We start from the raw sequence: 72089 nt of genomic DNA, 5'->3' as shown, positions 1-72089 counted from the left end.
ATTCCAAGAGCCTGCCCTTCTCTAGGCCTGTTTCCCCATCTGTCAAAGCAGGTTTCTGAGCCCCCTCCCAGGTCTTTATGAGCCAACAATACCAACAGCTGGCATTGCATAACACTTCCCAGTTTTCAAATTTCTTTATACATCTTTTCTGAGCCTTACAACCCTTCCAAGTAGATGCTACTATGCCCTCTCATACACAGGAGAAAACTGAGGCAGATGCAGCAATTGCTTGCCGAAATCCATCACTCAACCTGTTTTTCTGTAAAATGTGTATTAGGATTAGATAATCTCTAAATATCTCATTATAGGAAGCCAGGGGAGTATTCTATCTCCTGTTAGGAAACTTGAGTTGTAACACATGCTACTTATGTGTCCCTAACTAAATGTAAACTCAGTTTCCCTCTCTATAAAAGGAGAGCTGCACTCAATTGTCCTTTCCAGTTGTAAATCTTTGACTTGTGAGCTCTTCTCTGTGATGATTTCCTTCTTTGTAAAACAGGAGGCCTGGGCTCGATGATGACCTCATTGGTGTTCTCCCAGCTCTTTAGCTATGGTACAATGTGCCTCTACCCTCCCAACATCCCCTGTGAAAAATCCCAACTCTAACTGGTCCACTGGTAATATAGTATCCTTTCCATGCCTTCCTCAGGCCCAATCCCTCCACCCTCCTCCTGTCAACCTTCCCCCACCCCCCATACCTCATGACCCACCAAACATATGGGTTCAATATGTTTTTCCCCCTCCAGCTCCAGTGGTCCAAACTGTAGCAGCATGTGGGGAAACAAATATCCCATACGCTAAGGCACACTCCTTCCTCATCTCCAACACACAGATTCCTTCTTCAAACAGCTGGTAAACAGTTCAGGATTTCATTACAAATTACAGGCAGCATTCACAACATTTTAATTATTTTTAATACTTTTGTTGTTTTTTTAAAAAAAATACATTTTGTTCTTGCAAATATGAAGCAGCACATACATTTGGATTCCACTGGCCAAACACAAGACACACTCCTCGCTCCCCCAGTCAAACACCCTGGCCCCAGGAAGGAGCCTCCAACAGGGAAAATCTGAATTCATGTAGAAGTTTCCAGCATCTTTCATAAAAAGTGCAGCAAACCAGACTCATTTGCTCAGCAATGGATATAAGAGTTTGTGCAGCTTAGAAGCTTCAGATTCTGAAAGTTTATCCTCTCCTTTACAATTGATTTGAGGGGGGCAGCTAGGTGGCATAGTGGATAAAGCACTGACCCTCGAGTCAGGAGTACCTGGATTCAAATCTGGTCTTAGACACTTAATAATTACCTAGCTGTGTGGCCTTGGGCAAGCCACTTAACTCCGTTTGCCTAGCAAAAACCTAAAAACAAACAAACAACCCCCCCCCCCCAGAAAAAAACCCCAATTGATTTGAGGAAGGTAAAACCTTGGCCTTACAGTGCCTGCCTACCAGTCACAAGTCATTCATCCAGATATCATTTTTCCAAGGATACATCTGGGACCCAATTCCCTCTTCAAGGCTAATTGATGTAGAGCCCCAAGGTGGGAGGCATATGATTTCATTTTTTGCCTCAAAACAAAACATAGTAAGCACTTCATTGGCTTATTGAATCAAGCAGAAATAGGACACACCCAGACTTGGAAAGTCTTATAAAAAGATCAGCAGGTTCTTTCTCCTAAATAAAACTTCGCCTAATAAGTGGGCATTTCAGTTTCCAGATAACACCTGAAGCAACAAGGTTAAGGTGGATTAGGAAATGGTTAGGGAGTTAGAGAAGATAAATCACTTTTTAGAAAATAAATTGATCCTGGTTCTAGATTCAGCAGACTCGAACCTTTCCATTGCCCACTTCCCCCTGGACCTCCAGCCTCCAACATAGGCAAAATGTGCCTAAGCTGAAGCAGGCTATCTGGTCCTGACCACTTTATTGGGAGATAAACTTGTCCATCATGAGTGAATTCAAGACAGATCTGTTAGAATTCAAAGGACAATCCCAAGGATAACTAAGTAAAGATTTCTACCCCCAGCCTAGGATTCACCTACACTTCTCTGTGTTCTCAAGTCTATCAAAGGGATGAAGTCAACTCCTCCCTAGAAACCATCACCCCTAAAGGGTCAACTCACAGGTCAGAACACTGGTACAGGGCAAATGGCTTTTGTTAGCTTTCTCTGGGGCCCTCTCAGAGTCTTCCAGAAGAAATGTCCCCTGAGACAGGCAATGAAAAGAATGAAGTTAATTAGTCTTTCTTCTGACCTTGGGTCTGGTAAGCTAACAATGGGTTAGGAAAAGCAGTTTTTTTTTTTAATGGAGATTGTCACTTAGGATACTACAAAACTTGGAAGGGCCTCTTAAGTCATTCATAATCTCTGAGTGCTAAAACAAACAGAAAAACACCAAAGGAAGATAATTCCCCAGTCTTGTTCCCCTCTACAACTCACTCTTCTCCCACCACTGATGAAGCCAACCCACACAGCACCTCCCACAAACACAAGCTCAAACCCGACACAGCAGCATAAATCTTTCATCTCAAGATGTTGGCAGTATCTGACCTGGTATGTCCTTCCTTACAGGAAGGGCCTCAAAGGACATTAACCTCTTAGCCCCCATCAATCCAGGAGAAGGGGAGCACTTGCTCTCCAGGGATTTGGAAAATATTCATCCAAGTCTAAAAGCAGTCAATCTATTGAGAATAACTTTGCCAAGCCTCGGTTATCTGGAGAAGTAGGGAGGCTGCTCAAATGTCCTTTTAATATCCCTTCCAGATTTAATATCCCATGTGTGTAAAGAGAAGAAATGACAAAAGTTACCATTTAAAAAAAATATAAACTCAATGCTTATTACATACATTCAAGTGAAACTTCCATGGGGGCAGGGAGAATAACTAATCTCTAGGCTTTCAGGCCATCCCTGGGGTTGGGTAAAGACACTTCAGTGTTTAATTATTGACCCCTTTGTTTAATTAAGGAGGCCACCAGAGTTGAGACCTCCCCACCATCCTGCCCCTTTAGCTTTTATGAGTCATAGCTTTCTGGTAGTCTGAGGGACAGGCTGTTTAGAGAGCATATTCTCCTAGTTTGCATTCAGATGTTTCATTTCTATTTAAAGTCTGATCAATAAAAATCTACAACAAAAATCTGAATGGGAAAGCAAAGACCCCCACAAATACCCCCTCCACCCTCCAAAAAAACTGAGCACAACTGTCCTCTTCTCAAGTTCCCCAAAATTCAGAAAAACGGACTATTTTTATATCTGTCTATAGATTGACAGTACACCTGTAGGCACATAGATAGATATGGACGATATGGAGTTCATTATTCACAATTGAAGATTGGCTGTGCTAGCTCACTGGGTCACCCAAGGAAGAAAGCCCCAAGGAAGCAGAGAGGGGAGAGTCTGTTGCAGAACAGAAGGAAGCCCAACAAAGGCTTTCAAAATACTCTTTGCACTCCAAATTCTCATTTAAGGTCTTTTTTCATATTTTCATAGAAGGAAAATACATGGTATGGACTGGTTCTGCTCCCATCACTATCATGTTGATCCCCTGATGGGCCTCCAAAAGCCTTCAGTTTGGGAGATAGCTGAGCACCCCAAACATGTTTGGGTAATGAACTTTGGGATCTGGATGGTTGTAGACTGCATTCTGGTCTGTGTGGAGAGGGAAAGAAAACAAAATGTGGGTAGAGTGACCCTGAAGAGCTACCCTTAGGAGCCTCATCTAGTCAAATCCCCACTCCTTGACACACACCTTGTTTGAAAATTGAGAAGTCTATGGCTTGAGGCCCCTTCTGGCTCTCACCTCTCCTTTCTTCTCTATCCCTCTCTTCTGGGAAACCCTATCCTTTCTAACTTGTACCTCTTGGGTGAACCCAGACCTGCTCTTGTTCAATCTCTTCCCCCAGTCCAATAACATTTTGTTGCAACCCCTAATCTTGAAGCTGTCTCAAGGCCACTCAACACAGATTAAAGAGATTAAACAAAGGGACTGGTGAGAAATTACTCAATTCCAACATCAGAATTCAATTTTGATGATGATTCAGTGATGATGATGATGACAATGATAAAGTTGGCTCTCATTTATATAACTTCTACTCTTTTGGGCACTATACTAATAAGGGCAGAATTAGACACTGTCCTGAAAGTTGACCGGGAAAACCAGTTTTTTACATTCAGTGTCACAGACTAGAACATTCTCTGAGCACTATGCTGGTTCAGGAGGCCCCACCCACCATCACCTGGCCAGTTGAAGCCCAAGTAAAAGGAAGTTCCTCAGATTGGAGCAAATCAGGAGTTTGATTTTAAGAATGACTTCCAATATTTGCACAATATTAAATGGTTTATGTAATGCTAAATGATTTGCATATTGGGAAGATGAGGAAATCACAGTTTCAGAGCATTTCCCACCCTTTCCTCTCCCAGACATTAAGAATATCAAAGGGAATGGAGGAAAGCACTGATAAAGTTCCTACTATGGGCCAGGATTGAGGAAACAAAGGCAGAACAATTTGCCTACCCTCTCTAGGTTTCATAGTCAAATTGAAATATACCACACATACAGAACCATGAAAAGACAAGATGCCTAAAGGATAACCTGGGGAGAATCTCAGTGAAAAGGGGCATTAATGCTTAATTGTCCATCAAAAGTCTTTACCCTGAAACCTTGATTTGATGGAACTCTGGGCAAAAGCCTTGTGCCTCAGTTTCCTGCCTCATCTACTCACTGGTTTCTCTACTTATGAAATGGATCTTGTTCACTTCTACAAGGTACTCAAGTCAGAGAGAAAGGTCCTGCAAAATGAGATTTATCTGGAGAAATCCTTGGCCTCACATTCAGCAGCTGGCAAACATACTTCTTGGCTATGAACCAATAGCCCTTCAGATCGTGTAGTAAAAGGTCTGAGTTAATCATAACAAAGCCCCACAGCCTCCAGAGAGTCAAATTGATTCTCTCCCATTGAATCCTCTGGCCAGAAGTCAGACTATCAGAAACTTGCCTTTTCCCATCTCCAGACCTTTCCTCAAATGGTTCTCTTCCAAACCTTGAAAACCATTCAGATCCTGGGTCAAGTCACAATTCTGATATGTTGATGCCTCCTCCATGATGGGCTGCCTTCCCTGACTTCAGCTAATGAAAGGGATACCCTCCTTCCTATTGTTTTTTTCATAAGACTTTGCTTGGACCACATCTTGCACTTGCTACCTATCTATGTATCACACACTCAATTGCTTCTGTATAAGTTTTCCTATATTTGATCATAAGCTCACTGAGAACAATGTTGGTGTGGCATATATCTTTGTATCCATAACAGCCAGTAGCAGCCTATTTTACTTTTGTTCAACAAAGCTAAAGGGCAACATGGTCATTCACACATATGCTACAAAGACTTTCCAGTTCTATGCTCATTCACAAGTCAGTATAAGGACTATGTTGACTTGTAGATTGAGGAGATACCAGGACTAGCCATCAGGAACCAACAAGAAATGATCTTTGAAATCCAGTCTTCCTCCTCCTAGGCTCAGGAGGGTTGGTCACTGACTTTCTGCATTGGGGTCTCAGGTTCTGGCAACTCACTCCCTATGCTAGGGTAGCCCTACTCAGTCCTGCCTGTTGTGCCATTGTTCCAGGGCTCATAATGTACCTTTTGTGCTGGGACTGGAGCTTTTACTGTTGGCCTGAAGTGTTGCTGATCTGTTAAGTAAAATTGGGATCTAAGCACCTCAGTTCCTGATTTTTACTGTAGCTGAGAGCCTCCCATTGACTTTTTTGCTCCCACCTATAAAGGACTGAGATCCCCGTTACTGCAAGTGAGACATACTTTTTCTGAAATTCCTCCAAGATATTATGAAGTGAGAAATTGTTTCACTCTTCATTTTTGTGAGTTTAGTCACTCCAAAATCTGTTTAAAGGTTTCATTTAAAGTTATTTCAGAGGGAAATTGGAAAAGCTCAGTTTCCCAACTGCTCCCTATCAACTTTGTTCCATTGGCAATTGTCTTTAATAATTTCTTGGACTATGATATCCATTTTCTTGGGGGGGGGGGAGGGTTAGTCATGGCTTTCAGATAATATTATGATTCTCAAGTTTACTCTCCTTTGATGATTGTGCAAGGCTTTTGTTTTTGATATTTCACATCTTATACTTAACTTGACTTTTTCACTTCTTTGATTTTGTATTAAGAACTCTTATTGTCTCATGCCATCCATAATTTCCATTTGTTATATTCTGATTTTGGGGGGAGTTTGTTACTAGATTAAGTCGTTTGGGGCAGTTAGGTTGCATAGTGGATAGAGCACTGGCCCTGAAGTCAGGAGGAACTGAGTTCAAATGTGAACTCAGACACTTAATAATTGCCTAACTGTAAGTCCCGTAAATCTCTTAATCCCATTGCCTCACATAAATTAAAAAAAAAATAGAGTAAGTCTTTGTATCTCTTTTGTTAACTATTGATTCTTTTCCCCATTTTCCTTTGTAACTAATAATTAAATATTCTAATTAAATAATTGAAAATTCTATTATTAATCATAATCATTTAAAAAACAAATTATAAAACAAAAAACAAATTGCATCATTTCTTTGAAGAATTCTAACTTTTCTTGTGAGCAAAGTTTTTTTGGTATTTCATTAACTTTCATATTTTATTCCTAGAACCATACAAATTAAAAAAAAAGTATTTTTGCTTACTCATTTTGTTTGTGAGAACTCAGGACTGAATTCTGGTGTTCCCTACTCTGAGGATCAATTAATCTGATTTGATTTCCTTTATTTCATTAGTCTTTCTTTTGGTCTTTTCTGTTACTAAATACCAAAGTTCTCTTCTCCTGTCATCAACTTAAGTTGAGACCTTTTCTTTTGATGGGAAGAAATAAGGAGAAGGCTTTTCTTTAGAACTCCATTAATTTTAAGACTGCCCTCTACTGATATGAGAGGCCTAGGTGAGAGCTTTTTCTTGGCAAACAAGTCTACCAGTTTCACTTTTATCCCTCAGGGAATTTCTTTTGGCTCAGGCAGTTGAGTAATTTTATTTTTAAATCAACTATCCACCTGAGCTAAGGCTTTGTTTTCCTCACATTAAAATGTTGCCTTTTCTCTAGTGTGCAGGTTTTTTTTTTTAAATAACCTTAACTCCAAATTTCATCTGTTTCACCTCAATCCCTCCTGTGAATTCAACTGTTAGTTGAAACATGCAGTATTTAAATTTTGCTTTTTCATTTTTCATGCATGAGATTTCTAACTTCAGAAACTTGAAAATTTCATTTTCATCCTTAAGGTGAACTAGATTATATTTTTCTGCTTATCCAAGGGATGAATTATTTAGAAATTGGGTTGATTAATGGTGGCTTGCAGCAGAACAATACTGTTTCTTTCTATTCTACCCTCCTGGCTGGAATTTCATTGATATATTGTATGCTATAATAGGGGAATTGCCTTCATGGTCATTTTTTTGTAAGCCACAAGGATATGTGTCTTATTATATTGTAGTCACCTTGTTTGTAACAACAAATGTTCACTCCTGTTAATCATTCATCTTAATCACCACACTTAACTCTAGATTTTTATTATTTCCCCCCAAACCCTCAAATTCACAATTTTTTTGCATAATTAGAAAATGTGTACAGATTCTGGAGTAAATGCCAAGTCTCCCTCAAGTTTTTTGGACAATGGTTATATTTTAGCATAAATGTGTACCCTCCAAAGGTAATAATGGTGAAGGGAATACATGTAGATATAAAAGAGTAGGATTTTATTCAGTTCTTTTTTAATTAGTGACTATATACATACATACATACATACATACATACATGTTTCTCATACATGAAATCAAGCCAGTTTAGCTGGAATGTAGTATATATAGGCTAACACAACATTTGATCACTCTCCAAAAACAATCACATTTTATCCTAGAAGCAATAAGAAACTGTTAAAACTTCTTGAATAGCAAGGCGAGGTACTTGCAGCTATCGCTTAAGAATGTCATTTTAGTAGCTTTATGGAAAATGGATGAGGGAGACTAATTAAATAATTATTTAAAGATTCTTCACAAGAAGTTATATAGGTCTGAATTCAGTTGTTGGTTATAAGAATAATGAGAAGTGAATAACAGAAAACATTACATGCAGGATAATTAACAAGATGTATTAAGTAATTGGATATGAAGAAAGGGTGAGGGAAGGATTGAAGCTTAATTAACCAATAAGTATTTATTGTGCATCTTCCAGCAATAGATTGATATACAATAAAAATAAAAGGAGATGCAAATATTTTTAAAAATGAGAAACTCCTTGCTCTCAAAGTGAAAGAGGGTCTGTGTTTGACCTGAATAAAGATTTTAGTATTAGAAGCATTAATAGTCTTTTTCAGATATGACACAAGTGTTGGTGAAACCCTATGCCATTATTTTTCCATTGGGAATGTTCCCAATGTTTCCTGTGTTAGCTTTATGTCCATATCTGAATACTACATATATCCTTGTGACTACAATCTTGTGATCAGAAACTTCATTGAACCTCTAGAAGGTTATAATACCTTTATCTTTTAAAATTAGTTTTCTGGGAATTAACTGTGAGGTAAAACTGACACCCCTTATCAATGTATAAATATGATTATTTATACAATAGGTATAAGGATATTAGGTTGGCTAACACACTTTGCCATTTACATCCAAGGGAATGTAAAAAAGACTCTTAGTGTTTAAGAAAATAAGGAAATGTTTCATAAGGACTGGTAGGCATATAACTTTTAATTTTTAACTCAGTATATATATAAGAAAACCCATCAAAATGGTTTCTATATATTATGAACATGTCAATAATGATTCAAAACATAGTAGATGGAAATCATTTTTATGATTCAGGGAGTTAGATAAAGAGCTTCCCTGGGTTCATCTGGGCCTACCTTTAACATAAAGTAATGCTTATCACCCAGTTGAGGACAAAAGAGTGAGATAGAGATATATAAAGAGATTACATTTGAGACTTTCTTTGCCAACTTCCTTTTTAGTAGGAAATGGAAGACTAAAGCCACTCCTTGGTGATCTGCCTATAAGCCAAAAGGGTAAATAAGAAGAAACTCAGAAAACTATGTAGCACTTCCAATTTCCAATAGTGATAGCTTTAGTATTTTCTTCTTGCTACTCTTTTTAGACTTAGATTTGATTTAGTCAAAGAAATTCTTCTGTTTTCATCAATATGAGTGGGGATTTTTTCTCATCCCCTTCTGAGGATGGGAGACTATATATTACATATTTTGCATTATAAACTTAATGACAGATATGAAGCCATTGCAGGAATTGCTATTTTTCAAAGCATATAAGTTATTTTAATCAAAATTGAATTTTAATCAATCCAAAACAATGGAATGTTACCTGCTGAATAGAATTACATGACTTACTGTTATTTTCATGGTCTTACAAGAGCAAGAAATCTAATGAGAAGGAAAAATAGGATTCATCTGAAAAGACCAATATCAGTGCATAAAAGATTCACATAATGTCACATACATGGATATGAAAGAATGCCTTTGTATTTCTCCTAGTATTTGTGCTTCTTTAGGTTATACATATATGCATACATTCATCAGAGAGAATATAGTTATACATATTCATCACACTTCAACTATGACTTTTGATAAATTTAACCAACTAAAGCAAAACAGAGATTTGCAATGAATGAATGATTGAAAAATATTCTCTCTAATTTTTTTTACCAATTTACATATGTTTGAATAATCATAAACTTTTCATATGTATCTACTTCCCTTTAGCCAAAAGCCTTGACATTTGGGAATGTACAGTATCACAGCCTGAGTTTTTCAACAAAAGTAGCCCAGTCTAGAGTTTATGTACCTAGATGACTTCTCTGCCTAGCGTTCAGAGAAATAATCATGGCAAAGTCATGGAGTTTTACTTAGTGGTTAAGTTCTCATCATTTTTTAATGGAGAGTTAACCAACTACCCAACCCCTGGGGCAAGTTAGAAAGTTAATATGCTCATGGAGGGAAAACATTTTAAGAATTCAAAACACTTGAAAATAAGCATCCTCTACACTTAGTGAATTGCTTTAACACTGACTTTTAAGAAAAACTATAGAGCAAACCCAGTAGAACAGCTTCTCTCTATAAGCACCCTACTTAATAGAGTATTTCAATAAACCATTAAAAGAAATCTGAGATCTTGGAAATAATTAGGAACATCATTTAACATATTTTGAGCATATTACCACTAGATAATGGGTATAAAAATAAACATCTATCTCCCTTTAAAAGCATAAGCTCCAAGCAGCAGGATACAAATTCAGTTTTCAATACAATTTTGAGGTTGTTTTTTTTTTTTGGTTTGGATTTTTCCTTTTCTGTTGTGAATTTAATAGAGATAGATGTACATAAATATATTCATTAGTAGGAGAGTTTGTGGTCTTTTCCCTTTACTGAAGTAATATATACATAGTGGCAAACTGCATGAACCCTAATTAAAACTTTAAATTTGACTTTAGCTACTAGTGGTCAGACTTCAAATCCATAAGCACATGAAGACTTCCCCTTGTGGAACAGGAGAATAAGAAAAATTTCTTCAACAGCTGGGAAGGCATCAAAGTCGGTATTGTGGAGTGCTTAGAGCTTGGTCAGACAAAAAAGACTCTGAGGTTGTCCATAGTCATAACCAATAGTCTGGACTTTTACCTTGCTACTGGGATTCAGAGATTGTGGAAGAGAGAGTGAGGTTGAGGTCTTTGTGCAACCACTTGACTTAAAATTCAAATCATCACCCTGTGAGAGAGTCCTTTCTGAAAATAAAGGATGAACAATAACAAAAAATTACCAGTATCAGAACTAACATTGAGACTGAGAATTACATAATATATTTCAAGAAAAAATGCGATACTTCTGGGCTAAGGAATGGTTCAAATCTCAGAAAAGTATTTCATGTTTAAAACTCACCAATTAGTTATGATATTTACAGATACAATTTCTCCAAAACCCTAGAAGGCTGAATAGCATTCCATTTCCTAACACATTAATTTAACTAGCACATTCAGATTTTCACCAAACACCAACTTTTCCATATACCAACTAATAGCTACAGGAAGAGCTGATATAATCCATAAAAGCTGTGGGCTTTTTTCAGTGTTATTTGATATAATGTTTGAACCGCATTCTACAGAAAATAACATCAATATGGGAATAAATGGGCTCCTGAAAGTAAGTATATATATATATATATATATATATATATATATATATATTTTATAGACACACACACACACACACACACACACACACACACACACACACACACACACAACTTTGCAAACTACTTCCATTTTACCAGGACAGAAAGAGTCTTATTTATTTATTTGATGAAGCTGCAGTTTCTATACAGCATTGATTTCACTAAATCCACTAACAAATATGCATCTCTATTATATGGCTCCTCATCTCAGCCACTACTGGAATGAATCTCAGCTCATTCTCAGGGCCTCCCTGCATGACTGACTATTGAAAGATGCTGCTCAGAGCCTTATTTTTAGACTGATAAGCCACAAAACCCATTGTGCAATCTTGGACTTTTAGTATCACAATATTCTGATCTTTTAAAAACTCACAAGGTGGTGACTATCTCCAATCTCCTTAACCCAAAACAGAAAAAAAGAATTACAACATCAAAGAGTCAAAAATAAGAGGTTCTTATTCAAACAACAGAGGTCATCCTCCATTAGGGAACTGCCAAGGCCTCTCTCAGTCCAGAATTTGAATAGTTCTCTCCCTTCATTTACCACTATAGTGGAAAAAATCTGTTAATGGTTCATTATGTAGGAGTTCTCTAGGGAAACATTTCAAGCCTCTGTGCTTAATATTTTTATCAATGATTTGGATAAAGGCATAGATGCAGTAATTCATCCTAGAATAACTCATCAAATTTACAGATTGCACAAAGAGAGACTTATAATTTAGTGACTGAAAGAGTCAGATTCCTAAAAGAATTGAGACTATAGTATCTGTTTGAATCTGGCAAAATGAAATCCAATAGGAATAAATTATCTTCTCAAGTATAAAATAAAAGGGGATGTATGAATGGAAAACAGCCATTATGAAGAAAACTATATGGTCATCTTGTAAGCTTGGTTATGAGCTACCAATATGTTGTGGCATACCCCCAGAAAGAGCTGCATTGAATTTATGGGCTTAAGATTCAGAAATGGGGATACCACTGTAATTTGCTTTTGACTCTACTCATATAAAGTAATAAACTCAGTTTTGTGAAGATAGCTTAAGATGGACATAGTGAAGACAAAAAAATTCCAAGGAGTGCAACTAGGATATAGAGGAACCTTTAGTTCATATTGAATAATAATTGATTAAAATAACTGAGCATGTTCTCATGTGCAAGAAGAAGTAGACTTATTTCATTTGGCTCTAGAGAGAACTAGGAACAATGGACAACTAGCAGCTTGAGGAAAAGCAAAAATTCCTAACAAAGATGTCTCAAAGTAGAATGGACTGACTAGAAATGTAGCAAATTCTTCTTCCTTAGAGTTCTTCATTTGTTGGGTATGTTTTATATAAATACATACATATATGAATATTTATACATGCATTGATTACTCAAGAGATATATATATATAATTCACATGTGCTATGTGTTTTTATGTATGTTTGTTATACATATGCATTATATATATATAGGTTGTTTATAACTATAACTATATATTTAAATATATAGTTATAACTATAGTAGGATTGTCTTTAGTGTACTGGTTAGACTACAGGTCCATTGAGGTCCTTTTTACCTATCAGAGTTTTGATTTTGTGATTTTTGTGTCCTCATAAATCCTCCACAGAGGAACCAGCCAGTGTTTTTGGGTAAGTCTTCTTCTAAATTTCTTAATATTGTATGGGTACAAATGAATTTGGAATAATAGATTTGATAATGTTTCATGACTAGTTCACTTTCTATACTTGGCATACATTCTCCCAAAAAACTCAATTACTCTATTTATCTTGTATAGTTCTTCCCTGGTATTTTTGTGCACCCCACTTCCATTTGCTGTTAATCTGTCTGCTCTCCTTCTGGGTAACTCCAACTTTAATATTTTGGTGGCTAAGATAATTTATACCTCACAGGCATATGACATTACTGGCAAAATATTAGCATTAAAAATGTTTGTTTCAGAGGGAGATGGGTCACTAAAATCACTACACAATTTTTGAAATAAAGCCAGCACACTTTCCTTTCCTGTTCATTTTTGGATGGAAATTTTTATTAAACTGAATTATCAGTCCAATATTATGTGCCTATATAATGACAATCAAGGTTGCTATGTGGTTTAGTATATAGAGCACTGCATGTGGAGTCAGTCAGATTTGAATTCAAATTTCTCTTCAGATACTAACTCTGAGACCCTTAGGAAAGCCTTCTTGTTTTGGTTTTACTTCATCTTTAAAATGGGGCTAATAATAGCCCTACCTTTCAAGTTTATTATGAACATAGCTATATTTATATACTACTTACTGTGATTAAGCACTTTACAAATATTATCTCATTTGATGCTGTATGATTATATTTGTAAAGTACATATAATGCTTAGTGCACAGTAGATACCATATAAATACTGACAATGATGTTTCTCCTTCATTCTCAAAGACAACCATGGAGGTAATGCCATGAATTGGATTAAGTGAGGGGGTTCTGTGCTGTCACCAGCCTCATTTTCTCCTTCAGAGGGTCTAGTGACCAGATATGAATCATGGTGACAGAAGACAGCCCTGGATGCAAGGCAATCTGGGTTAAGTGACTTGCCCAAGCTAACACAAATTTTAATTGTCAAGTTCTTGAAGAGGTATTCAAATTCCTGTCCTTCTGACTCCAATGTCAGTACTCTATCCACTGTACCACTAGGTAGATATTAGTAGCAGCAACAGCAAAAGTAGCAACTACTTCCTAGAGCTAGTAGTAACAACCTTGGTAAAAGCAGTAGTGTCAACAGTAGCAGAATCAATAGCAGCCCCAGCAGTTGTAATAGTAGCAGACAACATATACCTAATAATGTTTGTCCTTCATTTTTGAAGAAGACCACAACATAAGGGAAGTGATGCCATGACAAGCACATGAATTGGATTTGAGTGAGAAGGTGCTATATTATGTCAGCAAACTCACTTTTTCCTCCAGTCATGTGAGTCCAGTGCTCAGCTATGAGTCAGGACAACTGAAGATGGCCCTGGATATGGGGCAATCAGGGCTAAGTGACTTGCCCAAGGTCACTTAACTAATAAGTGTCAAGGGCTGGATTCGAACTCCTGTCCTCCTGATTCCAAGGTCAGTGCTCTGTCCACTGCGGCACCCAGCTAGACACACACACACACACACACACACACACACACACCACACATACATGGATAAACAAATAAAATATTTCATTGGGCTTTGCACCATTCCACCTATTGTACTCTAGACAATTTGCAATTTTTATCACTTGAGTTTTCCTAAATGTATAGTTATGTGATTATGGATATCATTTAGGAGACTCTTCAGTATTCTGAAGCTTGATGCTATCAACACAATATCACCAATAAACAGAAGCATGGAAAGGACCCCATAAAGAAAAGAATTCCTTTTTCACTTAGAATCTGCATTGGTCATAAACTGTGACATTAGCAAACACGTTTGTATGTTTCATGTCTAGTTCAATATTAATAATTTTACAATATTTGAAAGTTGTCATGTTATTTTTTATTTTTTAGTTTTAGTTTTTAGTTTTTTTGCAAGGCAATATGGTTAAGTGGCTTGCCCAAGGTCACACAGCTAGTTAATTATTAAGTATCTGAGACTGGATTTGGACTCAGGTACTCCAGACTTCAGGGCTGGTGCTCTATCCACTGCGTCACCTAGCTGCCCCTTGTCTTGTTACTTTTTAAAGGAATTTTGTATGCTTTTAGCATAAACATCTTATCTGCAGAGGCTTTCAATTGATGTTTGATATATACTGAATCAAATGTTTTTCTCCTCTAAGAGTCTAACACAAATACAGTAAGATGATTATATTCTTTGCATATTTCAAACAACTATGTGAGATTGCAAAGCTGTAATCATTTCCAGTATATGTGCTATATATGTGTGTGTGTGTGTGTGTGTGTGTGTGTGTGTGTGTGTGTGTGTATTTCCTTCTTTTATGTTCATCAAGGTTGATGGCAATGAAGATATACATTACTTTCTTTTTTTAAGAAAGATTTTATTTGAGTTTTACAATTATTCCCCCATTCTTGCTTCCTTCCCCCATCCCCCCCAGAAGGCATTCTGTTAGTGTTTACATTGGTTCCATTTTATACATTGATCTCATTTGAATGTGATAACAGAGAAATTATATCCTTAAGGAAGAAAAATAAAGTATGAGATAGTAAAATTACATAATAATATAATGTTTTCGCCCCCTCTGGATACAGATGGTATTCTCCATTGCAGATGGCCCAAAATTGTCCCTGGTTGTTGCACTGAAAGGATGGGCAACTCCATCAGGGTTACCATCACCCTCATGTTGCTGTTATAGTATACAGTGTTTTTTTTTTTCTGGTTCTGCTCATCTCACTCAGCATCAGTTCATTCAAATCCCTCCAGGCTTCCCTGAATTCCCATCCCTCCTGGTTTTTAATAAAACAATAGTTTTTCCATGACATACATATACCACAGTTTGCTAAGCCCTTTGCCAAATGAAGAACATTTACTAGATTTCCAATTCTTTGCCACCACAAACAGGGCTGCTATAAATATTTTTGTATAAGTGATGTTTTTACCCCTTTTATCATCTCTTCATGATATAGACCCAGTAGTGATATTGCTGGGTCAAAGGGTATGCACTTTTTTGTTGCCCTTTGGGAATAATCCCAAATTCCTTTCCAGAAAGGTTGCATGAATTCACAGCTCCACCAAAAATAGATATACATTACTTTCAACAAGTTTTCATAGAGATGAGAAAGTAGATATGGATATTTAAGACTAGTTAAGCAAGGTGTTTTAAGGCTAGTTTTTCAGTTGTCTTTAAAAAATTTAGCATATATCTGTATGTGGGATAATCATACCTTAACAGTCTGGTGAGTCATCATTGTTTCCTTAAATCTTTTGCTTTAGCCTAAAACTGCATTAATAAAGGAATTTATGTTATTTTATTCTTTTATACTCCCATAAACCCACCAATCACTCTTTAGACACGGGAATGGACTTATATGTTTCCTTTGAACTTCTAGTTGCTCATCTTAATGTTTACATCTTTATTTTCCATAGCTTTAAATTCAAAATGAATCTTCCAGTAAAATAAATTAAACCTGATGATGGGAAAATCATATGATAAATAATATTTGGTTGATGAAAGTTTAAAAATTGGATGGGAAGGGGCGGCTAGGTGGCGTAGTGGATAACGCACTGGCCTTGGAGTCAGGAGTACCTGGGTTCAAATCCAGTCTCAGACACTTAATAATTACCTAGCTGTGTGGCCTTGGGCAAGTCACTTAACCCCATTTGCCTTGAAAAACCTTAAAAAAATTGGATGGGAAAACTGTTAAATGTGATTTGGTCATATGATTCACATAAGCAATGTATCTACTTAGAAATCTTAGCACATTGGACCTCTTTTTGACTTTCCCTAAGGCCCACATTATGCATTTTCATATTCTGTAATTCACAGATTAATTATGGGCCATTCAAATCACCAACGTTTCTTTTCTTCTGTAATATTACTGGGGCATCATCAGGATTTGCTAATTAATGCCAGATCAACTGGGTATGTTAGCTCTAAGAAGATAAGCAGACTTTTGTGAAATTACTATAATAAATTTCAATTAATGTGAAATATTCCTTGATTTCCTAAGTATAATTGAATTCTTACTATTAACCTTGTCTATTGACAATATATTTTGGAATCTGAAGTGGGGGACATAACATTTACATATCTAATCCACTAGAGGTCAGTCTCTCCAAAGTCATAAAATTGAATTCCTGACGATTTCATCTATCTTGCGATTTATCTTTCATTTTTACATGAATCATTTCTCAAGTCAATAGAATACCTTGACAAAAGAGGTTGCCTCATTCCTAAAGGCAAAGTTATTTTGAGAGTATGGAGATAGTCTTACATTTATACTTACAAGTCATTCTGTAACTGCTTCAACATACTTGTGCTTTGGGTAAAAACAGAATTAAAAGTCAATCAAAAAGCCTTTATTAAACCTGAACATTTTATAGGTACTGTATCAGGTACTCGAGGAGAAAAATGGAAGAAATTAAGGCAGAGAGAAATTAAGAAAAGAAGGAAGGAGGGAGGGAGGGAGGGAGGGAGGGAGTATGGATGGAAGGAAGGAAGGAAGGAAGGGAGGGAGGGAGGGAGGAAGAAAGGAAGAAAATTTCTTTTTCAGGCAGCTACTTCATATATCTTTCATAATCACAAACTCAAACTCATCTAATGTTATACTTCATCTGGGCAGTTATCTCTGAAAAGAGATAACACTCATATTCACTTTCTTTTCTTTTGTTCCTTTGCAGCATTGTATCAGATCATTTGACAAAAGAAGAATTTAAGATTGAAGAAAATTGGTCTTTTTTGCTCCAAGAAGATAAACATTTATGTTTTCATTATATATATATATATATATATATATATATATATATATATATATGTAAACAACTCCTAGTTTTTCAAGTTGAAAAAAATTGTAATAGTGCCATTGAGATTTATGTGTATAAAATTTAGAGCTGGAAGGAACTATAAAAGTCATCTTGTCCTAGGATTATTGACCTTTGTTGTATCATGGACTACATGGACTACTCTGGCAGATTTCTTGTAGGACCTAATAGATATCTTCTTACACTAAAGTTTCTATTCATGAAATTAAATATAGGAAAGTAAAGTAATTATATTGAAATTTTTTTAACATTTACATTGCTAAGTTCCATGATATCTACCCCTGATATAGCCTAACCCTGTTATTTTAAAGATGTGATAAGCTGTGACTTTAATATAAATACGAGCTAACAGCTGGAATTCAAATTTAGGAAATTTGTTATACAATTTATAGTTGAGAGGAATGTTAGAAATAGTCTATTCTCATTTACAAATAAAAAATAGGTCCATTGATGCAACACCCATAGATAAGGAACAGAGCAGACTCTTCATCTCTCTCTTTAATTATTTACAGTGAAGAACTCATTTTTGTCATACTGAATAATAGATCTAATTGGGGAATTCAGTAAGATTTATCCTGCTCAAAAAGTAAGTCAATGATACTAATAAAAAAAGAGTTGCATAATCACTAATCATTGTATTCTCCTCTAAGATTTACTAGTCTGCTCTTTTTCTCAAATATAAAAAGCATCTGAGAAACTACTTTGCTACCAGAAGAGAGGAAAGTGTCTCCAGGTAATAAGTACTGAATTTCTCCATGTATAAGGTGCACCTTTTTTAAAAAAAAAATGAGGTCTAAAAATGGGAGTTTCTTTTACAGTGGTTGTATTTTTTTACTTGCATTTCTCACTTTTCACACTTAGAATCTTTGTCCTTATTGTTTCACATTTGTTACCAGTATATTATGTTTTGTCATGTTCTGCCCAGAAATGGCTTGGAAGAAATTTTTGTATTGTGCTGAATTCAAGTTCAAATTAATCCAGTTTGCAAAAGTAAATGGAAATCATGATGCTGAGCATAAGTTTTGCCCTCCTCCAACTGAGAAAACAATTTGAGACTGGCTATGGGAAGAAGAAATCCTACTGAAAACAACCCGGCAGAAGGCCATGAGAGACAAGTCAGCCAAATGGCCTGATTTGAGGGGGAAATGAAGATATGGATTGAAGAGCAAAGGGCAATTGGAATTCCTGTGTCCACAAAGATGGTTCAACATGAGGCAAGAAGAATGGCTGATGAAAAAGAAGTTACTGATTTCAAAGGAGGACACAATTGGTGCTTCGGGCTCATGAGGCAGATGGACTAAGCATGTGTCCACCCAAAAAATGTCTGAAAGCTATGAGCTGAAGGTCCTTAAATTTAATGAAGAAAAAACTTGAGTTCAATAACGTTATGTAATACATTTTTTTTTCAATCAAGCCCCCAAAATTAAGGTGCATCTCATTTTATACATACAGTACTTTTATCAAAGACATATTTTTCCCTTAGGGGTGATGGAAACCAAACAAAGTAACTTGAGAAACTTGGAGGCATCTGTTTAAGGAACAATTAAGACACTAAGTGTAGATCTTTGTTGTTAATCATGCCCAATTGTGTACCCTAGATAGGTGCCCACTTAGCTATTTGACTTATATTTAATCAACTTAGTAGAATAGGTATTATACATCAACTTGTTGGTGCTTTTAGGATAGAACACTGGACTTGAATTCAGGAAGAATTGAGGTTAGATCTAGCCCTGGTACTCCATAGTTTTTGTGATCTTGGACAAGTCACTTATCCACTTAAGTGGATCCCCTGGAGAAGAAAATGGTAAACCACCATAGTATGTTTGCCAAGAAAGCCCCAAATAGAGTCCCTAAGTGTTGGATATGACAGAACAACAACAGAGTTGTTGGTTTTTTTAAATCTTAGCTTTACATCCAAATAGAAGTCTACAATATACGATGAAAAGGAGGTAATGAAACCTTTTTCTTAATACTTTATTTTTACCTATTACTTAAGAATTAAGGTGATCCTATTTATATACATGCAAAATGTTTTACCAGGAAAGCACAAATTAGAAATTTTTCTGAAAAATATATTCAAATGACAATGGGAGATAAGAAATTGCCCAATATACCCTCCTTTCTCTCTCTTTTTAAAAAAAAATTATTCTTATCATAGGGGTTAGCATGAATAGGCACCACTTCTGACTGTATAGTTCCATCAAGGAAAGAGGTCGGGGGTGACTAGGTGTTGCAGTGGATAGAGTACCAGCCCTGGAATCAGGAGTACCTGAGTTCAAATCCAGCCTCAGACCCTCAATAATTACCTAGCTGTGTGGCCTTGGGCAAGCCGCATAACCCCATTGCCTTGCCAAAAAAACCAAACAAAAAAAAACGGAAAGAGGTCAGCAATCTTGCCTCATTTCCAAGCTTCCAAGCTTCTCAACTACTCATTTGATTATCTCAGCTACTCCAGACTACAGATTTTTTTTCCCTTGGCTTAAACCCAAATACTTCTTTATTTCCTAGCATCTGTGTGCTTATTAGCTTAGTTTTTCTTTTTTTTTCTTCTTTTTTACACAACCCCCCCCCAAAAAAAACTCCTATCTAAATGTTAGCAAGTATCATCCAAATATTTTTCTTCAGTTATATTAGTTTTGTAAATCCATCATTTCTATTAAAGTGATAGAACAGAAATATATATTGTTTTAGACTTAAAAAGTATCTGTCAAGTGAATAATCTTAATATAGCCAATTTGAGAACCACAAATAATCTTTCCAACCAATAGGGGACACTTAATTCCAGTGATATAAAATTTCAAAATAGAAAAAAATGTATGGGAGATTACAACCTCTGGATCCCATAATTAATGAGGGTTTTTTTTTTGCTTGGGGTGAGGAGGAAAGGGATGGTACTGATTTCCTTTATGTGATATTAATAACTTTTATAGGATTACAAAGTGTTATACTTTTTTATGATGAACCAATACTTTTTCCTTCTATCATGTGAGTGAAGATAATAACAATAACATCTAAAATATACATTAAGTCTTATAGTTTACAAAGTACTTTCTAAATGTTATATTATCTTATTTATTACTTATTTGAAGATATAAACAATCACATTTCAGTACTTCAATGGTATATATGATAAATTAAACTCTTAAAGGTCATTCCAAATTCCTAATTACCAAATCATACAGCTATTTCCCAGTTCACATCTCTTTGGCTCTTTGAAATGTGCTTACTTTTGGTTAGCTTCTATTTCTTTTGAAATACTTTTATTATAAAATGACAAACCATGCATTCATCACAAATTATAAGATAAAAATTGCCTTAATTGTTTAAAGGAAAACAAATACTCACAGCCAGTATTAGACAATGAAGAGAATGCCTTCAAAATTGTAAACATATGAGAATTTTAAAATTATTTACTTCAATTTAACATCATTTCTTTTTCAAATTTTGATTTCTGAATTCTCTCCCTCCCTTCTACCTCTCTCCCACCCACTGAGAAGGCATGAATAATGATACCAATTATACCTGTGAAATCAAGCAGAACATATTGCCCTGTTAGCCATATTATAAAAATGGGGGAAATGATGAAAGCATGAAAATAATGTTTCAGTTTGCACTTAGAGTTTGTTAGTCCCTTCTCTGAAGTTTGACAGCATTTTTACATCATGAATCCTTTGGCATTATCTTGAAACATTATGTCAATCTTAGGAGCTAAGTCATTTTATTTTTAAATATTATTTATTTCCCTCCCAAAGTTTTTGTAGAAATAATTTTAACATTTTTAAGTTATGAATTCTAAATTATATTTCTATCTTCCTCCATGAGGCAGTAACCAATCTGATGTAGGTAAGACATGTGCAATCATGTAAAACATTTCAATATATAATCATTTTCTGTGAGAAGACTCAAAGAAAGGGAAAAAAGAGGAAAAGGAACAAAGAAAATATGAAGGAAAGAAGGGAGAAGGGGACAGCTGGGTGGCACAGTGGATAGACTACCATCCTGAAGTCAGGATGACCTGAGTTCAAATGTGACCTCAGACACTTATTGATTAACTAGCTGTGTGATCTTGGGCAAATGACTTAACCTCGTTGCCTTACCAAAATCAAAAACAAGCAAAAAAGAAAGGAAAGAAAAAAAGGAAAAGAAAAGGATAGAATGATTCACTTTGTATTCAGACAGTAGCAATTCTTTATCTGGAGCTGGATAACATTTTTTCAATATGAGTCCTTTGGGATTGTGCTTGGATTACTATATTCATTATCAATTCCTTATCATACAATATTACTGTCTCTCTCTCTCTCTCTCTCTCTCTCTCTCTCTCTCTCTATATATATATATACACACACACACACAATATTCTCCTGATTTTCTTCATTTTTCTTTGTGTATTTTACAATTCATTTTAAGTCTTCCCAGGTTTTTCTGAAATCAGTAATCAAGTCTTTAGTTGATTATTATTAAAATGCTGCTGTTATGTGTACAATGATGGGCATCCTCTCGGTGTCTGATTCTTTTGTACCACAAGAGAGCTGTTACAAAAATTTTTGTTCGTATAGGTCCTTTTCCATTATACTTACTCTCTTTTGCAGTAGAGATCTAGTAATAATATTTCTGAATCAAAACATTTGCATAGTTTGAAAACATTTTGGATATAGTTAAAAATTATTCTACAGAATGATTGGATCAGTTTATATTTCCACCAACACTTTATTAAAGCATCCATTTTTCCTTATACCATACTTTTGTCATTTCTGATAGTTCTTAGTTGGTGATTCAGAGTTGTTTTAATTTGTATTTCTCTAATAAGGAGTTGTCTGGATCATTTTTTTCATGATAATAACTTTGATTTTTTTTTCCTGAAAAAATTCTGTTTATCTTTCGGCCATGTATCAGTTCATAAATTTTACTCATTTCCTTCTATATTTGAGAAATAAAGCCTTTAGGCTTCCACTAAAGCATAGTATATTCTGTTAGAATTCTTTTAAATGTGTGTTTATGGTTCAAGTATGTCTCTGAAAACAAAGCAAAACAAACTTAATATTGGATTATAGTTTGTAATCCATTTTTCTATCCACTTCCATTTTATAGGGGAACTTATACTATTTGCATCACAGTTATGATTACTGACCAAGTATTATGCTTTCTGCTATTTTCTTTTGTTTACCCTTCTGTCTCTTTTTATCCTATCTCTCCTCAAATGTATAAAGGTATATGTTTCTATTATGACCACTGGCTCTCTTAATTTGCTTTTTAAGATATTATTTCCCTCACTCTTTTTGTACCTTTTTTAATCAAGTTGTTAATTCTCTTTTAATAATTTTCTTATGCAATTCTCACCCCATTCCCATTTTTCCTCTGTCATTCATCTCTTTCTTTAACTCATCTTGGAATTTGTGTTTTTAGCTTGGATCCAATTAGCATTTCCCTTTATAACTTTGTTTGTAGCTGTTTTTATATTGTTGTCTTATTCTAAGTTTATCTTTGTATTCTCTGATACTACTTTTTATGATCAATTATTTTATTTGTTGTTTGTTCATTTTTTTTAAGTAGGAAAGGGTCATATACCTGAAATTCAATGTGGCCTCAGTTAGGACCAAGGAATAGTTTATATGGTGTTATTGCTTGATAACTCAAGGAGTAATGGCAGGATCAAAACAAAAGTCCATATTCAACATTTATTTATCTAACGAAAACCCTTTGATACTATCAGTTGTGAGTTATTCTTGAAAATTATGGCAAAATTTGGTTGCCTAGAGTTCATAAGTATTATATAACATTTTCATGATGGCATGCTTTGCTGGATTCTGGATAATGAACAATTCTCTTGTCCTTTCTGTCTCTTGAATGGAGTGAAATGGAGTCATATGCTTACTCACATGCTTTTTATCATGATGTTTTACTGTGATGTTGTCAGATGTCTTCAAAAAGGATGAAAATGGCATCAAAGTTACCTGCCAAATTGATGGTAAATTATTTATCTTGAAAAATCTACAAGACAAGATTAAAAGGGAGAGTTGGCGATCAATTTTTTGTTCACAGATGGTCATTACTCATTGTAACCTCTGAGACTGAGGTGTATGGATCAAATCTTTGCTCTTTGTGCTAATTTTGGTCCAACACTTAACACCAAACAAATAGAGGTTCTCTACCAACCAGCATGATATCATCCACACCTGGATAGCAAATGGAAAAATTTTGAGTGAAAGTTCACTTAACTTGTCAATATGCTTTACAGGAATGTACACATAGATGATGCTTTGCTACATGCTTTGCCAGAGCTTCTTAGTATTTTAGAGACTCCAAATGAATCCTGGAGAAGAAGGAAAAAAGCATTAAATCACTTCCTTCAAGGATCAAATCAGGAAACAAGTAGATCCTATTTACTTATATTTGGATATTTTGTACCAGTAGAATGGCTTGTTTTGCTTCCTTCTTTTTTGTTTTCTTTGCTTCATTTATTCCTTCCTTCTTCCTTTTTTATATCTGTAATGCTTATCACACTCCTGTGTATATATGAAGTTTAAAGATGAATGATATAGGGAGCAAAGTTCTTTGGATCCTAGATTTAGATTTGAAAGGGACTTTATAGATTAATTAATCCAGTCTCTGTTTTGAATAAAGAGAAGAAAAAAAGTAAAAACCACGGATAAAAATACATGGAAAAAGACAGTCCTTGCCCTTATGGAACTTATATTCTAATTAGAGCAGACTGTACAAAAAAAGAGAGTTATAAATCTCACTCAATATTTGGAGGTATGAATTTGAAGTCCAGAAGCCAATGACACAACCAAGAAGAGAATTATGAAGCCCAGGTAGGTCCCCTGCAAAAGAGAGAATCTTCAGGAAAAAATCAGCAATGTTAGAAGAAAACAAGTCTTACAGAAGGACTAAAAGTGGGAAGTGCAAATAGAAGCAAAAAGAAAGATAATCCCTGAAGATATGGGTCTCACATTTTAATCCAGGAAAATAAAGGACAAAGGGGAAAGCATTGTTTTGAAGTTGAGAAATCTAGGAACAGGATTATGAGGGGAATGAAGACTAACTAAAGTCCTCCAGAATATAGTCTTCAGGAGGTATGTTACATGATAAGAAGATAATGGGATAGTTAGAAGTTCCAGAACTTATAAGATCCAGGTACTTTAGAAGTTAAAGCATGTGCCAGCATTTTTCAGAAGTATAATAGTTTGGGACAGGGCTAGAAGGGAAATGAATAAGGATAAGGAAACTGAAACTCAAAGAGATAAAGAAATTTGCCCCAAAACATACTTAATGTGACAGAGTCAGTATTTTACTTCAGGTCCTCTTACTACAAATCTAACAATAACATTCTTTCCAAGACACCAAACTCCAAAAAACTGACAGACCTTTGAGGAAAAATGCTCTTGTGCCTTGACAACTATCCTTTTTTTTCACGATTGATATTTTATTTTTTTCCAATTATATGTTATGGAAGTTTTTCAGTATTCACTCATATGCATATGCATATTTTAAGTTACATAATTTCCTTCCATCCTTACTGCCCCAACCTCCTCCCCTCAGTGGTGAACAGTTAAGTGAATATTGCACATTCTCATTTGTGTTTAACATGTTTATAGATTAGTCATATTTGGTATGATGAATTAGGATTAAGGGAAACAAAAGATAACCATGAGATAGCAAAGAAAAACTTAAGAGAAATTTTTTGAAAAGTAAATGTGTTCATTCATATTGTATAGTATTTTTTGTTTTGTTTGTTTTGTGTTTTCTTTTTCTTTATCTAGATGGAGATAGCATTGTCCATAGCTTATCTCCTATGATTGTCCTAGGTCTCTGAACTGCTAGAGAAGAGCTGCATCCAATAAGACTGATAAATTTAAAGTGTTGTTGTTAATATGTACAATGTTCTCTTGGTTCTTTCCCCTTGCTCAGTATCAGTTCATATAATTCATTCCTTGCTTCTCTAGAATCTTAGCATTCATGGTTTCTCATAGAACAATGGTGTTTCATAATATTCATATACCATAACTTGTTTAGCCATTCCCCAATTGATGGAGATCTCATTTTCCAATTCTTTGCCACTACAGAAAGAGCTGCTATGGATATTTTGGAACACATGGGACTTTTCCCATTTTTTTATGATTTCTTCTGGATATAGACCTAGTATTAGAATTGTTGGGTCAAAGGATATGATCAATTTTATTGCTTTTTGGATCAATTAAAAATTCCACTAGCAGTGTATTAATGTCTCAATACTCCCACAGCCTCTCCAACATTGATCATATTCCCTTTTTGTCATCTTAACCAGTCTAATAGGTGTAAGGTGGAATCTCATAGTTGTTTTAATTTGCATTTCTCTAATCAATAATGATTTGAAACACTTTTTCATATGATTACATATGAATTTAATTTCTTCATTTGAAAACTGTTCATATCCTTTGACTATTTATCAACTGGGAATGAATTGTAACCTTATAAATCTGTTGCAGTTGTCTATATATTTTAAAAATGAGACCTTTATTGGAACCCCTAACTATGAAAATTGTTTACCAGATTTTTGTTTTCCTTCTAATTTTGGGAGCATTGGTTTTATTAGTGCAAAACCTTTTTTAATTTAATATAGCAAAATCATCCATTTTGCAATTTATAATGTACTCTATTTCTTGCCTGATCATACATTTCTCCATTTTCCATAGATTATTTCTTGGTCTGTTAATTGGGCTATGATGAAGCTCTTTATGTCTAAATTCTGTATTCCTTTTGACCTTATTTTTTATAGGTTCTGAGATGTCAGTTTTTGCCTAGCTTTTGCCATACTATTTTCCAGTTTTCCCAACAATTTTTGTCAAATAGTAAATTTTTATCCCAAAAGTTGTCTTGGGTTCATCAAACAGTAGATTACTGTAGTCATTTACTACTGTTTCTTTTGTACTTCCCCCTAATCCACTGTTCCATTATGCTATTTCTTAATCAATACCAGGCAATTTTGATGATTGACACTTTATAGTATAGTTTTAAATCTGGTAGAGTTAGGCTACCTTCCTTTAAATTCTTGACCTTTTGTTACCCCAGATGAATTTTGTTACTATTTTTCTAACTTGGTAAAATAGTTATTTGGTAGTTTGATTCATATAGTACTGAATAATTCATTTAATTTAAGTAGATTTGTCATTTTTATTATATTAGTTCCACCTAACCATGAACAATTGACATTTTCCCAATTTTTTTTAGATATGACTTTATTTGTGTGAGAAGCGCTTGTAATTTTGTTCATATAGTTTCTGGGTTTACCTTGGGAGGTTGATTCCCAAGCATTTATTGCTGTCTACAGATATTTTAAGTGGAATTTCTCTTTCTATATCTTGCTCTTGAACTTTGTTGTTCATATATATATATATATATATATATATATATACACATATATATGAATGCTGATGATTTATGTGAGTTTATTTTTATATCCTACCTGACTGAATTTCTGAATTTGTTAATTCTTTGTTTTGGGGGGATATTTGGAAGGCAATGGGTTTAAGTGACTTGCCCACGGCTTCATAGCTAAGTATTATTAAGTATCTGAGGTCAGATTTGAACTCAGGTCCTCCTGGCTCCAGGGTTGGTGCTCCATGAGCTGTGCCACGTAGCTACCCTGAATTTGTTAATTTTTGACAACAATCTTTCTAATTTCCCATTGTAGACAATTCCTTTAAATTGATTCAAAGGCAATGAAGTTGTTCAATGAATAAAACACTGGACGCAGGAGTCAGGCAGACCTGAATTCAAATCCAACCTTACAATAATAACTAATATTAATATTAATTAATTAATATTAATAATAATTAATATTAATAATAACTAATCTTTATCTTCCTCAGTTTTCTTAATCTGTAAAAAACATTGATATTGATAGTACCTAACAACTAAGGATGTTGTGAAGATAAATTGAAAAATTGTAATGAACTTTGCAAATCTTAGAATTGCTATTATAAATTCTAAATGTCATTATTGGGTAGAACATACTTTGGATTATGTCTGGAGAGTGAATTTTAGCATCAAGTTCTACTTGGTCCTGTGATCCATTTAGTCCCAGCATTTCAACCTGAGGTATAATATTTATGATTTGTATTTGATAATTATTACTTTTCAAGTACAGCAGAAACAAGAAGGAGAATATAGTTCAAGAAGGGTTTTTTTCTTTCATTAGTTGCTACCTTTTGTTCCCTATCCTTCAGGTAAAGAAGGCTGCTTTACTTGTGATGGCTTGTATTTAAAGATCCTCTTTTTGTATGATGACCAGTTTGTCAGAAATATTTGAGCTCTTAACTAAAAGTGACCATTGTAGGAAAGTTTACAGAAAGTTCTAGATATAAGATTAAAATTTAACTCACTTCATTTCCCTCTCCTACTCCCAGTCCCATCTCGATCTCCTCTAAATTCACCCCTCTCTCTGTCCTTCCCTCATTTTGGTAAGTCTCCCAGGTGATATTCTCAGGTCTCAGAAAGAAAGTTGCTAAGTGTTATAGGGGATGGCTATTTGTAATCAGCTTCAGGAACTTTATCTCCTTTCCACTGAATATCAAGATGTGACTCAGATATCTCATAAGTTGTTCACCTGTGCTATATACTAGGCAAAAGAAATGAATACTGGGTCTGAGATAAGGCAGTTAAGGACCAACTTCTGGTAGGAAAGCAAAGTTTAGCATGATGACATTTTGATATGGGGTGAGGAGTTCTGAAAGAGGGAGATACAAATTTGGAAAGGAAATAGATCAAGTGGAATCATTGTATGACTTATTCATTGAAAGAATGTGCATTTGATGGAATCCTCCATAATTTTGCCTCTTTTTACTCTTCCTAAACTTCTCATCTTAACATGGACAGCATTATTACTGTGATGGGCCAGCTTGACTCAGTCAATAGCACAGAATCTCAGAGTTGGAATGTACAATAGAGAGCATCTAGTACTACTTACACTTGAGAAGAATATTTTCTTAATATATCCTATAAATGATCATTTAGTCTTTTTTGTGAATTCTTCCATTGGAGGAAAATCATTTGCCTCTCCAAATCAATCCATTCCAGTAGGGATAACTCTAATTGTTAAGAAATTCCCAGTTACCTCAGGTTTAAATCTATTATTTTCAAGTTCTACTACCATTTTCCTATGAAAGTTATGCCCTCTGGGATCAAATGGAAACAATCTCATTTCCTATCAATATGAAAATCTTTTGAATTATTGAAGACCTTCAAATAATTTACTCATTAACAACTAGCTCTCACCAATACTATATCACTATGGGAAAGGGTATACTAGGGCAAGCAGCAGCAACCTCCCCCTTATTCATTCTCTCTCATACCAGTTCACAAATCGTATCCAGTGGTTCCCAATGCTACTCTAATGCTAGTTTTCACTAGCTCTATCTTTAGCAGAGTTTCCTATTCATGGTTTTATGAACTTAAAAAAACCCTCAAAAACCTGATAGCTGTATTTAAATATAACTATTTTCTTTGCTATCACAATATGTGCATTCTACTTTCTGCATTTAAAAAAAATAATCTCTATGAAGGGGTCCAGATACATCATCAGAATCTCAAAGGTCTATGACACAAACACAAAAAGTTAAGAGACCATATTCTCTTGCATATAAACACTGAAATTATACTCATGCCATCTTACCCTGTGACCTTGCCCAAGTTTATACAAAGCATGCTCACTCACCAAACTCACTACCTTTCATGAAAAAATCAAATGTCTGTCATTTGCCATATAGTTGTGGACACTTACTTATACTGTGGTTTTCCATTCTAAAACAACTCTGCTTGCCATTGCTTTATATGTGTTTTCTTCACTACTTTATACAGCAGGCTATTAAATTCTTCACCATCCTTGTCACCTTCCTCTTGATACTTTCTTACTTCTCAAAACCTTTAGTAAAAAGTGAGGCTTAGTATATTCTCACAATACTGGATAGGATCTTAATGCAGTGTGACTTACTCTACTTTTCTTAGGGACAATATTATGCCAACAACAAGAAAAGCATACAATTTTAGAATCAGAAGGAACTTCAGTAGTCATAAAAGTTAACTACCAGAAAATAAACTTCATCTAATACAATATATCCAAATGGTCTCCAATCCAACCCCTTCTTGAAATTCTTTCAATGAGAGGTAACCCATGACATTCTGTGGCAGTCCATTCCAGTTTTTGAGAACTTGAATTTTAAGGAAGGATTTTATTTTTTTAATCTTCTATCAATCTGCAATTTGCCTCTTTTCAACTTCCCACAATTTGCTCCTTTGGAAATGAATAGACCAAATTTAATTACTCCTCCATATAATTTCATTTTATATTCTCAGCAACAATTGGCATGTTCTCCAATAATTTTCTTCCCTAGTCCAAGTTAGCCCAATTAATTTAGGAGCTTTTCATATGACATGGAATTAAGGTCTTTCACCATTTTGGTCACCTGGGTGATATCTGAAGAGGAAACGGATAGAAAAGGGAACCCTGGCAAATGGAGAGTTTTTACTCAGAATAAGGCTAGATCATTAGAAAATATTTAATATTATTTTCACTTGTTATCTTCCTCTTCAGGCTGTGAGATCCTTAAGAACAGTTGTTTATCCCTAGGAAGTGAGAGGATGGGGTAGTTTTTTTGGAAGTGTTCCTACGTACAAGGGAATTATTCAAGGCATGCTCTGAAAATTTGAGTGGCTGTAGACAATAATTTTCAGTGTTGTAAAGGCATTGATAAGGTGAGACATACAGAGCTCTAATTTTATTTCCTAATCTTTAAAATTAGGATAATAATATATTTTATATATATTCTGTATTATAGAGAAAAATTCTACTAAACCTAAAGGTATTATATAAATGTTACTAATAATTTTTTAAGCAACTAACTGTGCTAGGTTCTGATACAAAAAAATGAAATACAAAACCATGAGAGATTTATAGTTGTTACAGAGGGAAAAAATAGTTTGAAAGAAGTAATTGCAGAATTAATAGATCTAAAATTTTTGCGATTATAGGACTAATATTGTAAGAGAAGGTATCAACTCACTCTGAACCTTCAGGAGAGGGAACTAGGAGCCATGGATGAAGATCACTGGGGTCACTGAGAGGCAGATTTAGACTCATTGTGTTGAACTGTTAAATTTTCAAAAAGGCCATCTCAGAAAGTATTGGGTGATTTCCCTGTCTTCTACCTTTTCCTTAGAGATATTTAAGTACATACTGTTAGAAATCTAAGAGAGGGAATAAGAGATATAAGAGAGTGCTTAGGTTCTCATTGAACTTAAGGTTTAGAAATCCTATTTATCATTGACATTTGGTGATTTTGTAGAGGATTGATGAAAAGTGAAATAAAAAAAATCAGAGAAGAGAGAGAGCAGTATATGAGCTGGAATACTTAAATGAGGTTAGGTGGTGGAGGTAAAATCTAAGATGAGATTTGAAAACCTGATAAATGAATAAGTGGAGAGATTCATGAGGATTTTCAGGTAGATGATTTATACAAGGTCACACAGTAACTGTCAAATATCTGAGAAGAGATTTGAACTTGGGTCCTCATGACTCCAGAATTGGTGCTTTATTCACTGCACCACCTAGCTGTCACTTCATTGTTGCATCCAGGTTCATCTCCAGTCATCCTGATTCATAGCTGTCCACTGGATCTAGATGGCTCAAGAGGAAAAAGTGAGACTGGTTACTTAGCACAGCTCCCTCAATAAAACATAAATTCCCTTTTTGTCATGGTGTCTTCTCCCTGATGTCATAGTCTTTTTCGAGAATGAAGGTAAAGCTTCATCATTACCATCATCAGGTAGGTGGAAAGATATAGAAAGGAAGTACAGTAGACAATAAAATAGATTTCCAAGTCACAGCATATAAGTGGAATAAATGCATTTGTTCTTTCCTTCTTCAAACTACATTCTTTTCCTGCTCACTTCCAAAATCAGGCCAGCTCTTAACTATATTACCATCAAAAATGAAGGATGATATCACAAAATCATCAGAGAACAACAATCTAATATAAGGTATGCCAATTTGGAACTTTAGATGAAGATTTGGATTCTTCAATTGGACTGACAAAGTTATTCTTGGAGGAACTATGGTAGAATTCACATATATTTGTATCATTCCCACATTTATTTTCATAGCAGAGTATATAAAAGGATGTGGTCATATTCAAATTGCTTTCTTAAGTTTTTTTTTTTCTTTTCTAGTAAGCCTAAGAGGATTCTAAACGTATTGAATTATATGTACTCAAGACAACTAACACTGCAATGGATAGAGTGCTGAGGCTGGAGTCAGGAAGACAATTCATATCTGGTCTCAGAAACTTATTAGCTGTGTGACCTTGGGTAAATCACCTAACTTCTGTTTGCCTTAATATAAACCATCTTTTCTAAGAAAATCTCATGGATAACATTACTGTGTAGGATCTCAAAGAGTCAAATATGACTGAATGACTAAAAAATCAGTAACAAAATTTATATATAAATGATAACTTTACTCTGTACCCCCTACCAAAAAACCCCAAACCTTCTTGTTTAATAGTGGATGAACATGTTCTCTTGTATGTATGTCTTTTAGGTGACAATAAAATAGGTTATAATAACACAGAAGCAAATATCTGCATGAAAAGTAGAAAAAATCAAATTCTTGGATGGACATTTGCAGATATATGCCATCACATAAAATAAGTGGTTAAATGCTCTCCTCTTATAAATTAGAGATTCTATCATCATTCATTTAATAAATACCTATTGGACAATTACTTGACCTAGCAGGAAATAAGAAAGATATGAAGATAAATAAGGCATGTTGGATGTGTTCCCAAATTTATAATCTAGGAAGAAACCAACTTTTCCTAATGTACTACTAAAATCTAGGCAGCTCAATTTCTTAGATGAATACATCAATGCTTATTTTATAGAATGGTTTGGTAGAAAATAGTTTGGTGAACCTTAGGGATTTCATCTTCATCTTAAGAAAGGAAAATACCTTGATACATAAGTGACATAATTTATATCCTATATGCCACAGCAATTCAGATTCAATCCAATATGAAATAAAAATTTAAACATGAATTTCTACTTATTCAGCTTTTAGTCCTGGCTACAGAGTCTAAATTTTGACAATGTCTGTTTTAGTTCAGCTTAAATAGAACTTGTGGCCTATTTTAAGGAGGAGAGTGAACCTGACAATTCTATATGATGACAGTGATGTTTATAGATAATTCACTTACCCTGAAGATTTGAAATTGCTATTTTTTCTGTGACAAAAATTCAACTTTTTTATTTGAAGTTAAAAAAAGGATTGAGTCCTAATAGGTTCATGTTTCCACTAAAATATTTGTGTAATTTTAGTTAAAAAAAAGAATGATAAACAAAATTTGCCACATTGTTTCAGATTCATTCATCAGTTCATTCAAATTAACATTCTGCTTTTATCAATGCTGCTAAGGGAAATGATGAAAGAAACATAATTAATCTCTATAATATTTTCTTTCTTTCTTTTTTTATAAAAGATTTCATTTATTTTGAGTTTTACAATTTTCTCCTAATCTTACTTCCCTCCCCCACCCCCCACAGAAAGCAATTTGTCAGTCTTGACATTGTTTCCATGTTGTACATTGATCCAAATTGAGTGTGATGAGAAAGAAATCATATCCTTAAGGAACAAAGTATGAGAGATAACACGATCAGAAAATAAGATATCAGTTTTTGTTTTCTAAATTAAGGGGAATAGTACTTGGTCTTTGTTCAAACTCCACAGTTCTTTCTTTGGATACAGATGGTATTCTCCATTGCAGACAATCCCAAATTGTCCCTGGTTGTTACACTGATGAAATTAATGTGTCCATCAAGGTTGATCATCACCCCGATGTTGCTGATAGGGTATACAGTGTTTTTCTGGTTCTGCTCATCTCACTCAGCATTATTTCATGCAAATCCCTCTAGGCTACCCTGAATTCCCATCCCTCCTGGTTTCTAATAGAACAATAGTGTTCCATGACATACACATACCACAGTTTGCTTAGCCATTCCCTAGTTGAAGGACATTTACTTGTTTTCCAATATAATATTAATTTTAAAGGCTAAGAATTTTCTCTAACTTATACCTGTTTTTAATAACCTGTTATGGATCCATCATCTATGATTTTATATCTATAAAACACTGAAGCTGGAAGGGACCTCAGAGACAACCTGTGTGAGAAAAATCAAAGCACAGAGTGGTAAAATTAATTATTAAAAGACCCAGAGGTGGTGGGCAGAGCCAAGATGGGACAGGAGAAGAACCTCTTCTAGGTGCTCTCTCTCAGAAAATATAATATAAAGACTAACTAAATTTTTGAGAGACAGAACCCACAGAGGGATCCAGTGAGGCAGTTCTCCAGTCCAAGGTAATCTGGAAAATAGAGGAAAGACTCCCCTCCATGGGGTTAGAGGGGTGCCCGCCAGAGTGAAGGAACTTCAGCCTACTGGAGGCAGCCCCAGGTCACTGGGAGCTGTGGCTCATGGCAGTGGGGGCAGTTTCCTTACCTACAACCCGGGGAGCACCAGGAACAACTTGGAAGGTCAGCTGGGTGGGTGGGCTCTACCAGAGCGAGTGCATGAAGCCCAGTCCTCAGGGTACTCAGTGAGCAGCACAGATCCAGGAAATGGAAGCAGGCTGAGCCAGTAAGTAGGAGCACCCAGGCATACCCGAGGTAGGGGAGTTGAGAGAGACTTCTGAGGTCTGTCCTCTGTACCTGGAATAGGACTCTGGATCTCTGACCACATTCAGACCCTGATCACAGTTTAGAACCCCATAGAACAGAAGCCCCTCACCACCTCAATCCCATGGCATCAGACCAGGAGGGAAGACAGCTTCATACACAGAGATTCTTGTGGGGGGAAGCTCAGTAAGCACCCCAAAACCAGGCACAGGCTGGGGAAATGAGTAAACAGATTAAAAAGAGGAACACCATTGAGAAATACATTGTCTATATTCCCAAGAAGGATCAAACTACTCAATCTGAAGATGAGGAAGTACAATCTTCTGCATCAAAAGACTGTAAGAAAAACAGAAATTAGGCTGAGGCTATTATAGAGCCCAAAAAAGATTTTGAAAATCAAGTGAGGGAGATAGAAGAAAAATTGGGAAAAGAAATGAGAGCAATGCAGGAAAAACATTAAAATGAAGTCAGCAGCTTAGTCAAGGAGATACAAAAAAATGCTGAAGAAAATGACATGTTAAAAAATAGGATAGGTCAAATGGATAAAACAGTTCAAAAAGTTATTGAGAAGAATTCTTTAAAAAGCAGAATAGGCCAGATGGAAAAAGGAGATAAGAAAGCTCTCTGAGGACAGCAAATCCTTCAGATGTAGAATGGAACTGAGGGAAACTGCTGACTTTATGAGAAATCAAGACACAATACTTCAAAAGCAAAAGAATGAAAAATTAGAAGAAAATGTGAAACATCTCATTGAAAAAGCAACTAGTCTGGGAAACAGATTCAGGAAAGCTAACTTAAAAATTATTGGGATACCTGAAAGTCATGATCAGGAAAAGAGCCTTGATCAAAATTTTAAAGAATTCTTACAGAAATTTTTACAGAAAAATTGCCCAGATATCCTAGAAGCAGAAAGAGATCCAAAAAACAGCCCCCAGGAATATTATAGCCAAGTTCCAGAACTCCCAAGTCAAAGAGAAAATATTACAAGCAGCCAGAAGGACACAATTCAAATATAGTGGAGCATCACACAGTACTTAGCAGCAACTACATTAAAGATTCATAGGCCTTGGATTATAATATTCCAGAAGGCAAAAAGCTCAGAATGCAACTGAGAATCAATACCCAGTGAAACTGAATGTCCTCTTCCAGGGAAAAAGATGGACTTTAAATGATCCAGGGGAATTTCAAATGTTACTGTTAAAAATGACCAGAGCTGAACGGAAGGTCTGATCTTCAAATCCAGGACTCAGGTGAAGCATAGAGAGTGGAGGAGAAGGGGAAAATATGAGGGACTTAATGATGATGAACTACATGTATTCCTGCATAGAAAAATGATACTGATAATAGTCATGAGAAACTTCTCATTTAATAGAGCACGTAGAAGGAGCTTTTATAGATGAAGCATAGGAGAGAGCTGAATTTGAAGATATATTGTGAAAATGGAGTCAATGGCTAAAAGGGAAATGTAATGGGAGTAAGAGAAAGGAGAGGTGGAATAGGCTAAGATATTTTATATAATAAGTTTTTTATTTCAATGAGCTATTGCAATGATGTGGTAGGGAGGAAGGCGAGGGATAATGAAGGAAACTTCACTCACATCAGAGGTGGCTAGGAGAGGAAACAGTATAACATATATATATATATATATATATATATATAGATAGATAGATAGATAGATAGATAGATAGATAGATAGATAGATACACTCATTGTGGTATAGACATCTAGGGTAAGAAGGGGAGAAGGGAGACAGGGGGAAGGGGAGGATGTGAGTGATGGAGGAGAGGGTGTTCCATGAGGGAGAGTGGTCAGATATAGCTTATTTTCTTTTTTTACTTCTTGCAAGGGGCTGGGATTGGATGGCCTGTCTGGGACCACAGGGCCAGGTGGTTGCTGGGCCTAAGAAGTGGTATGCGGGCTCAGGACCTCTTGACCCCAAGGCCAGCGATCTGTCTACTGCACCACTGAGCTATCCTACACTATAATTTAAGAAGAGGGACAGAATGAAAGGAGAGAAAAATTATAGTATATGATAATGGGGAAATATGAATGGAGGAAGTTGTGATCAGCAAAACAGTGGTAGAAAAATATGGAAGTAGCTATTGTGATGGACTTATCATAAAAAATGTGATCCACCCACAACAGAGCTGGAGGTGTTGGAACACAGAATGAAGCACATTTATTATTATTATTATTATTATTATTATTATTATTATTATTATTATTATTTTATTTTGGGGGGGTGGAGGTTTGCAGGCCAAATGGGTTTGGGCGGCTTGCCTGGGGCCACACAGCTGGATGATTGTTGGATGTCTGAGGCTGGATTTGGACCTGGGTGCTCCTGGCTCTGGAGCCGGTGCTCTGTCTGCTGCACCACCTGACTGCCCCTGTTATTATTATTATTATTGTTATTATTTTACTTTTTTTTTTGTTTTGCAGGGCAATGGGGTTAGGGTGGCTTGCCCAGGGTCACACAACTGGGTGATTGTTGGGTTTGGGGCTGGATTTGGGCTCTGGTACTTCTGGCTCCAGGGTCAGTGCTCCATCCACTGTGCCACCTGGCTGCTCCTATTATTATTATTATTATTATTATTATTATTATTGTTATTATTATTATTATTATTATTTTAATTTTTTCTCTTTACTTTATTGCTCATGAGGATCTAATTTTGGGGGGGAGGGGGTATTTTGATATTTTCTTAAACAAGAATATTTTAGTAATGTATAAAAAACACCATTTGAACAGTAATAAAAATAAATAAAATTTTAAAAAATAAAAATTATTTCCCTTTTAAAAAAGACACAGAGGAAATAAGAAAGAGAAGTAGCTTTTTAGCTCAATGTATATCAATGTGTTATTTTATTTATTACACCATTCTTACTCATGGGAATATCAGTAGGGGGCTCAAAGAGAGATACATTACACATCTCTAGACTCTTCTTCCCCAAACTTTATCCAATGATGAATTTAATTCCCATTAGGTGAAGAAACAGAATGTTGGGACCAAAAGCTTGGCCATTGTTCTCTTCTCACATAGAGAGAGGTATAATATGTTTGAATTCTGAATGAAATTTTTTTCTGGTTCAAGCTAAATTTCTAGTTGCTATTTTTTTTAAATTTATTTTTTGTTCTCATTTTGTACAAATGTTTTTTTACATTAATAAAATATTCTTGTTTAGAAATGAACAAAATACCCCTCCCCACCCATGAATATAGATAGACTTGCTTGGGCGAAAAAAGTAAAGGGGAGAGAAAAAAATTAAAATTAATAAAAATAATAGTAATAATTGTAGGTATGGCCAGGTGGCACAATGGACGAAGCACCAGCCCTGGAGCCACGAGCACCTGAGCCCATATCCAGCCTCATAAACCCAACAATCACCCAGCCGTGTGACATGCAAGCCACCTGATCCCCACTGCCCTGCATAAACCAAAAAGAAGAAGAAAAAAAGACCCCAAATAAAATAAAATAGTAATAATAGTAGGGGTGGCTGGGTGGCAGACAGAGCATTGGCCCTTGAGCCAGGAGCATCCAGGTCCAACTCTGGCCCCAGACACCCAAAGATCACCCTGCTATGTGGCCCCAGGCAGGCCACCCAGCCCCACTTGCCCTGCACCCTCCCCCAAATGATAATAACAAAAAATGTGTTTCAGTCTTTGTTTCAACACCAACAACTCTGTCACGGGTGGATCACATTCTTTATGATGAGTCCATCACAAAAGTCACTTCCATATTTTTTCCAACATTGCCATTGCTGATCACAACTCCCTCCCTTCCCATTTCTCTACCACCATGTACGATATCCTCTCTCTCCCCTCACTCTGACTCTGCTGCAGGGCCACTGAGTGGTGCAGCAGACAGATACCTGGTCCTGGGGCCAAGAATCCCTGAGCCCCCATACCACCCCTCAGGCCCAGAATCCACCTGGCCCTATGGTCCTAGGCAGGCCTTCCAATTCCAGCCCCTTGCAAGAAGCAAAAAAGAAAATGTGTTATATCTGACCACTCTCCCCCCATGGTCCATCCTCTCCTCCTTTATTCACATCCCCACCCCTTCCCCCTGCTCCCCCCCTCCTTACTCCAGATGTCTACACTCCATGGAGTATATTGCTGTTTCCTCTCCTAGCCATCTCCAATGAGAGCAAAGGTTCCCTCATTCCCCCTTGCCTCCCCCCTTCCATTTCACTGCAATAGCTCATTGGAATAAAAAAAAATCTTATTATGTGAAATATCTTGGACTATTCCCCCTCTCCTTTTTTCCTTCTCGTATTCCATTTCCCTTTTTTTCTATTGACTCCATTTTTACACCATATTTTATCTTCGAATTCAGCTTTCTCCTGTGCTTCAACTATAAAAGCTCCCTCTACCTGCTCTATTAACTGAGAAGGTTCATATGAGTATTATCAGTGTCATTTTTCTATGCAGGAATACATGCATTTCATCCTCATAAAGTCCCTCATATTTCCCCCCTCTCCTCCAATCTCCATGCTTCACCTGAGTCCTGTATCTGAAGATCAAACCTTCTGTTCAGCTCTGGTCATTCCAAAAGGAACATTTGAAATTCCCCTGGTTCATTGAAAGTCCATCTTTTTCCCTGGAAGAGGACATTCAGCCTTGCTGGGTAGTCCATTCTTGGCTGCATTCTAAGCTCTTTTGCCATCCTGTATATTGTATTCCAAGCCCTACGAGCTTCCAATGTAGTTGCTGCTGAGTCCTGTATGATCCTGACTCCAGCTCCATCATATGTGAACTGTGTCCTTCTGGCTGCTTGCAATATCCTCTCTTTGACTTGGGAATTCTGGAACTTGGCTATAATATTCCTAGGGGTTGGTTTTTTGAGATCTCTTTCTCGGGGGGAATCGGTGGATTCTCTCCATTTCTATTTTTCCCTCTGCTTCTAGAATATCAGGGGAATTTTCCTGTAGTAATTCTTTGAAAATGATGTCAAGGCTCTTTTCCTGATCATGACTTTCAGGTATTCCAATAATTTTTAAATTATCTTTCCTAAGGCTGTTTTCCATATCACTTGTTTTTTTCAATGAGATATTTCACATCTTCTAATTTTTTCATTTTTTGGTTTTGAAATATTGATTCCTGAATTCTGGTAAATTCATCAATCCCCCTGAATTCTATTCTTTGTCTGAAGGATTTGTTCTCCTCAGAGAGTTTTCTTATCTCTTTTTACATCTGGTCAATTTTGCTTTTTAAAGCATTCTTCTCCTCAATAACTTTTTGAACTGTTTTATCCATTTGACCTAAGCTGGTTTTTAGCATGCTATTTTCTTCAGCTTTTTTTGGATTTCCTTGACTAAGCTGCTGACTTCATTTTCATGTTTTTCCTGCATCTCTCTCCTGTCTTTTCCTAGTTTTTCTTCCAATTCCCTCATTTGATTTTCAAAGTCTTTTTTGAGCTCTGTCATAGCCTGAGCCCAATTTCTGTTTTACTTGGGGTCTTTAGATGCAGGAGCTTGTGCTTCCTCATCTTCAGACTGAGTATTTTGATCCTTCTTGGGCTCATTTGCAAAATATTTCTCAATAGTCTTCCTTTTGTTTCTCTGCTTGCTCATTTTCCCAGCCTGGGCCTGGTTTGGGGGTGCTTCCTGAGCTTTTGGATCACTCCCACAAGGGTCTCAGTGTGTGAGGCTCTGTCCTCCCTCCTGGTCTGTGAATGACCATAAGAGCCTACCTCTGCCATGGGCCGAGTGGGGGTGCCCTGTTGTTCTATGGGGGGGGGCCTAGACTGGGATCAGTATCTGAATGTGGTCAGAGCCCCAGACTCCTGTTCCAGGGGCAGAGGACAGAGCTCTGCAGTCTCTCTTCACTCCCCTCCCTCAGCTCAATGGGCTCATGCCCTGGGGGCTCCTGCTTACTGGCTCAGCCTGCTTCTGTTTCTAGGTCTGGGCTGGGGAAAGACCAAGCTGCTGGCTGTGTGCCCTGAGGGCTTGGCTCCAGGTGCTCACTCTGTCAGAGGTCCCCCGCTGTTCCCCCACTTTTTGACTGGTGCTCCCCGGTGCAGCTCAGGAGACTTCCCCACTGCTGTGAGCTGTGGCTCCCAGTGCCCTGGGGCTGCCTCCAGGAGGCTGAAGTTCTTTGGCTCTGGCAGCCACCCCTCTGGCAGGCTGCCCCTCTGACCCGAGGGAGCAGAGCCTTTCTGCTCTTTTCCAGGTTACCTTGAGTAGGAGAACTGCCTCACTGGGTCCCTTTGTGGGTTCTGTCTCTCGAAAGTTTAGTTAGAGTCCTTAGCTTATGAGTTTTATCAGAGAGCTCCTAAGATTGGATCCCTTCTTGTTGCCATCTTGGCTCCGCTCCCCATTTCCTAGTTGCTATTTCTTAAAGAGGAAAGGGAGACCTCAAATTTTAATCCCTTTCCAATGAAATATCATTTCCACAATGGACATATATGTAGACATATACGTAGCAAAGGAAAATATTTACTGAAGTTGACTGAAACAGAAATCAGGGAATGTGCATGTAGGAGGAGAATGCATACAGATAATAAAAGTAAGAGAACTTTTTCAAGGATTGAAATAATTCATTACAACCAACAGAAAGAACTTTAGATCCCATCCAAGGAGTCATTCCCTGAAATTGGGAAATGATGGAGACTTCCAGCTCTTCTCATTTTAGCTTCTTTCAAATCTTTTCCTTCAACAAATCTAAAGTGGGGTTGACATCTTCCATTTTTCTCTCAAAGTTAGAATGAGAAATTCCCAGAGTGACTGCAGTACCCTAAAGAAACTGAAGAGAGTCAGAGACTGAAGAAACTCAAGTTCTTGATGAAACACAGAGAAAATTTCAGATTGGAGCTCTCTCTCTCTCTCTCTCTCTCTCTCTCTCTCTCTCTCTCTCTCTCTCTCTCTAGCTTTATGCAGGTGCAGATATTAGTCTTCACCAAATGAGGAAAGAGTCATATAACTAAGGATTTTAGATTTATTACATTCATTACATTTGGGTAATTCATTCAAAGACAATCAAAACCTGAGTCCTTTTGTTTCTATGGAAAGTAATGAGAATTTATTAAAGACTTACTGAATAGTAAGTAGGGAGTACAATGGATACAGCACTGAACCCAGAGTCAAGAAGACCTGAGTTCAAATCTCAGTCTCAGACACTAGTTGTGTGACCATGATCAAATCACTTAACTCTGTTTGCCTCAGTTTTATCATTTACAAAATGAGGTGGCGAAGGAATTGACAAACCAGTCTAGTATCTTTATTAAGAAAATACCAAATGCAGTCATGAAGAGTTGAACATGACTGAAAGCATGGAACAATAACAACATTTACCAGACAATGTGCTAAGTGTTATGGACATAATTGCAAGTAAAACGAAGACAGTCTTTACTATAATGTAATTTATATTTTTATGTGGAAGACATAAAGAAATTGAAAAGTGAAGAAGTGGGAATAAAATATTCATGTGGACGTATTATATTAAAATCCCCAAATTCAGAAGCATAGACAAAAGAAAAATGAAAATTTTCTGGCATGAATATGTCTCAGAAATGGAGGCTCTGGAGGAATATTGTTTTGTTTTCTTAATATTTTATTAGTTTTCCAATTATATACCTATCATTTTCTGTAAGGTTTTGAATTTTACAATTTTTCCCCACCCTTCCTTCCCTCCCCCATCCCCCAACAGAAGGCAGTCTGATAATCTTTATATTGTTTCCATGCTATACATTGATCTAAATTGGATGTGTTGAGAGGAAATCATATCTTTTTTTTTTTTTTTTGCAAGGCAAACAGGTTTAAGTGGCTTGCCCAAGGCCACACAGCTAGGTAATTATTAAGTGTCTGAGACCGGATTTGAACCCAGGTACTCCTGACTCCAGGACCGGTGCTTTATCCATTGCACCACCTAACCGCCCCGAGGAAATCATATCCTTGAGGAGATAATAAAATATTAGAGATGGAAAAGTTATGTTGTACATAAGACATTTTTTAAAAAAATTGAAATTAATAGACTTTGGTCTTTGCTTAAATTTCACAGTTTTCTTTGGATACAGGTGGTGTTCTCCATTGCAGGTGCTCTAAAATTGTCCCTGATTGTTGCATTGATGGAATGAGCAAATCCATCAAGGTTTATCCTCACCCCCATGTTGCTGTTAGGGTGTACAATGTTCTTCTGGTTCTGCTCATCAAGAATGTGATCCACCCATGACAGAGTTGTTGGTGTTGGAACAAAGACTCAAGCACATTTATTATTATTATTATTATTATTATTATTATTATTATTATTATTATCAATCATTATTATCATTATTATTATTATTATGATTATGGGGGGAATGCAGAGCAGATGGGGCTGGGTGGCCTGTCTGGGGCTGTATAGCAGGGTGATCATTGGGTGTCTGAGGCCGGATTTGGACCTGGGTGCTCCTGCCTGGATCAAGGGCCAATGCTTTGTCCACCACCCAGCTACCCCTACTATTGTTACTATTTTTTATTATATTTTGGGTCTTTTTCTTTCTTTTTTTGTTTTTTTGCAGGGCAGTCACACAGCATGTCACACAGCTGGGTGACTGTTGGGTGTATGGGGTGGGATATGGGCTCAGGTGCTCCTGGCTCCAGGGCTGGTGCTCTGTCTATTGAGCTACCTGGCCATACCTACAATTATTACTATTATTTTTTTCTTTTTAATTTCAATTTTTTTCTCTCTCCCCTTTATTGCTAAAGTGAGTCTATTTTTTTGGTGGAGGGGTAATTAGTTTACTCATAAACAAGAATATTTTATTAATGTATAAAAATTATTTGTACAAAATGAGAATAAATAAATATTAAATACAAAAAAAATCAAGTGATGTGATTTCAGAAAAGCCTGGAGGGATTTGTGTGAACTGGAGGAATTTACTAATGGAAATGGTATGGTAAAATTCCTGGTAGATACCAGTTGGTATGATAGAAGGATGTTCCAAGATAAGAAAGTTGGAGAGGCAGATGGATGTTTCATGATGAAGTACCATGTGTTGAAAATTTCAAGGTAAGATAGCAGATGAAAAACGTTAAAATAGAGAAAATTAAAAGTACATCTGGGAGAGTTTTGAGAATTCCTTGTTTAAGTAGTATTTAGTAAATATTTCCTGAATGAATGAATGAATCTTTTTTTCCTTGTTTTTCCTGTATTTAAGTAATTCTTTTTTTTAAAAAAATATTTATTTTCAGCTATATGCACATGTATATTTTTAAGTTACAAAATTTCATTCCCCCCTCCCTTCTCCCCCCCCCCCCATGGACAGTTAGGTTAACATTGTACATACATATAGACTTTCGGTTTGAGAAATTAAGATTAAAGGAAAGATATAGATTCAAGATAATTATTATAAAGAGTTCATCAGATTCTGAAGGTTTTTTTTTTGTGTTTTCTTTTGTTTTGCTTTCTTTTTCTTCCTCTGGATGGTGATACCATAGTCCATAACTGGCCTAATACAATTATCCTAGCTCTCTGAACTGCTAAGAGGAGCTGCTTCTAAGGCTGTTCAAATTATAGATTGCTGTACACATTTACTGTTTGAACCTATCCTAATCCACTTATCCATTATTCTATTTCTTAACCAGTACAAGGCAGTTTTGATGACTGCCACTTTATAGTATATTTTTTAGATCTGGTAGACCTTGGACATCTTCCTTTACATTTTTTCTCCCATCAATTCCTTGCTATTCTTGCCTTTTTGCTGCTCCAGATGAATTTTGTTACTATTTTTTCTAGCTCAGTAAAGTAGTTATTTGGTAGATTGATTGGTATGGCACTTTTTATGTAATTTAATTTGGGTAGAATTGTCATTTTTATTATATTATTTCAAGATAACCATGTGCAATTAAGAGTTTTCCTATTATTTAGATCTGACTTTATTTGGGTGAGAAATGTTTTTTAATTATGTTCATACAGTCTCTGGGTTGTCTTGAGAGGTAGATTCCCAAGTATTTAATGTTTTCCATAGTTATTATAAATGGAATTTCTCTTTTTATCTCTTGTTCTTGGGTTTTATGGTATATATATATATATATATATATATGTATATATATATAGATAGATAGATAGATAGATGGATAGATAGATAGATAGATAGATAAATAGATATAGATATATATGCTGATGATTTGTTTGGGTTTATTTTATTTCTGGCTACTTTGCTGAATTTGTTAATTGTTTCAAAGAGTTTTTTAGATGATTTTCTCAGGTTCTTTAAGTAAACCATCATATCATTTGCAAAGAGTGAAACTTTTGCTTCCTCATTGCCAATTATGATTCTTTCAATTTCTTTTTCTTCTCTTATTGCTACAGCTAGCATTTCTCCTTGTTTCACCCTTGATTTTATTTGAAATTATTCCCAATACATATAATATTTGTTGATGATTTTAGATAGGTACTATTTATTATTTTAAGGAAAACTCCATTTATTCCTAACCTTTCTAGTGTTTTATTATGAATAGATGTTGTATTTTATCAAAGATTTTTTCAGCATCTATTGAGATAATCGTATGATTTCTGATAGTTTTGCTATTGATATGCTTAATTATGTTGAATGTTTTCCTAATGTTGGACCATCCCTGCCTACCTGATATAAATTCTACCAGATCGTGGTGTATTATCCTAGTAATAGCTTGTTGTAGTTTCATTGCAAAAATTTTAAGATTTTTACATCAATATTCATAAGGGAGATTGCTCTATAATTTTTTTGTTTTATGAATGAATCTCTTAATAATTAAGAACCCTAAATTTTATATCAGTCTACCTTCTAAAGATAATTTCTCCTTCTATCATTTAATTTTTTTTCCTTTAATGGATGTAACAGTAAGATAATGGTTTTTCTTTTCATTGAATATCCACCCTGTGGGGTTTGAGAGAGAGCTAGAGGAAGAGGAAGAGGGAGAGGGGGAGAGGGAGAGGGAGAGGGAGAGAGAAAGAGAGAGAGAGAAAGAGAGAGAGAGAGAGAGAGAGAGAGAGAGAGAGAGAGAGAGAGAGGGAAAGGTGATAAAGTTGTATAGAGGTAATGTGACCTTTTACCTGCCTTCAAGGTGAGAATGCTTAACAATTGGAATAGTACTATGTTTATCTTTGCATTCATTTCTTATTATTTTCAGTCAAATAAGATCATGTGAAATTACCTTCTAGTTTCTACAATCTAATTGTCAACCATCCCATTCTTACCTTAATCGCTTTATTTTACAGATATCCACAATGTTTGTATTTTAAGGTCTATGTTATTTCTGAGTTCATTGAGATTGGTGAATTATTTTAATAAGTGGGTATATTTTAAATGTTTTAAAATTTTTAATGTTTAAAATGTATTTCAATATATTTTAAATGAAAATGATCCAGTCCCATTAAAAATAGAAAATAGCCTATTCAACTTTGTCATGTGACCCTTGTTGTACCTCCCTTAATCCCCCCTCCCTAAATCTGATAATTCTGTGTCAAACTGATCAGTAGTTTATAATTTTATAAATGAGATGAAGAGGTAATAAAGTGTCAGCCTACCATTATATATTAAAGGTTCTTTAGCATAGATGTAAGCAGATAATTCTGAACAGACCTGAATAGGGAAGGGCTTACAGTGGAGGAAGTACTTAGATCTGGATCTTGGAATATGACTAGAATTTGGATAATGATTAACTAATCAGTTCAACTGAACATCTATTTTATTCGATTATCAAAAGTAGTCAAATCAATTGATTTACTCAATTGTTATTTTGCTGTACATAATTTATGCAGCAAAACTGTCCATATAGAGATCATCTTAGTATTTAGTGATAAGAGAGGGCAAAAATGATATTTCTCTTAAAATAATTAGCTGCTATTATGAGTGATAGTGGATCAACCTACCTGCAACTGGTCTATTCTGTAAATATTACAAAAAGAATAACTATCATTACCTATGGCTTAATGGAGAGAAAAAAGAGGTAGTAGAGTATAATGGATGAAAAGAAGACCACCTAGGGTCATAAATACCTTATCCAAGCCTCACCTCTGACAAATACTAGCTAAGTAACGCTGACTAAAGGGTAAGCTAATCTCTCAGAATCAGACAATTCTCTAAGACAATTAAATCCACAAAAGTTGTTGATCTCCATTAGAAGAGGGAGTAGTTTTCTCACAGAGTTCCCTACACCTTTGAAAATTCAGTTTTTAATAGCCACCCCCCCAAAAATAGTTGGATGACTCAGATATTCAGTAAACTTTTTCATCTTTGAAGAGAATGCACATGCTAGACAATTATTAACGTATACTTTATGACAAAGGTTTTATCTGCAAGAATAGAAGCTCTCTGAGGACAAGGAAAATTTCATTTCTGCCTTTGAATCCCCTATGCTGGCACATAAAAGATGCTAAACAAATGTTTGCTGATTGATTATCATTCTTTCCCAGAGGGCTTACACAGGACAGTAGGTGTTTGAGTGAGTTTTGGAGCTTTTTTATGGAAAGATGTAAGATGTCCACTGAGTTGGTATTTATATGTAAGTAGGTTCCAGCTGTGAGTTTACTAGCTCTTCAGGTTCTAAACTTAGAAATACTTGTGTGGTTGGAAAAAAGACAGGAGTCGCCACACTCTGGTGGTTTCTAGCAGGCCAGCTGCTATTCCCTGCTGTGCCATTTCGAAAATCAACACTGACCCTCACCAAAGGAGTCTTTCCTATAATTTTGCTGATCAAATGCTTAGGAAATTCTAGAAGGTAAACTGTGACTCACAACTAAACTAAAGGAATTAATCAAATTAATTATCATATTATAATAAATATTCTGCTTTGTGAAGTCCTAGTTTTTTGAAGAATTAGACTTTTCTTAAAGCAGAGCAAAATGAATTGATAATATTCCAACATATGTTGAAAATTAAACTGTCAGAGACTACTTGTCCCCACACGGACATGATTATTCATTTTCCTTCCGAATGATAGTAAACATGCTACATTTGCAAAAAGCAATGTCTCTAAGTCATCTTTAAAGATGACCTGATTTGGAGCACTAAGAAAGTCATAGGAAGTCATTGAAGTAGAACCTAGGAGCACGTGACTAGATTTCAGGTGTTACATGAACTTGGAAGGGGAAATGTACATCTTTATTTTTTTAACCTTTAAACTTCATTGAACATTTCTTTCACTTATTTAAAAACATTCAGAGAAGGAGTCCATAGGCTTCACCAGGTCACTAAAGGGGTCCATGCTAAAAATCAAAAACAAAAACAAAAAATACTTATGAATCATTTGGGTTAGATTATCTGTGGGATTCATTTTACTTTGGGGGTTGTGGTAGTGGAGTAATAATGTTTATTTGAAGACTATGGAAAGCATTTCCTTAAATATTGAGCAGTACATTTACTCTCCTTTTTCCATATTAAAAAGACTAGCATCCTCTACATCTTCCTGAAAATTAGAGTTGCACAGTGGAACGAGTTGCCTGAGGAAACAGTTAACTCTTTCACTGTGGAAATTTGCCGCTCACTGGTTTGAGTCATTGAAAGTATTACTCTGTGTGTATGTATATAGACTAACAATACCTGAGTTCTTCCAAGAAGATTCTGGTTTTCTCTGGGTAATAAAACTATATGCAATATAACTATGTTGGGGATTTGGTATAGAATGTCTGAGGATGAATTCTCTCATGTAGGTTTTGTCCCAGACAAGCAGGGTTTTTTTTTTTTTTTAACTGGGCATTACAATGCTCTAGCAGAGAGAGATTTGGAAGACACATTTTGATATAGAGTAGAGTTAAACTTCCCAGTAGATGATTAAATATGTCAGGATGAACTCTGGATGCCAGAAGTAGCTCCAGGAATGGATGACACCAATAAGGGTAGTTAGAAGAGACAGAACTTGTATTAAATTATTAACATACTTGGTAAGGTGGGTTTTTGGATGTCAAAGGAGATCCCAGGCAGATCCGGTGCTGATAACAAAGTCCTCAGGAAGACCAAGATTCTCAAGTAACAAAGTAGGAAGTAAAGCAGAAAGAAAGCCTTAAGCAAGCCTGGTCTTAAACAAACCAGGGGCAGAGGGCAGTGATAAGCCAGTCAGAGGGGCCTTGGGCAGGTGCAGAGGCAGCAAAGAGGCCTTGGGCTGGAATAGGGCAGCAGAGCCTGTAATTAAGTCATAGGTAGGATTTCAGGTTTTTTAGCAAGGAAACTCAGGGGGCTCAGAGCAAATCAAAATGCTGGGAACATTTTCAACTAGAACTTAATCTGTAGTACTTCAGAAGAATATCAATTTGAACTTTTGCAATATAAGACAGTTAGATGGCATATAGGATAAATAGGACTGGAGTTAATGTCAAAACTTTTTGAGTTTAATCCTGTTTTGTAAACCTGACCATGGCATTTAACCTCACTGAATTGTAGTTTCCTCTTCTGCAAAATGACACTTAATGTTGATTTTCTCTAAGATTTATTCTAGCTTTAAATTTATGATTCTATGACAATATGCACTATGATGAAATGGTTTACCCAGATACTAGTTTGTCTCTTGCCACTGTAAAAAAAAAGTTGTTTCTTATAATTCATCCATTTACACAGGGATTTGATTACTCTGCTCCACTGCTATATCCCCCTCCCTATGAATAAAAATTATACCAATTTATGCCTCTTTGTTTATTCTAGCTATTTTGTGAAATAGATCATTAACTTCATTTCACAAATATTGAAATTGAGGTATAGAAATAACTTATCTGAGCACAAAGTAAGCCAATACTAAAAGCTAAATTAGGACACATGAATCAGTATTCTTGCCATTGTGCCAAATTACAGAACAGCAAATACAATCCCTAGAATCCTTGAATTTATAAATCTTCCACTAAGAAGTTTCTAAAGACATAGAATTGCAAACTGGAAGAGAATTAAAGCTCTTTCTGTCCATATTCATTTCCCAGTTGAGAAAATTGATATCTGTTAAGGTTAATTGACTTACCCAAGGTCACATAGATAAGAGATAATAATTGACATTTGTATGTTGCCTTAAAAGGTATAAAGTACCTTTATCTATAGTATCTTATTGCTTATAATGAACCTGTGACTTAAGAATTACAAGTATCACTATTCCTGTTTTACAGAAGAGAAATTTTAGTCTCAGAAAGCTTAAATGACTTGCCAGTGGTTGCACAACTAATAAACCCCCCAAATGAGGCTTAATTACTACCTCTAAGTCTATTACTGCTCTTTTCACCATTACTATGCTGTCTTTCAGAATCACAGAATCTCACAATTTGAAAACCAGAAAGCATCCCTGCTGCCATCTAATCTAAACCATACATAAAAGAAGCACTCAAACACACTTGACAAAGGACCATCCAGGTTGCTGAGCAGTTAATCAAATTTTCTAAAGTCTATTCAGATATTATTAATACATACATTATGATTTTTAATGAGAACAAGTGTGGGTGGCTTATAGAAGGAATTTCTGTTAGTCATATCAATGAACATTCTCATTTCTTAAGTGCCATGATAAGCCCACAAAAATTTATTAAACTTTTACTGTTCCACTCATTGTGATGATTTTGGGGCACAAAGGAATGCTAGAACATTGCACATGTACATAAAGAAATTAATATTCTTAAATAGGGATATGTTAATGACTATGTACATAGAAGATAATATCTATAATCTGCATAGAATGTTTGAATATATTTTATTTATTTTGTTAAATATTTCTCAATTTTTTTAGTTTAGGTATTTTTTGGAGTTGTTGCAAGGCAATGGGGTTAAATGGCGTGCCCGAGGCCACACAGCTAATTAATTATTAAGTGTCTGAGGCTGGATTCAAACTCAGGTACTCCTGACTCCAAGGCCGGTGCTCTATCCATTGCATCACCTAGAAGCCCCTAATATTTCTCAATTCTTAAATTAATTTTGAAAAATATTAAGTGCCAAATTCTCTCCCAAATTTCAATCTTCCCTCCACCTGTTGAGAAGTCAAGCAATGTATTAATTATACATGTAAAGTCTTGGGGCAGCTAGGTGGCACAGTGGATGGAGCACTGGCCCTGGAGTCAGGAGTGCCTGAGTTCGAATCCAGCCTCAGACACTTAATAATTACCTAGCTGTGTGGCCTCGGGCAAGCCACTTAACCCCATTGCCTCGCAAAAACTAAAAACAAAACAAAACAAAAAAATTATACATGTAAAGTCTTACAAAATACATTTCCATGTCAGCCATGTTCAATAAGAAAATACATAAAATATATAAAATATAAAAATAAATTTAAAAGAAAATATATTACAATATAGAAATATTAAAAAGTAGAAAAAACAAGCTTCAAATATCAATTAGTTTTGCAACTCTGTCTCTGGAGGTAGACAGCATTTTTTAGACTAAGTTCTTCAAATTTGTCTTGGATCATTGTGCTGATGTTAGTTTGAAGTCTTTCACAGTTAATCATTGTTTTAGACCAGCCATATCTTCAACATGAATTCCTGACTGTTTAGGAGCTTTTTAACTTCCTTTTGTATGTCATCTTAATGTTGGCTCCTTGACAGCAAAGACTTTGTCTGCTTATATTTGTATTTCCAACACTTGGGAGAGTGCCTGGAAAATAGTAAGTACTTTATATATTCTTGACAACTTGACTTGCTTCATTCATTCATTCTCCCTTCTCCCATAAAATAACTTGCAGTCCCTTTATAATTTTAATCAAAGTTATTACATTCTCTTAATAAAACTTTCATCGTGTCATTCATTTGTTTAAAAACCCATAGGGGTTTCCTCTTTGCCTATATGATAAAGTACAAAGAATTCAGTCTGATAAAATTCTCAGACTAGAATTTGACCTTATCCATTCAATGTCTCTCTCACAGCTCTTCAATATAATTCCTATTCTCTAAAAAAAGTTCTTTCTAAGACTTCCTTCTATCATACTGCTCTGATTTCTGAGCAGTCCAGACTGCTTAACAAAATCCTTTTTCCCTAGAATATTAATCTCTTTTGATTCTGGCTCCTTAAGTCAGAGACGTCTTTGAAAGACTCAGCCTATGCCACTCAGTTCCCTGGGTGGCCATCTCAAAAAGCTGATAATTCTCTTTTTCTGAAATTCTATTCTATTTATTGTTTGCATGACTTATTTTGACCCAAACACATACTACTTTTATTATTTAATTGTGTGTCTTTTTTGAAGTTTCTGGGAAACAGAGGCAATCTCATAGTGCTTAACTATACCCTTTGACATTTATCATAGTTCTACCTGTAAAGTAGATGACCAAACAAGATATTATCAGCAAATGCATAAATAACCCTCTCTAATAAACTGTTGAGATCTATATCTATATCTTTATCTATCTCTATCTCTATCTCTATCTCTATCTCTATCTCTATCTCTATCTCTATATCTCTATATCTATCTATATCTATATCTATCTATCTATCTATCTATCTATCTATCTATCTATCTATCTATATATCTTGAGAAGAGAATAGGAAGACTGCAGGTCAAGGAAGAGAGTGAGGAAGATGCACCACTGATTTGGCATTCCTTGATATTAGGAGAAAAGGATCTTGGGTTTGATAAATAGCAGCATTACCTTACTTTGCATTTGGGTTAGAATCAGTCAGAACTAATAAGTCAAAGAGTAAAACCTAAATATTTTCACAAATTTCCTTTTGGTTTTATTTTATAACCAGAATTGCCTACCCTTGTGCAAATCAAGTGGCTACAAATATATGCAGAGAGGCACTAGAGCAATGTAGAAAGCATGGACTTTGAAGTCATAGACCTGTGTTTAGATCTTGTTTCTGTTCACAAGGTAACCTGTATAAACGTAAGCAAATTATGTAAAAGTTCTGAACTGTATTTTCTGCATCTAGAGTATGAAGAAATTATATAAGGTTGACTCTAACTCTGTAATTCTATGAAACAACCTATCTGTTTCATAATCAAAGAATATTAGTGAAAGTGTAGGGAATTTTAAATATTTCATTTTTATTGTTCACTTAATCTGAGATATTTTCATAGAAGCATTCCTGTGAAGCATATTTATTATCATAAAATCATTTAATTTTTGAATTGGAAAACATGTTAGTTATTTCTGGTCCAAATAGTTAAAGAAACTTACATAAGATCACACAGCTGGCTAGTGGGAGAGTTCATCTCCTGAAACCTAATGAAGAATTTTCCTTATTTGCTCTATCTGTATTTCCCTATCCCATCTGTCTTTTTTATCTTTCCACCCAATGGACAATTCTAAAGCAGTTACAGGAATCCTTTTTGGAAAATCTTGAGTCTCCATTGCCCTGAACTTATTTTTCCATATCATGTATACCTTAGTTGTTCAGAATCCACCTCTCAACCTTCTTTTTTTAGGGAGACTAAAGGAAAACCAGAATTAGGTCAGGAAGAGTGAGATATTTTCCCAAGGTAAATTTCATATTAGTGAATTAAGGGGAGGCTGATCATATTTGTAAGGCATCATGGTTTAGAAACAGAGTTTAGCAGGAATAACTGGTTAGTAAGAAGAACTAGCCAAATTAGGAAGCTATATGATTCACCTAGTAAAGTAAACACTTCTGCCTCATGTTTCTGCTACAGACACAGTTTAAGGTACCTGTCTCAGGAAGAAAATTTCTTAATATTCCTCTGGACTGATAAATTAACTCTCTCTGAGGTAAGGTGGGTTTTGTGTCATCATACTTCAACCCCTCATACTTTGTTCCATAGTGCAGTGAATTGGGGATTAGTCACCTGGAATTCAGTTCACTGGATTGTGCTAGTAAATGAAAGAGTGAGTGATGGTACCAGAGACAGAAAATATTTTAGAGTGAAATGGTACTGCTACTACTATGTAGTAGACATCACTGCAAGGGTACAGAATTACATTATACCAACACAATCAAGTGTCCCCTGTTTTTTGTATCTGTAGACTTAACTATATAGGTTTTGTATTATGAAATCTTAATCATTCAGTGGTATTGGTAGCATCAGCTTCAATTCTACCATTTGCATTTATTCTTAGCCATTTCTTCAGTTGGAATCAATTAGACAGCCAGGGCAGTGTATTCTGTTATTCTAGATTATTTTTAAATTTAGAAAATAAGAAGATATTGAATGGTAAGAAGGAAGAAAGAAAATAAGCTATCAGACCTGCTATATATGCCAGGAATTTTGCCATGAGCTTTCTAAATATGACCTTATCTGATTCCCTGAAGAACTCCAGAATGTAGGTGTTATTATTATCCCCAATTTATAGTTGAGGAGACTGAGGCAGACAGATTTAAGTGTTGCATTAGGGTCACATAGGTAATAAACCATCTGAGCTTGTATTTGAGCTCATGATGTTGCAGAAAACAGAAATGTCAATGGCTCTTTCAGGTGGGGACTGTGGTATTGGGGAGAGAACACAGTACCCAGGATTTCAGAAGAGAGAGAACTGATTTGACATCATCCCCAGGGAATAGTTAGGAAGTTGTCTTTGTATTTAAACCAGCATTGGGGAAAGGAGAATCACCTGTTTTGTTGATTGTTGCTGAGGCTTATATCCATTAACTCTGTTCCTTTTTTTTCTTTTTAAATTGTTTTTTCATTTAAGGCAATGGGATTAAGTGACTTGCCTAAGGTCACACAGTTAGGTAATTATTAAGTGTCTGAGTCCAGATTTGAACTCAGATTCTCCTGACTCCAGGGCCAGTGCTCTATCCACTGCACCACTTAGCTTCCCTGTCCATTAGCTCTGAAGATCAATTCTTGTAGGCCTGACCAACGGGAACCTTTTATTTGCTATATCTAAAATTATTCACTATATCTAAAATAGACTACCCCAACCCAAAGGACGCTCAATATATTTATTCAACAAAAGAGTAAAGGCCTTTGTCTTTTCCCTTCTTGACACTTTGGTGAAGCAGTTCAATTTTATGCTACCCTTCTCACTTGATTCCCTAGGGCCCCTTTACTCCTATATATGTGCTGCTGATAAAGGATAGAGAACATCATGCAAGCATTCTGACCTATACCACCAAAAGTTTTTAGAGACCAAGAGGACCCTCATTGTTACTAGGAAATACTCCTAATACTTTTCTTCCCTCCCTTTGCCACTCTCCTTTGTGACTCTTCCAAACTGTTTCATTCCTTCTCAAGCCTCCTTCCCCTGAATTTCTCAACTGAGAACCTTGCCTTACATTTAACTGTTTTTTTTTTTTTGGTTTTTGCAAGGCAATGGGGTTCAGTGGCTTGCCCAAAGCCACACAGCTAGGTAATTATTAAGTGTCTGAGACCGGATTTGAACTCAGGTACTCCTGACTACAGGCCGGTGCTCTATACACTGTGTGACCTAGCCGCCCCCTTGCCTTACTTTTGACAGAAAAAAAATTGAGGCCATTTACCATGAGATCCCTCCTCCCCCCACACCCTTCATTACCTCCTATCCCTCAAATGACTTCTACTAATTCATCCTTCTTTCACATGATATAGTATCTTCACTTCTTAGCAAAGCTAATGTTCCTACTTGTTCAAGCAATCCCATTCCATTTCACCTCCAATTAGCACATTGTCCCTTCTGTTATCCTTACTTTTCTCTTTATTTTTCATTCTCTTCCTACCTGTTTCTTTCCCTTCTACCTAAAAACATGCATTTGCACCATCCTAAAAAAATCTTTCACTTGTTTCTTCCCCCTTTCTGTCATACTTTATTTCTTAGGACCTTTGTGGCTAACTTGTCCCAAATTTCAGGTATGATAGGTGCTTCCAGTTTCTTCCTCTCAGTTTCCAATCTTTTTAATTCCACTAAAACTTCTCCTTCCAAAGTTACTGATTTCAGTTGCCAAATACAATGACCTTTTCTCTAACCTCTTTTTTCTGGACCTCTTTGAAGTCATTGACACTGATGATCATTTCTTCCTCTTAATAGTTTCTTCACTCCAAGTTCTCAGAATATCAAATATTTTGGTTTTTTTTCCTCCTGCCTATCTTACCACTCCTCTGTTTACTTTGATGGATCCTATTCCAGAGTTGTCTCTTCTAGCATTAAGTTTTGTCCTGGTTCCTCCTCTCTTCTCCCTCTATATGACTTCATTTGTTGATTTCAATGGTTTGCATGGATTTAATTATTATCTCTTTGTGGTGATTTTCAAATCTATGTATTTGGCCCCCATATCTGCTGATCTCCAGTCTCACATCCCCAGCTGCCTTTCAGACATCTTGAACTGGATGTCCATTAGACATCTTAAAGTCAACATATCCAAATGGAACTCACTCTATTTTCCCCAAATTCATTCCCTGCCTGTGTTTATTGTTACTGTTAAGGAGAAACCATCCTCCTAGCCCCTCCTATTTACAATATAGGTGTCATCCTTTACCCTTTCTAATCTCCTACTCTCCCTATCCTATGTCTTACCAAAGCCTAGCAGTTTCACCCTTGCAACATTTCTCAAATATGCCTCCTTCTCTCCTCTGACACTTTCACCACAGATCATCATCACACAGACCATTATAATAGCCATTAGTGGGTTTGCCTGCATCAAATCTCTTTCCCCTCAAATCCATTCTCTATTCAACCACTAAAGTGAATTTTCTTTTTTATAAAAGTGTTTAAAATGATTTATTTATTTATTTTCACACCTCTCTCCCTGCAAAAAAAGATAGAGAAATGAAATGAGAGCTGTGCTCAGATACCATTGGCTCTGTCTCTGGGATGGGTTGCATTCTTTATCAAAAATCCATAAGAGAGGTTGCTTCAATATTTTTTTCTCACAGTTGCTATTGCTAACTATATTACCATACTTTCTATTCCTCCCCACTCTCATTTATTCTATTCTTTTTTCCTTTCACCCTGTTCCTCAGAAGTAAGTTGTATCTGACTATATTCTCCCAAGATCTTCCCTCTCTTCTATCACCTACTCCCCCACCTTTCTTCACCCTGTCCCCCATCTCCCATCCCTTTCCTCTCATTTTTCCTCTAGGGTAAGATAGATTCCTATACCTATTGAATATGCATGTTATTTCCTCTCTGTGTCATTTCTGATTACAAAGAAACTCATTCATTTCCCTTTACCTTTCCCCATCCATTCCATTGCAAAAGCTTTTTTTATACTTTTATGTGCAATATCTTAGCCCATCCTAACTCTCCTTTCCCTTTCCACTGCACTTTCCTTTATCACCTATTAACTCTAACTTTATACTATATTTTGCCATTATATTCAACTGTCTCCTGTGCCTTGTCTATATATGCTCTTTCCAATTGCTCTTATAAATGAAAAGGTTGACATGAGTTATCCATATATTTTCCCCATGCAGGAATACATGGAGTTCAACTTCATCAAATGCCTTTTTATTAGTCCTTCCTATCCACCCTCTCTATGCTTCACCCAAGTCCTTTACTTGGAGATCAAACTTCCTGGTCAGCTCTGGTCATTTCAATAGGAAACTTTTAATGTTCCCTGTTTCTTTCAATGTCCATCTTTTCCCCTGAAAGAAAATGTTCAGTTTTTCTGGGTAGTTGATTCTTTTTTTGTAATTCAAGCTCTTTTGCCTTCCAGAATATCATATCCCAAGCCCTATGAGCCATTAATGTAGATGCTGCCAGATCCTAGGTAATCCTGACTGTAGCACCACAGTAATTGAAATGTTTCTTTTTGACTGCTTATAATATTTTTGGAATTTAACTTTACTATTCCTGGGAGTGGTTTTCTTCAGAGAACTTTTTAATCTTCTTTTCCATCTGGTCAATTCTTCTTTTTAAGGTATTGTTCTCTTCATTTCCCTTTGGACTGTGTTTTCAATTTGACCTAAACTAGTTTTTCTTCAGTATTTTTTTTTTTTTTTGTATTTCCTTCACCAAATTGCTGACCTGGTTTTTATGATTTTACTGCATCACTTTCATTTTTCTTCCTAATTTTTACTTTACCTCCTTTACATGCTTTTCAAAGTGTTTTTAAAGCCCTTTCATAGCCTGAGGGCATTTCTATTTTTCTTGGAGATTTTGGACCCAGAAGCCTTGACTTTGTCATCTTCTGAGACTGCATATTTTGTTTCTTCAAGGGACCAAATTGACCAAATTGGTCAAATTCTTCTTTTTCTGTTGTTTTCTCAGTTCCTCAAACTATGAACTTATTTACCACACTTCCAAAGCTTTTGTGGCATTTGGGGTACCCCCTACCTCTGACCTTAATTTCTTCAACATCTTTTAAGAAGCTTTGAGTGCTATCCTGGACTGTGCTCTTTCTATGGATGACCATAAGCACTTCCATTCTGCCCGGGAGTTGTAAGAAGAGTCCTTGCTTCCCTATGGTAGTAGGGGCCCCAGACTGGATATGAATCTGAGTATGTTCAGAGCCTCAGGGATAGTAGAGAGACCTCTTCAGTCTCTCCCTATCCCTTTACCATCTGTGTGCTGAGCCCTTTGGATGAGCTGCTAGGTGACTGCAGATTTCCAACATGGGGCTGCTCTGGACTACTAGTAGATCCTGGTATGGCAGAGTTCTCCTGCTGACCCTCCAGTTGGTCCCCAGCAATACTTGGGTCAAGAGGTCTGGAAATCATTTCCATTGCCATGACCAAGATGCCCTCAGGGACCCAGGAAACCCACAGGCTGTTACTGGGAGGCTGCATCTGTTTTGCTCCTGCACAGTGTGGCTGCAGCCTGGCTATACTGGGGTCTTTTCCAATCCTGGTGGAATAGGCCTTTCCCACAGCTCTACCAAGTTGTTATGGACTGGGAAATAACTTCACTCAGGCTTTTTGTGGGTTTTTCCACTCTAAAATATGGTTAGAGTCATAATCTGTGACTTTTGGAGTTTTGGGGGGAGCAGTTCCTGGGAATTACTATTCTCATGTTGCCATTTGGTTCCACCCCCCCCCCCAAGTGAACTTTTTTAAAGTGCAGGTCTGATCATGTCAGTCCTTTCAGGGAATAAACTCCAGTGAATTCCTATTGCATCCAGGATGAAATATAAAATCTCTATTTGACATTCAACCTAGCCCCCATTACCTTCTCAGTTTTACCCCTAAGTCTCCAGTAGGTACTCTTTAGTCGAGTGAAATTGGCTTCCTAGGTGTTCTATGAACATGATGCTCCATCTCTCAGCAATTTCTCTGACTGACTCTAATTCCTGGAATGATCTACCTCCTTTAAACTGACTATTGACCTCTTTGGTTTCCTTTAAAGCCCAACTAAAGTCTTGTTTTCTACAAGACATTTTCCCTCTCTATTCTTAATTCCAATGCCTTCTCTCTTTTACTTAGTTCTTATTCTTTATAAAATTAACTTTGGATATATTTATTGCTTGTTGTCTCCACTTTTAGATTTTAAGGTATATAAGCCTGGGACTATATTTTACCTGTTTTTGAATTATCCGTACTTAATAGTGCTTGCCACATAATTGTAGTTACATAATAAATGTTTTTACTGGTAGATTGATAGAGCTCACAGGTCTGGTCCAAAAAGGGAGATATTTTTGGTGCTTATTCAGGAGGTTATATACGCTTGTTTTTTCCTATATGGATTGTGCTTTTATGGGTCTAAATTACTTCTGCTTTGCACTTCACTATTTCTGTTGTGAGTTCCACCATCTTTCCAGTCTCTCAGTTTTACAACTTTGGAGTTATCCCTGTTCCAGACCCAAATTACTTAGGGCTCCTTGTATTTCATCAATTGTCAAATCTTGCTGTTTTTATTCATATATGAAAATAATTTCCCCATGATAGAATACAATTACTTGAGATCAGATTCTGATTTATCTTTTTCCTTTGTATTCCCCATTGCCTGAAACATAGTAGGTATTTAAAATCAACTTGTTGATTAACTGACTGCCTGTGGAGCTAAGTTTAGGAGTTCATTCCCTATGCTAGCACTCAGTTATAAGCCTTCCATTTTCAAAAAGATAAATTTCCCACTTTCCCTGCTTTTGGAAGGCTATTTTTTTTGTATCTTGTTACCTCTATCTCTCAATGGATAGGGACAAATTGGAGGAGGGATAAAAAGGACAACTGTCATTTCATGTTAATTTTACTCCACTAGGAAGAAAAAAAGATAACCCCCCCCCCCACCATCACTTACTAATATCTCATGATAAGGGACAACTTTACTGATATTTTAATTGATGCTTTTGTCTAATAGGAATATAAAGCAACTAACTTCATTTTATAAATTCATCCCTTCTATAAAGCATGACAGACAAAATTCAATAATATAACATTAACCCAGGTTTCAATGAGAACTATAGAATAGGAGCTTAACAAGTGAGCCGATTCAATGTCTTTGAGTGGTCCACATTTTGTCAGTACCTTTTTCTCTTACTGGTAGCTTCATGTGGGACAATTTTAAATAGAGATAACATAATGTGCTTCAATCAGGGACATTAATGAATCATATAATACATTGTGAGAGAAAACTGAAAAATTGGTTATATAGTGCATCTTATTTTCTTAACAATTCTGTCTTATTAAATATCTCATTGTTTATTTGATTATAGAAGTCCCTTCTAATTGTTTTGTTTTATGATTTATATTAAGGTAGCTTTTCCAAAGATAATCAAGCCCGTGATAGTGTTTTATTCTCTCTCTGTGTCTGAAAGTTTTGATGAAAATACTATTTAGACCATGACTCTCAAGGAAAACTATATTTCACTAATGTGGAAGTTGTAAAATGATTAGAGAAAAGGTTATGGCAGGTATTCAAATTAATGAGTTGTCTGTGTTCTCTGGATTGGGGTATCAAGGGGAATATGGCCGTAAATATCAATCTTGTCAAGTCCATTTATGTAGTGAATATTATTTACCAGGCTAAAATTCTTTTGGCAAATACTGTTTCATTTTCTTCTCACAACACTAGAAAGTAGGTTCTATTATCTTTTCTAATTTAGAGTTGAAGAAACTGAAGCAAATAGGATTTAAGTGACTTGCTCTAGATGACACTGTCACAAAGTATCTGAGACCAGAATGATACTTAGATCTTCCTGATGCTAGGTGCAAATCTATTGTGCTACTGGTTGCCTCTGCAAAAAAAAAAAAAAAAAAAAAAATGCGGATCAGAAATTTATCTTAATTGGATGAAATTGAATTAAAGTAAATGGGAAAAATCCCTTGGTTTATTTAGATGACTTTTATTAGTTATTGGATGAATTGTGATTGGATTTTCATAAGAGAAATATTCTTATTGGTTAAGGAACTTGACTGTGCCTGATGAGTGTACTACTGAACAACAGTCTAATGCAATACTGACAATAATTGCCAGAAAACAGTGAATGAGAAAGAAAAGTCATATCATGTTTTGGTCCCTTGATCACTAACCCTAATTTCTAGTTACTATAGTAAGTTTATAAGTGGCCAAAGCAGGAAGTAAGAATTAAAAGAGAAAATCAAATAACATAATTAGGAAATGATCATGTATTAACTAGAAATCACATTCTGAACTATGTGTTCAATCGTCTAGACATGACTGTAAGAAACTTTTAGTCCTATGATTTCAAATAAACTCCAGCCATCTTCAGTAAGATCTGCAGACTATCAAATGTTGCCAATAATTTTGTGATAACATAAATAAATTAATAAACTAACCCCAGATTATACAGATATGTTATTCTGTCACCTTTTAAAACCCTTTCAAAATTAGACCCTAGATTCCTGTCTCCTGAACATTCTATCATCTGTTGTGCTACGAACTCAAATCTATAAATAAGTGAATTTCCCCTTCCCCATTGTCTTTCCCCTACTCCCTACTTTCCTTCACTATTTCATCTCTAATCCCACATACTCTATCAGCTCCATCTTTCCACTGTTTGTGTCTGTATGTTTCTGTTGCTGTTTGCTCTTATGCCTTCTGTGACTTGTAAAAGCATGATTGAAACTTTATTCTTCCCTGCTAACATGGTCTTTGCCAGACAGTACCCAAGAACATGAATGCCTACTCCCATTTGTTAATTTCATAAATTAATTGGCAATTCAAAGGGAAAAGCTAGAGCTTCCATTTTGAGTTTAGCATTCTTCACCACCTCCTCTTTGATTGAAGAAGGACCTTGTGAATTATGAAGGGTCTGGTGGATTTTCCTTTGTCCCATTGACATCATTTAAACAAATCTGGAATATGGCAGCAAGCTCTGTAGCAGGAACCATGGAGAGACTGATGACTGATGACTCAACCAAGAATCCAGGGAGGAAGCAATTCTATGCATAATGAAACTTGTTGAGGATCCCCCAGAGGGAAGGAAAAACTTGCAGTTGCTAAATATGCTCTTTAAGTTTGAGTCCTCTGTCTCTTGGACTTGTAGGCCATCATACCACAGATCTATCATTTTAGTAAACACTGCTTTCTTAAAGCTACTTAGGACTTAACTGAAATGATTTTCAACTCATTATCTTGTAGGCAAGCACATATGGATGGAACTTTCCAGAATTTCCAGAATTAGATAAGAACTTCCATCTCCATATATAACTGAGGAGTTGCTCTGGAGTGACTTAGTAGCATGTTCCGAAGACTCAGAAGGAGTTGGGATAGTAGTTTCAAAACATGCTACACTGAATTATTTAGTTGGAGCATTCCAAGGAGAAAAGAAAATGTAAATCTGGGTGCTCTTACTAAGTACAGGGTGCTAACATCTGTTTACATACACACAGTTGGAAGGGTTGGAGTATTTAAGTAAATATAATTATGCAGTCCTCAGAATTAACTTCTATATATATATATATATATATATATACTATTCACATACATGTACATTTATGTACATTCATATATTTTATATATTTACTATATTATGTAAACGTATATGCAATTTTGTTTGAATATGTGTAATGTACACACACATACATATTGCATTTTCCAACTTAATCCTTCACAAATAAAAATTAAAGGAGATCTAATTAGTAATAATTTTGTGCCCATATGAGGTGGTCTGCAGTGACAATATGATTTAACAGTGTGATAAAGCAGTCAAAAACTACTAATGTCGGGGGTGGTTAGGTGGTGTAGTGCATAAAGCACCAGCCTCAGAGTCAGGAGTACCTGGGTTCAAATCTGGTCTCAGACACTTAATAATTACCTTGCTATGTGGCCTTGGGCAAGTCACTTAACCCCATTTGCCTTGCAAAAACCTAAAAAAACAAACAAAAAACTACTAATGTAGTCTTACTGCATTGAGAGTCATAGTTTCCAAAAAAAAAAAAGGAAATGGCCTTTTCTTTGTTCTCTTGTCTGTCACATTCATAAAAATCTTTCTAGTGAGATCTGGGCCCATTATTTAAGGAAGAAGATTTATAAATTGCAGGTAACCAGGTACTTGAGAGGCCTTAAGTTCAAGTCAAATAGGAATTAATTGTAGAAAATAATGTGGGATTACAGAAGATTCAGTGAGTGGAGGATGCTGACTGTCTTAATATCCTTGAAGGGTTTTAATGTGGATTAATTCATCTTAATCCTAAAGAGGAGAACTATGAATGGTGGCAGTAAGTTGCAAGGAAACACCTCTAGGCTTGATAAAAGGCAAAAATGGTTAATAATTAAAGTTATGCAGAAGAAAAATAAGTTGCCTCAGGAGGGAGGAATGCTAACTCATTATTGAACTTCCAGCAAACTCCCCTTTTGGTGCTTTCTGTTATGGCTTCTGATTCAATTGTACTTTGGGCTTGATGGTTTCTGAGTTCCTTTTCAAAATTGAAATATTTTGATCTCTTTTGGTTTTCTTCATTTCATAGAGACCACTCTGGGTTCATGAATACTTTTCCAATTGATCTAAATACCTCAGAATATCCAGAGAGTAAATATGCAATTTAGTATCAGAGTGAACTGACTGCAAAGTATCATATGAGAGATATTTCACTTAAATATCAGTTAAACATGAGTTTAATATGTTCAAATAGTTTTGAAGTAGGAGTGGGTACAGAAAATGCAGTCTTTTTGAAACTTTTCTGTTCTGTAGAGGGCATTCTCCATTCTGTTTTATATCAAAGAATTCCACTTCCTAAACCACTTAGATTTTGTAGTACCTGAAACATGGTTCATGTGCAATGAGCTTTCTCTTAGCCACTCAATTGAGGATTGCCCCTGTGGTATACATATTAGAGAATACTGGAACCAGGTGCTAAACCATTCCTCAATTATCATCCTTTTCCTACTCACTGGAATGATGTTTGAGTGGACTTCTGACCAGTGGAGGCTCTTTTCCTCTTCTGAATTCCCAGGGAGCAGTAGCTCATTTTCTCTCTCTAACCTTGATCCACATGGTCTGGACAAGAACAAATGACTTCAACTCCATGTGACTGGATCTATGTTGATCTAAACTTCCTTTCTTTTCTCTTCTGTTTTCTTCCTTTCTCTCCTAGACTCCTTGCCATCTGTTGCTATATTGATGTAAGATTTTTTCTTTTCTCTTTTCCTTTTTCACTTGACTACTCCTTTCCCAATTTGTAATTACCAATATAGCCCCAAATCCTTGTGACTGGATCTATGTTGATCTAAACTTTTCTTTCCTTTTTTCCTTCTCAACTGCTTTACCTACCCTTTTAAACCTCAACTCCTGCTAATCAGCCTGTCCTTTAAGGAACTCACAATTTTGTTGCTTCTCCAAAGAACTTAACATGTGAACTGTTTGAAGTCACCTGGAAACTTTATGTAGTAACCTATGAACTTTCTGTAATAATCTGTGAACTTTGCAGTAACTTGTGAATTAAAGTCCATACCTTTTATTACAATCTTGAGACTTAGAGATTGGTAAGTTTTTTACCCTAAAAGAACCTGCTCTCTCAGCCCCTTTCCTGAAACTAATTTCCTCCCATCTTCAATTTGAAGTGACCACTATAAAATTTTTCTTAAGAATTTACTGCATGCAAAATACTATGGTAATAGGCATGCAAACATAGAAATGAATAGTACCTAGCTGAGAAAAACCTACATGTGGTACAGTGGTTAAAACATTGTACCTGGAATCAGGAAGCCTGGAATTCAAATATGACCTCAAAAATTTAATAGCAAGGTGTATCTGTACAAGCCAATTAACTTTTATTTGACTGTTTCCACATGACGATAACAATTACCTGCCTACGAGGGTAGCTATAATATGTCAAGTTGATATAAAGAGGACTATCATAATAGCACCAAGGGTCTTCAATCAAAGTAGGGGAATTGCTTATGGAATTCCACAAAGTAGCAAAGTATTGAAATGCTTAGGAAGGTCAAAATGGTAAAGTTTTAAATACACTTTAACAGGGAAGTAATCTCATTGAAGGCACAGCTGTTCCAAAAGTTGTTTTGCAAAAGATTCAAAGACCATAGCTGAAAAGACTGATGAAGTGGTAACAGCTGGTCAGAAAGGGCAGTAATAGGAAGGTTCCAGAAAAAACCCAAGTCTGGCTTCTGATTGTTTGAACTTGTTCTGACCATGAGATCAGTGTTAGGTAATCCCTTTGACAACTGCATTCAGTAGATCAAATGAGATACTTGTAAAATTTCTAACACAAAAAATGAGTACTTAAACACTCATTCCCTTCTTTTTTTCCTACCCATAAGAACCACATATTCCACTAGATAAGAGCTAACTTGAGCTTAGATATATTAAAATGAGTAAAATGAAAAGCATAGAGAGCAGTTGTCAATCATGTGCTGTAATACTCAGACCACTTATGAAAAATCCCATTTTTTTCTTCTAGATTTTATCTTATATCACATGAGTTCTGTGTTTGTGTCCTTGGACTAACATCTAGTTTCAAGGACACTAACAGACAAGATCAAATACAGATTAACAGAACTTTTACCAGACTCTTTGCTGGTAGGGGCAGGGGAGAGGGAAGGGAAACTGGTAAAAAAAAATGTGTTACTTATAAATTTGCAAATGGATGAATGTTGAAAAACAACCATAGCAAGTAACAAGAAAAAATAAAATAAAATATCAATTTAAAATAAAAAAGGACAAATACAGGACAAGATTAGTTAGGGCATTATATATATGTGTATATATATATATATATGTATAAATTTTTATTTATTTAAGGGAATAGGGTTAAGTGGTTAATGGTCACACAGCTAAGTATTTATTAAGTGTCTAAGGCCACCTTTGACCTCAGGTCCTCCTGATTCCTGGTCTGGAACTCTATCTACTGTGCTACCTAGCTGCCCCTAGGGAATTATAAAAAACAAACAAACAAAGCATCTTAAAAGCCATGTGTTCAGTCTAGAGAAGGAGATCAGACATAAATTCTAGAACTGTGATTTCACTGATAGAGAGATGAGAAGGCTCCTAGTACTAAATCAGGTCAATACCTCCTCTGCTGTTTAAAGTCTTAGCAAGTTGCTGACAGTATCAGTGAGTAATAGAAAGTACATATTGCAATCTTAGAGATTATTTACTGGTACCTCCTCATTTTAGAGGGAAAGAAGTTGCCATGAAATTGGCTAAGTAATTAATAACAGAAGGAGAACTAGAATTCAGATAACCTAATTCCTTGTTTTTTCAGTACTGTATACTTTCCCAAACTTTTTGAAGGGTTGTTACATAGAAAATGAGTAGACTTAATGGATAGTGAAAGAGGAGGAAAAGTATATTAACACAACATAAGCTATCTTGTCTATTGATAGTCTAAACACCTACCTCTAGATTATTATAGATTTTCAAAGGGAGACTAAATGACCATGCATGTTCTAGAATATGTATAGGGTAGAAGGCTGGAAAAAACAATGTCTTTGATCTCTTCTATTTCTCAAATTTTAAGATAAAGAGGCAAAAAACTTGAATTTAAATCCAAGTTCTTGTGAATGTAATTTTGTCAGTGATTTAATTTATTTGGACCTCAGTTTATTCATATATCTAAAGCAGGAGTTTCATGAAATAAATACCAAGGTCTTCCTGGATCTAAAAGTCAGTTTTCCTATACTGTGATACAAATGACCATTAACTATCTCATTGAATTAGTTAGTTTCCACAAGAGGGCAGTCATATCTTGAGATGACCGGCTAGCCAAAAGAAAAATGTAGTTATATTAGAAGTTTAAGTGTGAATCCAGGCAAGACAAGGAAATGATTGTCATGGTTACAAGAAAACAAGAAAAACTCTAGGGACATTGGAGAAATAGAGCTGAACCCTTTGTATAAGATTTGGAAATTTGCCTTTCCTTTCCAAATGGTTTTGAATCTTTGCTGATATCCATGAACTTCATACATGGTATGGTATGGTATCTAAGGAGAAGAGATACCTGGTTCTGAAATTTAAAAAAATATATAAGAGAGTTATGTTTTAAAATATTTTTTTGTCACATGTTGTCTCTCCTTACCATTCCCCATCTCAGTTTTGGACTCAAGGTTAAGCCTATATTGAATACCCCATTTCCAACTTTGTATGACAGTAATTGGAGGTCATTGTCTGACTGTTTGGAACCAAAAAGGTGGGAAAATGGTGTAGTCATAATCTTAACTGGTGCTTCTGAATTTTCCTTAATGAATCTTCAAATTGTGCCATAGGTAAGAAGTACTCATGAGTACTGTAATGGTAGGAGTTGCTTTTGTTTCTCTTCTGCAAGAAGAAAACTTGTATAGCAAGTGATATATTCAAACTAGTTAAATATTATAAGTCAATCACATGAAGCTAGGTAGTATAGTGATTACATCCTACCTCAGATTACAAAAATATTAGCAAGTTGTATAGTTTAAAAAAAATAAGTACTATCCTAAGCAAGTCCCTAAATTCCTCTCAGTCCCATTTTTTTCCCACATGATAAATAGGAATAAAATAATACCTACTTAAGAGATTTCCTGGGAGGATCAAATAGGTTAGAATATGTAAAGTGCTTTTTCAAATTCAGGCCCCTAAGAAGAAAATGAATTCCCAGAAGGAGTAATTCATTAAGCAGGACCTAAAAGAATAGTTTTAATTTCCAAAGTATGGGATCCATTAGGCTCCTGAAAGAATTAAGCTGAAGTTCTGAACCAAGTTCTGAACCTTAGGTCTCAGAGACCAAAGCAATGGAAGGTAGGTAAAGGGGGAATATATGTATATATTTAAAAGTTGTGGACCAAGAATAGCAGACAATGTATAAGAGATATTCATGAATTTATTCCTTAGGAGGACTTTGTGGATGTGACTGCTTTTGAGAATTTTGATTATAAGATCATATCTATAGAGTTTAAAAGTATCTCAAAGGTCACCTAATCAAAGCTTCTTACCCTTCATATGAAGAAATCATTCCAGAAAAATGAAGTGACTTTCCCAAGTTCATTTAGATACAAACTGTCTGAGATGGGATTTGAACTCAGATCCACTGTTTCTATGTCTAGTGTTTTATATTTCCACTCTTCCTCCACATGATCAATGTTTTCATGCTATTTAGGGACTCCTATGTTAACAGAACTGTTCTTTGTCAGGTCATCAAGCAATAGACCTCTCTGATCACTTTTTCTTCTCACTTTTTCTTCCCCATTGGTCCAAATTCCCATAGCTAATTTGATTATAGTAGCTCAATGAATTAAGAAGTTTAGGGATGAATAAGATGCTAGAGGTCATCTAGTCTAACTTTCCGGTTAAGTGACCCAAAAATATCATTAGCAGTAGAGCTGAAATGGATTTCAGACTCTATTTAGACAGCCTAACTCTCTTATAAAGAGATTGATATCCAAAATAATTCAGTGACACAAGGTAATACAGGCAGTAAATTTTAGAGGTGGGATGATGATGATGTTAATGTTGATGATCATGATGATGATTGATGATTGATGATGATGATGATGACAGCTAGTATTTATATACTGCTTTAAAGTTTGAAGAGCACTTTTCATATATTATCCCATTTGATCCTCACAACAATCTTCAGAAGCAAGGTGATTTCTCGATTTTTTTCAGATTAGAAAACTAAAACTCAGATTAGCTGACTTACTCACAGACACAGAGTTGGCAAAAGTCTGAGGCAAGATTTTAACTGAGACCTTTCTGACCCTGGAGCCAATGAATGCTCTATCCATTATCCACAGAGGTCTTTATTCTGTACTATGTAGCCAATTGTCAATTGATAGTGTTGGGATTCAGATTTCAGAATTTTGACTTCAAGCATACTTTTTTTTCTTTTGGTATGTACATTCTTTAACCATCATGAACTTGTTTTAAGGCATCACCTAAAATGACTAAGAATATTTTTTCCCTTATAGTTTACATTTTTATTAATATCAATCACAACCCAATACCCACCATCCCACCCCATCAGAACAAATGGATACAGATTTTTGATTTTCAAATTGATTTTCATTTTATCCCATTAAGGTTCCTCTACTTGTTAATAGTTCAGTACATCAAGCACACTAGGGTATGTGTCCCATCAATTCATAGAAATGTTTTTAGAGCTTGGGTTGCTAGGCTGTGGCTAATTTAAGTGGAAAATAAAGATCCTGGAAAATATAACTCCTACCAACTTCACACTACCTTCAGACATATGTGTGGCTTCTAAATGAAACATCATCTATGTATACAAGGCCAAATGGGGAAATAAATGAAGCAAATGTTTAATTTGTGCTAGTTCTCTTTCATGCATTCTTAAAATTACTTATATTCCCCAGAAGAGTTTTGAACACATTTCATGATAGATCATCCTTAGGTTTCCTAGGGATGCAATCCTAAAGTCTGTAATAATGGGGAGGAGATCTTTACATTTTCAAGTACTATTCTTGCTTTCTTTTAGGCTTTAATATATTATTTTTGTTGTCGTTTTTTGCAAGGTGATGGGGTTAAGTGACTTGTCCAAGGTCACAAAGCTAAGTAATTATTAGTTGGCTAAGGTTGGATTTGAACTCAGGTACTCCTGATTCCAAGGCCAGTGCTCTATCCACTGTGCCACCTAGCTGCCTCCAATAGATCATAAATTCTAACTCTACCACCTACTACCTGTACTCTATTGGGCAAGTTATTTAACTATTTGGTGTTTTTGTCAGTTTATTGGTAAAAATGAAGAAGGTGATTTCAAAAGAGATCTAAACTCCTTTAAGATCTAAAGTATATGCTCCAATGATCCTTTCTTGCCTCCAGACATTCCTGGCTCATCCTACTTGTCCTGTTGTGACCTCCTTAGATTGTACATGATACAATATTCTCACCTCTGGGAAGGTTGAAGAGACATCTTTGTGCTATAGTTTCATGCTTTTCTAAATTAATTTCTCTCCAACCACTTAAACACAGTTCAATTGTAACATTTCCATTGCTTTTATTTTTCTCAACCCAGTGAGGCTGAAATCCTGTTCTCCATTCTCAAATACTTGCTTATACCTTTCCACTTCAACCTTATACCTCTGTTGCAAATTTGCCCTAAGGAATGCAAACTCCAAAATGAACAAACTTCTTTTTATCTTAAAGTTCTTTCTTTCTTAATCCTTTTATCATCTGAGGCATGACTCCCTACCAATAACTTGACTTCCCTTGCCTTATGTCTGGCTTTTTTTCTTCCTGTTTCTTGTCATGCATATTAGTCAAAGTGTCTGAAGTTTCATCCCCCCCCTTCACTCTATTATCCTTGATTTCTCCTTATCAGTTGATTTCTTACCTATTGCCTCCAAAGAGGCCCCATATCTTCTTTTGTCTTCTTAATTTTATTTATTTAAGGCAATGGGGTTAAGAGTGACTTGCACAAGGTCACACCACTAGGCAATTATTAAGTCTCTGAGGCTGAATTTGAACTCAGGTCCTCCTGGCTCCATGGTCTGTGCCACCTAGCCACCCCCTGAGACCCATATCTTCTTCTTCTTCTTCTTCTTCTTCTTCTTCTTCTTCTTCTTCTTCTTCTTCTTCTTCCTAAAAACCAATCAAACACAATTCCTCAGCAAAATTCAGTTGATTCTACTATCATCTCTGTTAGCTATTATCTGCTGCCCCTGCTAAGAGTCCTTTAAATCTACCTACAACATTTCCTCTTCTCACTCTTTTCTAAACCCTCTGCAATCTGTTTTCCAACTTCTTTCTCAAGTTCTCCTCTCCTACATTCTCATACTCCTCTCTAAAGTTATTAACAATCTCTTCATTGTTAAATCTAATGACATTTTCTTTACAGTGATCCTCTTTGACTCCTCACAGCAGAATTTGCTAAGGTTGATCACTCTGTCCTTCTGTCTATTCTCAAGTTTTTCATTTTCCTTTTAATCTTTGTATCACTGCTTCTATTTAACTTTGCCCTAAGAATATGTCTGTTCTATATCACTTGATTATTTCATTAGTTGTTAGACAATAGGCCTCAAGATAGATATATGAGCAGGTATACATCTATAAATTCATACAAATATATATATTTGCACATGCACACATACATAAACAAAAAGAGCCAGTACGTGTATATATTCATAGCCATAGACATATATCTATAGCTACAATGCACATATACATAGATGTGCATACACCCACATATGTATGGTGCATATTTACATAGATAGGTTTGTATAGACTGTGAAAGTATGCATGCTTATATGTATATCCCTATCCAACTGCCATTTGGTACACTCTAAAACTTAATTTATTATAAACTTAATATGGCTAAAACAGCTTTCTATGTCTTCTCTCAACTTCATCCATTCTTTGAACTTTTCTATTGTCAAAGGGACTACCATTCTTCTAGTCACTCTGGCTTGCAACCTTAATGTCATACTAAACTAGTCAATGCCATTCCCTGCACATATCTAATCTATTGCCCAAATTATATAATTACTACTTTCATATGTTTTTATCTGTTACTCCATATTTATACTGTGATAGTTTTAATTCAATCCCTCATTACCTCATGAACCTAGACTATTACAAGAACTGGCTAATTATCTTTTTACCCCTAAACTTTTCCCACTCTTATCCATTCTCCACTCAGTTTCCAAAATTATCTTCTTAAAATGTAAGTCTGATCATGTTCCAATGTCTACCTCTCTGCCTTTCACCCCATTTAAAAAAAAACAACAACACTGGCTCCTAATTGCCTCCAAGTTGAAATATAAAATTCACTGTCATTTAAAACTCTTTGCTGGTATTCCCAGTGTTTTCTCTCCCCCCCATTCTTTTTTTTTTTTTGGCAAGGCAATGGGGTTAAGTGATTTGCCCAAGGTCACAGAGCTAGGTAATTATTAAGTGTCCAAGGTCAAATTTGAACTCAGGTCCTCCTGACTCCAGGGCCAGTGACCTCCTCACTCCAGGACTGGCCAAATCCCATTTAATGATCAAAATATGTGTCATGAACCCCAAGGTAATTTAATTCACTACTCATAATATTCTGTAATTATTTGTTGTCTAAGGAACCATTAAATAATTTTAACATGAATAACTTAGACCACTATTCTGAACTCACAAGGGATTCATGAACCACTGATCAGGAACTATTTCTCTAGACAAATCTGTCCTTTTCTTATGTCTTCACTCTTTTTACATGTTATCCAATAACACCAGTTTACAGTTCTTTAAATATGGAATATCATCATCTCCCATCTCATTGATTTAACATATTCTAAAATGCTCTGCCCTCTCATTTCCACTTCATAATTTCTTGGGCTTACTTCAATACTCAATTCAAAACTTGTTTTGCAAGAGTTCTTTTCTGATTACCACTAACTTCTAATGGCTACTCTTCAGACTGATGTTGTTGAGTAGTTTCAATGATGTTTGATTCTGAAACAGTATTGGGGGTTTTATTGACAAGCTTTCTAGAGTGGTTTTCTACTTTCTTCTCTAGCTCATTTTATGGGTGATAAAATGTAAGATAACAGGGTTAAACTACTTGCCCAGTGTCGCACATCTAGCAAGTGTCTGAGGCCAGATTTGAACTCTGGAAAGAGCTTATTCACTGCACTACTTAGTTACTCCAGTTTACCTTACATCCACTCTGAATCTTATAAAATGT

This window comes from Macrotis lagotis, chromosome 1, assembly GCF_037893015.1.
Source record: "Macrotis lagotis isolate mMagLag1 chromosome 1, bilby.v1.9.chrom.fasta, whole genome shotgun sequence".
NCBI classification, from domain to species: Eukaryota; Metazoa; Chordata; class Mammalia; order Peramelemorphia; family Peramelidae; genus Macrotis; species Macrotis lagotis.
This window is presented reverse-complemented; position numbering follows the sequence as displayed.